Below are 60,948 nucleotides of genomic sequence, written 5' to 3'. Positions count from 1 at the left end.
AGGACCTATTATAACCCGGATCCCTACGGGATATCTACTGGATAAAATATATTTTAAAAAGAAATACAAAGTGTACTGGAGGTGAAATATATCCTCGGTCTGGAGAGATGGTGAGAAAAATAAAACCAAGCTGGAGGAGAGGATTTTATTTTTCTCTGGTACCTCTGGAGACTGAGGGAATCTCCCTTCAAGCATGGGATCATTAGCTCATGGTTTTCTTCTTTAAAATACCGTGGTATGGTATTTCTCCTGACCTCAGATGAGCAAGGTAGTCGAATCTTAATGAGATGAATGAATTACACAAGTTAGAGCTACTATCGTCACAATCAAAGTCATGTAATGGATGAGAGAATGTAATTTGTTTCCGTGCTTTCTGGATTAAAGTATGCCGTTGAAGGGATATTTGCTATTTTCCGCAGATAAACAATTAAATTGTTTATCTGTTGAAAATATCAAATACGGCTTCGCCTGCACATATTTGATAAAATCTGAACAAAACAATTTAATTAACAAGCAGTATTAGTTATAAAAGGTATCTCCCATCAAATGTATAAAGAAAATGTATGGTGGCCTCTGCTTTTTAGTATTAAAGATATGTTTGTGGATCCCCAAAATCCCATTTCCTTTATCTTTTAATCCATGAAAAAATATCTTTTCCCATAGGCTTCAATGTTGAATCCATACTTTTCCATTTTGAGATTTTTTAAAAAAAATGTCTCTTGCTTAATCCCCACTCTTCAGTATCCTCTACAGAAAATTACAAATATTGCTTAAGTTTATTCTTTGTTAGGAAAAATATTTTTGGGGCTGATTAGGGGTAGAAATCCTCAAGTCTAAAACTGTGAGGAAACTTTGTATAGAGGTAATATATTTCAACTTTTGAACATTATAGAATATTTACCAATCCCTTATTTTTAAAGGAATTTTATATTTGTATTTATTACATCCAAACTAACCCGAGAAATATACGTGCATATCATTCCATGCATCCATGTTTTTGTTCGAACCAAGTGTCCTGTCCGAGCTGAGTTCAATTACATCATTACGCAGAGAGTGTGTCATGATTCTAAGTATGGATTATTGCTCCAGGGTCGTATGTACATTCAAGGTCACAGTGAGAATTTTGAAAAAGTGAAGATAACAAACGGTGAGTGACAATTTCATAAATCCTATGAAAATACAAAACCAAGAGTGGGGTAAACACGAACCTCCTGAAAATACCAGAGGTGGGATCAAGTACCTAGGAGGAGTACGCATCCCCTGTTGACCGATCACACCTGCTGTATCTTGATGAAGTAAACGGGATAATCTGTAGTCATAATCAGTATGTATAGAACGACCTAACATTCGACTTAAATAGAGAGACCCCTGTAACATCAAATTATTTGTCGGTAGCCTGCTGAGATTTAAAATTGATCATACGCAAAACATGCTCTTTAATATTGAATCCGTTGAGAGACGTAAATCTGATCTAGTTAATAATGGAATATTGCTATATAAGTATGGGAAGTTGAGAATGGAGAAATGAAGTCATCCCGTTTGTCATAAGTTGAGTTGTTAGGTTGTTAGTTTGCCTTAACGGCTATGTTCAATGAAATAGCCAGGTATGAAGCAGCTATAAAAAACACTGTGGTTTCTTTTATTTACAGATCACAGGAGTATATCGAATCTCGACATATTGATGAAAGTGAGTATTGTTGATAATGTATAACGTTGTCAACGGCCACCACGTTTCATTCCAATTTTCACCTTGCCTTTAGCGGCCATTTTGACATGTTACATAACTCACATCCGGGGTCCTTTTTTCAGCATGTAAAATTAGATGATTTCCGAATGCGTTGTTTCTAACGTAAACAATAATGGTGAAGCTTAAATACATATAATGTGAACGGTTGGATACACAAATAAAGTATTGAAGTATTGAATTAAATGTAATATGAGATTTAAAAAAAAATAATTAAATATGGTTTTCCTTAAATGGCCCTTAAATTTTTTAAGGGCCATGTCGTGTAGAGTTAGTTTTGTGACTGTTTACAGGAAGGGGAAAAAAGCAGGCCTTGATCTATGGCCAGGGGAAGATTTTTGCAAATCTATTGAACAATGAAGAAATGACTACTTGTAAGCTACAGCTTTTAAAAAATTACAGCAGCGAATCAATTATCTATGTGAATTTGTCTTCCTTTGAATAAATGAAAATCCTCAAAATTTCTACACATGTACATGTATTATTCTACGATGATGCATTTACATATAGTTTTTGCATTTGATTATCTTTACGAATTGTAATGATAGCCGATTCCTTATGTGTGCGTTGAAGATATAACAATAATGCACGTATGAATCTGGATATATATACCGGTAGTGCGTCTCTATGGCAAGCCCTTTTACTATTTATTCGTAAAATAAGATATCTTTTTAAATAAGAGAGATATATTTATTGGTTAAATAGATATCTCTGTAAGTTAGAGAGATATCTTTTTTACGCTAGGGAGATATCTCTTTACGTTAGAGAGATTTCTTTTTGAGAGATATCTCTCAAAGCTAGAGAGATATCTCTCAGAGAGAAAGAGATATTCTCAGAGAGAAAGAGATATCTCTCAGAGAGAAAGAGATATATCTCTAGCGTAAAGAGATATCTCTCTATCGATGTAAAAAGAGATATCTATTTAAGTTAGAGAGATATCTCTTTAAATTTTCAAAAAGAGATATCTCTTTAATCTAAAGAGATATCTCTTTAGATCCCCCCCCCCCGATGATCATAATGACTTCTCTCTGTTACATTGTCATTGAAATGATGTAACCCTATTTTTTAAACAAGCAAAATACTTCTAGTGTGTAATGGCGGGAAAGGTTGAAGAGGTAGTTGGGGTAATATTGTCAAGTTGCCAAAAGGCAAAATCTAGTCTAGCTCGCATATTTCATCAATTTATTGTCTTTATTTTTTGTTACCTGTACATGTATACATTTCACATGCGGTAAAAGCAAAATCTTCCCATGGGATTGCAGCCATCAGGGTGTTGCTAAAACGCGGAACGGAAAACGAAACGGAACGGAATTTAAGAATTAGAATGATTAATGTAGACAAGATAACGGTAAAAATCGGTTGGGGGGGGGGGGGTTGATTCATTTTGATTAAAATCAACAATTTGGGAATTGTTTACAAGCGATAAAACAACTTTATCTTAAAATTTTGCATCATAAATTAATTAAGCGAATTTAGTTAAACGTTAGTATAGGAATTTACAAGGCATTTTACAAGAATTTTGAAATTTCGGCATTGACAGAGGTGTTAGCGAGCAGTGACACGTATGGGTAGAGAATGAAAAGAACACACGTGGTTTATAATCCCCCCCTCCCCGTGGCAAAACGTCATTAACGCACATGTACACGTATTTACACATAATACCGTGCATGTGTGTACTTACAACAAGGAGTGTGATATTTATAAAACAATAATAATTCATGATCTTATTTAGTCAACAAGTTAAACATCTTTTGTTTGATTTATCATTTTTTAACTAACAGGAGACTTAGTAACCGCAGCACTCCAACCCTAAATAGGGAGGACTTCTGGCAGTTAATTTTTAAACTAAATACTTGTATACTTAACATTTGGATTAATAATGAGATGACTTTTAATCCCATTCAAGCATAAATTCTGTGTTAGCTTTTTAACTATTTCATATATTATGAAATAAATCTGTTAATTCCTCTTACTATTGGTCGTAAACTTCACCCTAGTTAACATTGGTTTTGTTTCAATCTTTCTTTCCTGCTGTATCTCTTCAGTTTCAACACTAATCCGCAGGATATCGGTAAATGTACGAACTTTCATAGATTCATCCCAAATGAGGCAGAACTTTTTTCTTCACCGGACTCGTTCGCTTTAAAATTTGATGTGATACATAAATGTATATTGTACCAGGTGTAGAACTAAATTCAAATTCAGTTATCTTAAACATATGTAGTTCGATTAAAAGCACGTTCGATTTAAAAAGGGTATGTTTGGGGAAAATTTTTCAAAAAATTATTTTATCTTTTACAATGTCGTTTTCGGGGGGAGGGGTGTACTTTTTATTCATTGGATGGGCTCATAAAATATTTTCTTACGATAACAGCCAGAATAAAGTAAAAGAATTTGAAAGGGGTCTTTTTCACTATGTTACCTTATTTAATTTTTCTTCGTTTGTGAAATAACATACATGTACTAGCTGTCAAAATCTGGGGGGAGGGATGACAAAGCCGGGAAAAAAGATGGTGCCAACAAGCGCTTGCTTGATATTTTTATTAAGACTTACTATATGCAAATTATTAAACAAGTGCCTGTTGGTACATTCATCCACAAAATATACCGTGTATAAATACATAGTAGTGCATTAGTATGAGGTATCAATATGAAATGGTGGATTCTGAGGATGACTTCCTGTTTCTCTGTAATTTCTGCATTCCTTGTTCATAATAAGTCTTTTGATTTTGCAAAATGTTGACCTTCTCATAACATTATTACATAATATATTTTCCGTTCCGTTCCGATCCCGTGGGGATCCGGGTTAGAATAGGTCATCAGTACCCCTTGCTTGTCGTTGAAGGCGACTAAATGGGGCGGTCATTCGGATGAGACCGCAAAAACCTAGGTCCCGTGTCACAGCAGGAGTGGCACGATAAAGATCCCTCCCTGCTCAAAGGCCATAAGCGCCGAGCATAGGCCTAAATTTTGCAGCCCTTCACCGGCAGTGGTGACGTCTCCATATGAGTGAAATATTCTCGAGAGGGACGTTAAACAATATTTAATCCGTTCCGTTCCATTTTTCGTTCCCCGTTTTAGCAACACCTCAGCCATCATGGTAAGATTTGCTTTAGCGGGCTTCCGTTTTAGGGAGAATTACTTTTAAGTATTCAAACTAATAAAAATATTGGAAAGAGATATCTCTTTCTCTTTGAGAGAACACATTCTGGAACATTGCAAAATGTGACAATTTCTAAGCAGCAAGATAATCTGTACATTATTAAAATGATTAACTTATTAAATTATTGCAAAACAGTTTTGAAAAACTCTTTATAGTAGATATTAACAACTGAAAGTTTTGTAACTTGTCCAACTGAAACGTATTCAAAATCTTGGCTTCGAAAACATGTTTTTCAGGCTACTGAGGACTGGAAATAAGAGGCTTTTTCATTGGTTGAATATCGCAATAAGGAATGGTAAAGCGACCGATCGCATATAGAAACGGAGATACTGGCCTTGTGTCCCACGGTCGGTAAACGTAGAGCGACCGACCGTGGGTTTCCGACGATGAATACCAACAGGCTTTTAGACCTGATCAGCAAAGACTACGTAAATATTGCCAATGATGAACTCCAGCATATTTTTTTAAAATATCAACTTCAGAGCACTTGTGCATAGAATCAGAGAGGTGTTTAGTAAAGTGATTTTTTGGATGACTGCTCACCATCCTTCGTTCCTCATGCTATTCCCGCTTATGGCTGAATATTCAGCCACAAGCATAAATACTATAGGGAATCAAGTTCTATTTTTAGGCCACCTGAATAACTCAGGGGGACCTATTGTAATTTGGCGTCCGTCCGTCTTCGTCCGTCGCGCATCGTCTGTTAACAATTGAACATTTTTAAATTTTTGATAACTACCATTCCAATTCTTTTCAAGTTTGGTTATGAAACATGTTTGAGACAAGGGAGACATGAATTGTAAATTTCAGGACTCCTGCACCCCCGGGGTCTTAAGGACAGGGCAAAATATGCTAATAATAGACAAATTTTCAAAAACTCTTCTCTACAACGGCACACCTGTAAGAACAACTAAATGCATAGTCAATAGAGCAGGAAGTATTCTACCAAAATTTTAAAATTCCCGGGGTAGAGGTTCTGATTCCTGGGCGGTGCCACACTTGGTACAGCATATAGTGTTTATGTGTAAAACATTTGAATAACATCTTTAATGCTATTGATGCTAAATTGAAATTAAATGACTATTTAGAAGGAGCAGGTAACTCAATACCAATATTGCAAATTTCATGATCCCAAGGGTAGGTATTTTATCAGGGTGGGGGCAAAATGGTCATAGTGATTAAATGTGTGTGTTACCAATTGAACATTTTTAACGTCTTCTTGATAACTACCTTTACAACTCTTTTCAAATTTGGTATGAAGCAGTTTTTTGGACAAGGGGAACATAAATTGCAAATTTCAGACTATTACACCCCGGGCATTAGGGGCGAGGCAAAAATTGCAAAAAATGACGATTTTAAAAACATTGTCTTCTCTACCACTGTAAATCGGTAATAGAAATTAGATACATAGTCATGTAGAGCAGGAAAGATTCTACCAAAATTGTAAATTTCATGATCCCCGGGGTAGAAGTTCTGACTCCAGGGCAGAACTAAACTTGGTATACGAGTCATTATCAAAATCGGCAGACATTTAACCTTCTGAAAAATGACAATTTTTAAGTTTCTGAAATCTTATTTTTTAAGTTTGATGAAATAAAACACATAATAATGAACCTAAGAATTTACAACTCCGATCAAGAAACAGCATAATTTTGGAAAATGATGATATATAAAAGACACCACTCATCATAATATGTCCTTCCTGTTACAAATTTTAAAATGCCAATAAAAAATCAAAATCATTATGGAAACTTTGCAAATTGCATTGACATGATGGTGGAAAGGTCTTCCATAAAATTAAATTAAAAAACACTTCTCACAACAACCAATGACAACAATTTATACCTATGAACATTGCAAAATGTGACAATTTCTAAGCAGCAAGATAATCTGTACATTATTAAAATGATTAACTTATTAAATTATTGCAAAACAGTTTTGAAAAACTCTTTATAGTAGATATTAACAACTTGGAAATATTTCAAGACTTTGGTGCACAAAATGATATTAAATGAAAGAAATTTTAGTGATTATGTTACCTGTAACAGGAGAGACCTGCTTATAACAGGAAAGACAGTCATTATAACAGGACAGACAAATCAGTGACTTTTCATAAATCTATAATCTATCAATAAATTTTCTTGTCTATATCTATTACAGATGTATCATGGAAAAAATGAATAATTAAATACAGAAATGTTTGAATTAAAATTATGAGACAGAAGCTCAACTTTTTTCTATAATAAAGAAATATAACAGATGGGAAGAAAATTGTAACAGTAGAGACATTTTTGGTACTAAGAAAGGAACATTCACACTTGTTAGAATTATTTTTATTTAAACATAAGAATCCACACTTTTCAAAATAGTTTTGTTGATAATTCTGCACCATTTGTATTTTCAAATTACAAAGAAATTTGAAGAAATCGAAGATTTTCTTTTTTGTTACAGGATGGACAGCTTGACTGAATGAACTTTTGTGCATTAAAGTCACATTTTTAAGATATGTCAGAATAACGAACATATGGAAATTGACTCACCTTAAGGCTTTGAAATGTTTCTTAGCAAAATACAATACACATATTAAAAAAAAAAACACCCATCAAACCATCATTTGATCTACTTAAATGAATGTTACAGGAGATACATAATCAGTTAGCACTAAAAGATGACAATGGGATAAACAAGATTCAGTAAATTATGACCATTTCACAACAACAGGGATAATTCTCTTGTCCATACATGTATATTAAAACATGACAAATATGATGTCACTTTCAGTTGTTCAAATTTAATATATTTACATTGTATACTGTAACATTTAATTTCAATCTAATGAGATTAGGAATGTTGATTGGTGTTTTAGCAAAACTGAAGAGAGAAAAGCAATACAAAGTAATCAAGTATTCTCTAGGTCCTTCCTATGTTGATGACGGATAAACTATGGTTATAAACTTTTATTTCTTCAATACCACTCCAAGTCTCATTGTTTATTATAAGGTACGTAAGAATGTCTTTTTTTTAACTGATCAAACTCCGTAATTATAGCTATAACATGTCACTTTCTGTAGTAATTAAGTTTCTTGTCAAAATAAAGTGATGCATATCATCTGATCTCACATTAGGATTGCAAAATTTGGATAATTTTAAAATAGTGGAATTAAGAATGACTGTGTATCAACTTAGTGATGCAAGAACTTTTGTTCCATGATTGTCTTAATTCTCTCTTTTGCAACAAACTGCAAATTAATGTTTAGATACATATGTTCTGTGACAACTGTCCTGTTCATGCTGCCACATTTTGGTATTGCATGTTAGCGTGTTGCCAAATATTCAAGAGGTTTAATATCATACTAGATTCATTTTGAAGGAAAACCAGAAATTAATCATTTCATTCTATTCAAATAATGAATACTGTGAGTGTTAAAGTTTTATGTTCTCTGTCCCTGTTACACAACCCTGTCCATCCATTACAAATTTAACCAATAATTATATTTTCTATGGAAAAAAAATCAGGATTGTATGTTTTTTGTTACTTAACGAGTAAATATCAAATGAGCATACATTTCATTAGTTCAAATAGGATTTTGTCCTTAAACTAAAATACAAAGTATGTCTGTCCTGTTGCCGGAATCTGTCTTTCCTATTTTTAAATTTTTAAATGATGTTCTGACCAATTCTTTTTTTTTAAACTCTAAATCATACATGTCTTTTAGTGAGGATTTGAATAGGCATGCATTTAATCATTCAAACCAATATTTACTTTAAGATGCAGAAACAATTTTAATGTGCATCCCTCCTGTTACAAACTCCCGTCCTTCCTGTTACATATTCAGCAATGCTTTATTCTCGAATGATTTTTAAGTCAGAAAATGGTAAAAGTTCCAAATCACAATTGTCTTTTGATGGAGATTCTAATAAGTCTGCATTCAATAATTGAAAATAATATTTACTCCTTTCAGATAGAAGAAAATTTAATGTTATCCTTCCTGTTACAAAATCTTGTCCCTCCAATTACAAAAGGTGATGTAACAGGAGAGAAAGTAACAGGAGAGACAATTCTCATGTGAAACCAATTCATTTTCCCTAATTAAATCTCTATACTAAATTATAATTCTGAAATTTTGAAATAAACTTAACAAGCTACTTTTCAGTGCAAATTAAATGTTTTTTGTGGACATATTTTGCATTATTTGCAATGTAACAGGAAATACTCGTACATTTTCTACTCCTACAATGTACTCTCTACTTGGGACTTTTTCTCCTTTATTTACATTCAGAACCACATTTTATATGTAGCATGATACAGTGAAAACACCACTTAGGGCAGGGAAAGTTTTGAAATACCATTTGGACCATGTATCATATTTCTATTCCTTGCATTTCTGTTTCTGTAACAGGAAAGACACAAAACTTTACAGATAATTTCAGAACAACACGTGTCAAATTATTAACACTCACATGATTTTAGGAATTCACACATACATATAATAAATGATGATATATAAAAAACAAATTGAAATCTGCAGCATAAAATACACTATAACACTCCAATTTGTCCGTTTCATGGCTTGGAACATCAAAATATCAATGTATTTGCAAGTTCTAAGGGTAGTTGTCAGCCTAAGTAATTGGCTGCAACATATTTTTTTTACTTGCAGACTTAAAACTCATAATACATTACTAATTTCATATGAAAGTTTAGGAAATTTCACTTTTCAAAATTGATTTTTGTGCTTGGGACACAAATTTTGGCGGATTTTGATAATGACTCATACAGTGTTTATGTGTAAAACATTTAAATCTTCTTTAATGCTAATGATGCTAAACTGAAATTAAATTTATCCCAGCGGTAGGAGTTTTAGTACCAGGGTGGGGCCAAAATAGTCATAGTAATTACATGTTTGTGTTAACACTTAAACATTTTAACTTCTCCTTAATTACTTCCCTTCATCTGAAGTTTCTGCTATTTAATATTAATATTTTAGTGATGAGTAAGGTTTGTGTGAAGTTTTAGAATCCACTATAGATACGGTACTTCGCATTCACTCATCCCATTGACTGCTATACTAAATGTGTTTAAAACTCAAACTTGTTTTAAAAACAAGACTTTCGTCATTTGAAAGGGATTATCAAATGTGGAATTAAACCAAATTCGTTTGTTTTAGAGTTAGCGTATTTTGATAGTTCCTGGTTGTTGTAAACATGTAAAATAAGCTCTTGTGTATTACAGTAAGTTGTACTGTAGCAAAGTAGGAGAAACAATTGTTGGAAGAAATGGGTATCGATCCCGGAATCCTTGATAGTTAGATGGTCTAACCACTGATCTACCAAGGTTGACATACGAAGTACTAAACCAATGAAAACCATACAAGAACTCTTGATATCAAGGAGATGAAAAAATAATTTTTGAGAAAATGTCAGAAACGTCTCGTATATCCTTACCTTTTCATATTTAGCTCATAATCTATTCATAACAGAGATGATGCTTTTCCACCAATTAAAAGATCGGAGCACTCTGAATTTCGGAACTTTTGAAATAAGAGACTTTAAGTAAAGTGCCACAACATCTTGACCTATGCACGACGATCAGTAACTCTTTCAAAAAAGTCTTATGATATATAATTTTGGTAATAGAAAACGTATTACTTTCTTCCTTTTTACAAAGAATCTTACGTAAATATCAGGAATTGTAACTTAACGACAGCCTGTACCCAGGGGCGGATCCAGGAATTGCGGTTACGGGGGGGGGGGGGCGCCGCTTTATGAGGCAGGGGGTCTGGGGGCTGCCTTGAGGCCCCCGGAAGCTCCTGGATTTTACAGATTTAGAGGGCTTGAAATATGTCTCCTATTTAGTCATTTGTGCTATTTTCTATAAGTTCTCCCAATAAAGTACTTCAAGAAATCAAAAGATTTTGTCATTTGTTTCTCCGGGAGTGGAAGAAATCATTGGTTCTGTTATCGTTTAATACATTTTTTCTAAACAAGATACCACGATTTACCTTAAATTTGAAAATTTTAGGGGGGCGCCGGCTACGCCCCCTTAAATCCGCCACTGGTACCCTCTCTTAAGTGGGGAATTTCTCTCGAAAGTGTAAAAGTTTTGTCGTAAGATAGAAACAATTAAACGAATATGATTGCGTGTTGTTGTTTTTAATCATTTTCCGAAATTAAATAGCTTTGCGTCGAGAAAGGGATTTGGGGACCGAATTCTCCCGATAGATAGATTTGTTGATGCAGATTTTATTACAAATTGTTTTCGTCTTATCGATTTTGTGCATACAATATTGACAAAAGACTGGATTTTTATGAAACATTCAAGTATACTCTGCATACCAAAGTTCTTTGTCACTGCTTTGCTTTGAATATATCTGGAGGACATTCCACATATTTTGTATCTCTCACAGCTGCCTTCAGTGCGAGTGAAACAGAACTTGCATTATCCTCTATCACGTAAACCCTGAATGGATCAAATGCTACATTGCTTGCATTGTCCAAAATGTTGTCCATCTCTGCATTGAAACTTCTTACTGGTATCATTATATTGACGCTAATTCCAACATCGTGTAATTTGAGAATTTCTTGCTTAATTTCAGAAATCTCGGTCATTGGCCATTTTCCGTTTGAAAATAGATAAACTATTTTTCTAGAAGCAAATCTGCTTCCTGTATAGACTTCAAAAAATAGTTTCTCTTGTGCACTTGATAAAGCAAAGGAAGTATTTCCTTTTTCATCTTCAATAGACACTTTGTATATTTTAGCCTTGATATCATGGATTGATTGTTGATGAAAGTCGAATTTTATCTGGGATCCATTTCCATACGTCATCATAGCTGTTCTTATATCTGTGTTTGTTACATTTAAAGAGTCAATGAGTTTTTCGACAACTTTAAGAGAATGGAGTGAATTTCCAGTCAACGGACTTGTGGCTTTGGAGGTGTCAAAGAGGATCACTACATCAGTCACAGACGAACTGTTGCAATCTGAAGAAAAGATATATATATATATTCGATGATATGAAATGAAAATTCGACGAAGAAATGACGAAACGATGACATTAAAGTAAATGCTTGATACTTCGATTCAGCATTACTATTGGTAATGCAACGCTAAAAACCCTTAAATAGAGTTTGCAAATTACAATGTGTGTAACATGTAACTGAATTAATATTAGATTACGTGGTTATATATGCTCAGAGGGACAAAATGCTTAAGACCTTCAATTTCAGCTGTTGACAGCCACCAATCCAGGGGACCATTGCCCGCAACCAATGCAGACAATCGGCAAAACAATATTTGTTCTTCTTCTAGATGTTTATGTAACTTTGATAGGCAAGAACATTGCGACCAGTTCTTGACTGTTGATCTTAGAAAGATATAATGCTAAGAGAAATGTCAATGTTGCAGTCTGAATTGTACAAATCTATACCATTATAACTGTAGGCATCTATATTGTTAGAATTGTACACATTGGTACAGTTAAAACTGCGCATATGTGTACAGTTAAGATTATACGTGTACAATTAAAACTGTACTTACTTGTACAGTTAAAATTGAACATACTTGTACATACTTGTACAGCAAAAAATGTACATACTTATACAGTTGAAATTGTACATACTTGTATAGTTAAAATTCTACGTACTTGTACAGTTAAAATTGTACATACTTGTTCAGTTAAAATTGCACGTACTTGTACAGTTAAAATTGTACAAGCTTGTTCAGTTAAAATTGTACATGCTTGTATAGTTGAAATTATACATACTTGTACAGTTTTAATTTTTTTACATACTTGTACAGTTAAAATTGTACATACTTGTATAGTTAAAACTGTACATATCTGTACAGTTAAAATTGTACATACTAGTATAGTTAATATTGTACATATTTGTACAGTTAAAATTGTACCTACTTGTATAGTTAAAATTGTACATATTTGTACAGTTAAATTTGTACATACTTGTATAGCTAAATTGTACATACTTGTACAGTTAAAATTGCGTACCTGTTCAGTTAAAATTGCACATACTTGTTCAGTTAAAATTACACATACTTGTACAGTTAAAATTGTACAAGCTTGTTCAGTTAAAATTGTACATGCTTGTATAGTTGAAATTATACATACTTGTACAGTTTTAAATTTTTTACATACTTGTACAGTTAAAATTGTACATACTTGTATAGTTAAAACTGTACATATCTGTACAGTTAAAATTGTACATACTAGTATAGTTAATATTGTACATATTTGTACAGTTAAAATTGTACCTACTTGTATAGTTAAAATTGTACATACTTGTACAGTTAAATTTGTACATACTTGTTCAGTTAAAATTGCACATACTTGTACAGTTAAAATTGTACATACTTGTACAGTTAAAATTGTACATACTTGTATAGTTAAAATTGCTTATATTTGTACAGTTAAAATTGTACATACTTGTTCAGTTAAAATTGTACATAATTCTATAGTTAAAATTGTACTTACTTGTACAGTTAAAATTGTACATTCTTGTACAGTTAAAATTGCACAAGTGTACACAACTTTTAAGCAAATGGTACAGACATGTTCGTTTAAGATACATGTAGTTCACACCTGTGCAACCGTAATCCACAGCGTCCTTCAACATCGCCATGAGAAGATCGTCGTTGTCAGGGGCAAACGTGTAGGAAGGGTCTGTAGGGAGTTGTATCAGCTCCTCATGCCCAATGCTGTCACCCACACCCACAGCAAATATCTTGAATCTGGAATCTGTGGCTTTCAGGAAATGGGCTGTTTGAAGTGCTTCACTCCGATCTGTTGACAATCCGTTTGTTACAATCACAGCATAATGGCTGATGTTGGGAAGCAATCGAGCACCATTTTCTGGCTTTAATATTTCCTATTAACATTATTAGAAGATAAATAGGAGTCTGTAATAGTGACATTCAAACGGTGAAAGAACTATTCACGCATTTCTTGCTGTTATAAATCATTATACACGATATATTGTTAATAAAATAAGATTTAAACAAGTATTATGCAATTGCAGAAATAGAGCATAGTTACCTGTGCAACAAAGGTGAGTGCGTCTGATGTTGTAGTTGGGCCCCTTTCACTTTTTATCAAAGACAATGCGTCAAGGACACTTGTATTACTTTGATGAGCAGTGAAATTAAAGACCAATTCAGGTTTAAAAGCATATGACACAAGAGCCACCTGAAAGTCGTTTGGTCCAATCGGAATCTGTTTTACAAATCTAGTCATATACTCTATGGACCGATTCATGACCTCTAATTGACTTAGTGACGTATCTAGTAAGAACATTATATCAGCTGGCCCTGGTCTGCAATCTGTAATTGATTTTGAAAAGAAACGATAATTTGTACAACTGAAGAGGTAGAGTTGCTAGACATTTTTGATAAAACATATAGATCATAGATATTAGAAACATCGCAATTGTCATTTAATGTATCGTTATATCTGTTATTTGGGATACAACCTTTTAAAACTTGCCTCGTTCACAGTGAACTCCCTCGTATCTCTCACTGCAAACACACACATAACTGTTGATTCTATCCTCAATGCAATCGTTTCCATGCATACAGGGAGAGCTGGCACATTCATCAATATCTGGATAATTGATTAATTAATTAATTAGCACATCAAAGAGACTGGCGGGGCTATACGTCTGGTCTGTTTGTCGGACAGTCCGTCAGTCCGACTGTTACCTTCAAGATGACCGATATAATTTAGACATATCTCTAACGCTTAAAGATAGGATTCATTTGACAAAAGCTACTGCGCTTGAAATGCTTCATGACGTGTGTATTTGAAATCTACCTGTAATCCATTAGAAACACTGTAAATCAAGTATTATTTCGGTAGACTTTATTTCCTCGGTGACGTACATGTATTACAGGATTTAAGCCAAAATTGATTTGCGTAATATGAATAGGATGTGTTCAAAATTTCATTCCAGAACCTCGTATTTGAGAGACGCTCACCAATCGTTAAAAAACAGAGAACATTTTCTCATTATTGGTTTATGTCGGTTTATGTTTTATATTAAGCGTTAAATCTTGCAGCTAACTTGATTAGCTTTTCATTCTAAGATAAACATTCTCTGTTGACCGGTCACATCTGCCATGAGCCGGATATTTTGATCACGTAAACGGAGTAATCCAAAGCCAAAGTTAGAATGTAAAGAACGGCCTAACCATTGGTATGAAACACGTGAACAGCATTCTACCCAATGATATGTTATATTAGTAAATTATGTCGTTATAACGAATTCGTAATAAGCTGACTTTAAATAAACGAGATCGTTGAAACCCCTGTTCCATCAATTTAATCATCACAAGCCTGCCTCGAAATAAAAATTGATGATTATCAAATCAGTTGAGAGACAGAAACAATATATGCTGGTGATAATTGAATATTGCTCGATAATCATGGGAAGTTGACGATAGACAAACTGAAGTATTCCAATAATGCAAGGTGAAGATAACGAACAGTGATCAATCTCATAACTCCTATAAGCAATACAAATAGATGGTTGGGCAAACACGGACCCTTGGACACACAAGAGGTGGGATCAGGTGTCTAGGAGGAGTAAGCATCCCCTGTAGACCGGTCACACCCGCCGTGAGCCCTATATCCTGATCAGGTAAACGGAGTTATCGGAAGTCAAAATCAGTGTGCCAAGAACGGCTTAACAATCGGTATGAGACACGTCAGACAGCATTTGACCCAATGATAGGTTGTATTGACGAAATAGATCGTTATAACAACCATAGAATTTGCGAAATGCGGACCTCAATCGAGACTGTTGAAACCCCTGTACCATCAACTTGTTTGTCAGTAGCTTACCTCGATTTAAAAACTGACTATACACAGAACAAGCTCTTGCGTATCGAATCAGTTGAGAGATATAAACACCATATGCAGGTGATAATGGAATATTGCTACATAAATATGGGAAGTTGATGATGGAGAAGCTGAAATCATCCCGTTTGTCATACAGTTGAGTTGTCAGTTTGCCGTTAATGTCTACTTTCAATAAAATATCGAAGTATGAAGCAGAAGTGGACAACTCTGTGGTGTCCTTTATTTCGAGCTCACGGGGATATATCGAATCGACATATGAATGAAAGTTATTATTGTTAATAGATAATACGTCATCGATATATCGAAATGTCGAATTGAAGGCCACAGCGAGAGATTTGTTCTTCTCATGTAGAAGTTTTTGAATAAATTCTGCTTCATATGAATATAGAAACAGGTCAGCTAACAAATGAGCAATAATGTCTCTTCAGTGATGCTCAACCGAAATGTTTGAAATCCGAAATGACAATAAACTTGTAAGAGATATTGTAGGGAAAAACAGAGTGCCAAAAAGTGGAGTCAAATTCGTCTAAGGATAAGAGCTATGCATGAGGGAGATTATGTGAGGATTTAAGATAATTTTGACGCTATTTGATATTATCTAACTTGGTGCAGTTTACGCTTTATGAATGAGCAAGCTCACATACCCCGCGCACCAACATTGCTTGACAATGCCTCACATAATGAATGGTAATGCTATGCATTAGGACAGACGGGCTCGAAATTCAAAAGGGGCATAACTCCCGGAAAAATTATTGAAACAGAATTTTCTGGGATTAATGTGTCCTTATCAACTACAAAGTTTCACGAAATTCTGTTGAGCGGTCTCAGAGGAGATGCGCTGACAAAATATGGACTGACGGACTGACAGACAGACAGACTGACGGACGGGTCAAAAACATTATACCCCCGCAACTTCGTTGCGTGGGTCATAATAAGAAGCATAAACTGCACCAAGTTTGATTATATCATATCGTATAACATAGGTTAAAATTAGCTTCATTCCTTGTAATTTAATGCAAAAAGACAAAACCACACTGTACAAGTCTTAGTATATAAAACACTAAACAGAAAATGAAGTCACTCCAACAGGAAGTACCAGAAAGTTTAAATCTGACATCACACAAAACATTTCATATAGGCCCATCAGAAACTGCAATTATATGAAAAGATGAAGATAAGGAACAGTGATCAATCTCATAACTCCTATAAGGAAAACAAAATAAAGGGTTTGGCAAACATGGACCCAGAATATACCAGAGGTGGGATCAGGTGTCTAGGAATATCGAATACACTCTGTTGAAAGTACATGACCTTGATTTCAGGCGTCTTAGCGGACAATGCATCCAAACCACATGAACCAGAGCGAGCAAATCTAGGTAAGGTCATTGAGTTGAAACGGGTTTCCATAATTGAGAGGCTCTAGGAAAATGTTTGGCTACTTCTTGTTTTTAGAATATCGTGAATACTAGTATGTAGTACATTTACTTTCATGCGAAATTAAAAGGTTTTACTATCGCCCCTCTGTAAAAGTATGGGCGGGGTCAAATGCCTATGGGAAATGCACCTAATGAGGAAATCCTAGGTTTACACTCCGAGTTATATACCGTTTGTGGCGAATTTAAGCGCCGTGTAACATTTAAAATCTTATATAAAGGGACTGGTTCACGTTTTTCGAAAGCAATATTTTTCACATTTGATGTTAAAAATTAAAAATCTAACTCATTTAATGTTGACAACCAAAGTTGGACCGTCTGAATGCAAGGATAAGAGCAATATTTTTAGCTTTGATTCTGTGTTATGTAAACAAAGATTCGAGTCTCTTATGTAAACAAACAAACCAGTGAAACGTTAATTTTATAATTTAAAGCATCTTCATTTTGAATAATCATAAATTCTAACTTATAAATGACACATTTAACCTAAAGTATACTTGACATGTGATATATACATGTATATACAGACTGTAGATCAATATCCATTTATTTTGAAAACTTCGTAAACAATAACACACCTGTCTTTGTTTTCAAACCAAATAATAAACTCTCTAGAATGAGCTTCTGTCATGATGAATAACCTTATTTTTTTTGAAACCTTCTAAACATATTAGACTGTAGATTTTGACCATTTAAAGTGAAAAACAAAATTTGGGGGAAAATCGTCAATCAGTCCCTTTAAAAGTACAAATCATAACGATTTGAATCATGTAAAATTTAACATGTAACAGGAAAATTAATTTTTATACATGTATGGGTGGAGGCGTGAGCATATTGTTACACGTATTTCACTTCATCCTTAAGGATCTACTCTACATCGTCATAATGGCTGACTTCCTATTAAAACATGGAGGAAAATATAGATATCAGCAATATTATTCATTTCAAAAAATCAACGTCTAACTGAGTAGCTAAGTAAGTTAGCAGCTGGGCTGCTGAACTGTAGATCGCGGGTTCGTGTCCAGCAGGGGTTTTAATTCTTTCAGATAGCTTTCTACTAAAACTGCATTTTTTGACTAAATGAAGTAAATCTGAAATTTTTTAATTTCATATCTTCAATTTACATCTCTTCCACTTTTCATCCATATGAAATTTCTCTGGTGTAGCATACCTCCTTAACTAAAAGTTCCTTTTTAGAATCCACATTTAATTTTCACCATTAATTAGCATTCTTAATAGATAAAACGTCATCGATAAATCTAAGTGTCGAGTTGAAGGCCATAAAAAAAATTCTGTCTCATAAAATAGATCACCTAATAAAGGAACACAATGAGTGCAAATGAGAACTCTAACAGACTGTTGGAAAACGAAATCGCATCGGACTATATAAACATTTCAACAACCAAAAACACACTATAATTTGAAGAATATAAATATTTCCGGTAAAATCGCTACCTTCTATTCACTAGTTCTTTGTTATCTTTGGTGATGTGTGTTTACTATTATTCAGTATACCTCTCACCTATTTCACAATCATGTCCCGTCCATCCAGGTAAACACGTGCATGTATACAGGTTGTTTCCGTTGTGACATGTTCCGCCATTTTGGCACGGGCTACTCGCACATTCGTCAATGTCTGAAATCATTAACATACTCATGGAAATAGAGAAAATGACTAAAACATTATTTCGCAGTAATAATCATTCCATGGCCTTACCAACGCAAGCATATGTAAAATGACCTGGACAGGGAGTAGTCAACAGGCAGTGCTGGCCAGGAACACAAGGTGCTGATGTTGCACACATTTGTTCTCTTGTATGTTCATGTTGTCCCTAAAGATAAATGACTTGTGAGAATTTAGATGTAATACCAAAGTTACCGCTTGAAAATGAACAGGACTCTGCTATAAAGCAGACCACAGATACTGTATACTGCCTAGCTTTTTTCTGAGTTCTGGAAATTCTTGAAATAGTACAAGTTACAAAAAACAATCAATTTACCTGACAGTATGGTATGTTTGATTCACACCAACTCTCGTATGTTATTTCCGTGCAGTATCTGGGGTTTGGGGTAGCTTGTCTTTTGTGTAGAAAGGATTTGGCCTTGTGCTCAGATACCTCCGGGAGATAGAAATGGTGATGATGTTCGTGACCAAACACTGTAAATGGAAAATGGTACACACAGCTGTATATTAACCTTAATTTACATTATTTACAAAGGTCAAAAGTTATGTAAATAAACACGGTACAGAAAACTTGCCTGAGAAAAAACATCCAGAAATGATCAGCATTAGCATATTGAGCATTATATCCAGTTTTACTGTAATGGTCTATCATTTACTGCACTAAAACCCATAATAGGAAGCATTGTATAGGAAAATAATATAAGTAAACACGAACCGATCGTTTTCAATAGCCTATTGATACGGTATTTAATCCATATAGAATACTGCTTTGATCCATGTCACTCGGGGTAAGTACAATGGAATGAGTAAACGTTAGATTAAATAATCACCAAACCATGCAAAAACCTGTGTACAGCCTTTGAAAGAACTAGATGAAATTCTATTTGGGGCTGATCAATTATACTGGATTAATTAGCAGGTGCCTGTTTATCTAGATGACGTTTCCCCTCTGTCATTTGTGAACATTATCTTCAGTAAAATTGGCACGGTGAACGATGAGAGAAATTTTCATGTTTAAATATTCTAATTGTACCCACATTTTCTTTTTTGTCACCCTGGTCTGTACGTCCGTCTGTCACACTTTCTTCTTCCTTAAACTCCTCTTTTATTTCAAGCAGTAAACAATTGAAAGTTTGTTAAATAAGGTGATGTCCTGTAGATATGTAATAAGATTTCGAAACTTTTTTACCCTGGGGGCCAAATGGGGGTGAAATAAACGACTTTTTTCTACAAAGATCTGGTTCCCGGAACTCTTACATTTTACCAAGTAGCCAAATCATCCTTTGGAAAATGATTGATGTGCAATAGTCCTGTAGATGTGCAATACGATTTTAGAATATTCATTTTCACCCTAAGGAGCCAAATGGGGGTAGAGAAATCACGTTTATCTCCTGCTCTTACTCCTCCTATAGATCTGTAATAAAGTTTCAGAATTTTCATTTTATCCTAGAGCCGAAAGGGGAGTCGAAAACAACGTTTATATATATATATATATATATATATATATATAATAACATGGTTCTCAGAACTCCTCTTACATTATGCATTAGGCATATCATCTTTAGGTAGAGGACTGGTGGTGTGCTTTAGATGTGCAAGAAGATTTCAGAATGTTCATTTTCACCTATGTTCCCTAATGGGGGTAGAAAAATAATGCTTTTCTTTTTAAAAACCCTGGTTCCCTGAACACCTATTACAATATATGCAGGAGTCAAATAATCTTTTGGAAGGTGATTGTCTGTAGATGCGAAATAAGTTTTTCAAATGTTTATTTTCATCCTGGGGGCCAAATGTGTTAAAATACCGATCTTTTTTCGACAGATCATTTTAGGCAGCAGCTAAATCGTCTTTTGGAAGATAATTGGTGGTGTCCTATAGATGTGCAATAATGTTTAAGAATTTTCATTTTCACTCTGGGGACAATTGGGGTTGAAAAACGTTTTCTATAAAATAAAACTAGAACTCCTTTTACATGTAGTAGCCAACGTACCTTTAGGAAGATGATTGGTGGTGAACTTTAGATGTGCAAGAAGTTTTCGCAATTTTGTTTTTCACTCTGATGGATAAATGGGGTTGAAAAACAACGAACAAAAACCTGGTGCTCGGCGCTTTGTGTCATGTGCAGCAAGAATATATTTGCTTTAAGGATTGGAATCTCAATCATAAAAAAAATATGGGAATTGGGTTGACCCAGGGCATTTGCCCATCCGAATACTCATTGCGTCTTGATATGTGCAGCAGGAATATACAATATGGTTTAAGTGACATCGCCTCATTGTTTTAATTGGTTCAACACTTATAAGATAGGGTTTGGGATGACCCCAGATTTGCCCAACAATCCTGCGGTGATCCAGGTTAGAATAGGTCATCGGTACCCCTTGCTTGTCGTAAGAGGCGACTAAATTGAGCGTTTCCTCGGATGAAACCGTAAAAACCAAGTCCCTGTGCCACAGCAGATGTAACACGATAAAGATCCCGCCTGGCCGTAAGCGCCGAACATAGGCCTAAATTTTGCAGCCCTTCACCGACAATGGTGACGTCTCAATCTGAGTGAAAAATTCTCGAGAGGGACGTCAAACAGTATGCAACCAACCAATCATTTGCCCAACAGAATACTCAATGCATCTTGACTTTCGCTGCAAAAATATACATGGTATAAAGTATATCAAAGGCAAACACTTGTATGTGGTATTACTGTCTTATGATAGCATTTAGTTCATTTTGGTGTACAATTTTTGTATCTTTACAGCCATGCAATAAATTAGACCAGATGTAAAACATTTCTTGATGTCAGGCTGACGCTGTAGAATAGCTGGTGTTCCGCGGATTATTCTTCGAGATATCAAGGACTAGTCTGTACAGTAATCAAATTACCAGTCTTGGTACCAAAAAAAAATGAAACACCATATTCTCAAATTACGATTACTATGTTTCATTAATCAAGATACAATTTTAATGATCTTTTTCCCCCAAACAAAATGTTCCCCATTTCTCCGGTCAAAATCTGTATAACCTGTTATGTATTGATCACTAGGAATTCACTCATTACTAATCTCACTGAACAAAGTTTCTATCCCAAAACGTGGAAATATTTAAACTGTAATTTTTCTAACGTTTATGATTGATATATATCGGGATCTAAGGATAGATTTCAAATTCAAAATGGAGATAATGGAGGTAATCAATATCTCAATATCTCTACAAACATTTCAATTCCCCGGATCATTCCACCTTGTCCATGGGCGTCAGAATTCTATAAAATCTTCTACTAACATGCCAACTTGAAGTAGCTCTTAGTCATTGTCTTCATCATTGGACACAACATTGGAAGTGATTTTCTCAGAAAGTATGTGATCTGGTACCAGCTAAAATCATTGCCTAACAACAAGGAAACGCCTTGAACGGGAAGAGGAGGTGGACCATCTACAATGACTGGTCCAGTAATTAAATGAAAGGTGAAGATAACGAACAGTGATCAATCTCATGAAAGGTGAAAATAACGAACAGTAACTCCTATAAGCAACACCAGATACCTCTGGATACACCAGAGGTGAGATCTGATTTCAGATAAATTCTATGAGAGAACATCGATGACGCCTACCAGCAGAGGTCTGCTCAGACGAGGGCAACATCATTCTCTAACAACAGTCTTGGCAGCATCACTGTCTCAGAAAATATTATCAGATTTGACTTCACTAGAGACATTGAGTGAAAGAAATCCCGGAGACAAAAAAGGGCTTATAATCCTCCATAGAATTAACAAAACCATAAACATCGGAAGTGTCAGAACAAAACGAAAGAAAGGATTTCTTATCATTTCTAAATGATGTACAAGCATGTGGTTTGTCAAGGTCATTTTATTCTCTTAAGATTAAAACAATCACTTATCAGATGATCTTTTTTCTCACAATACGTACAAGCTGGAAGCGATCCTACACCATAACGATCGTACACCACAGGCACCTTCAGAACGTCTTGACCTTGGACCGGACGTAGAACCACTGTGAGATGGAGACTGGGTATCTGATGAAAGGGAAGACTGAAACTCTGAAGCAGTCTTTTTATCAGAGTCTGAGGTTTTCGATAAAGTGCTAATTTGATATTTTGTCAAAAGTTCTTATGAGAGAGAGTGTAAGTGTCTGAAATAGCTGTGGCTTTCTCAAGAGTTCTCAAATTCTTATCTTATTAATGCATTCTCAGATCTTAATGAACAAAACTTTTCTACTAGGATGAGGTCACAAAAGGTTTCAACCATTGATCAAATAAATCTTTTTCTCTTGCAAATTCAACACATGTTTGTCAATTTTTTGTATTTTCTGAACTCTTGTATGTATGCTTCGGGCAATAAATGATAAGCTTTTGAGATCGCGGTCTTGACCTTGTCATGATCTGAATCCTCAGCTATGACCAGCGCTCAATATATATCAACTGCCTGTCAATTAATACACTTTGTAACAAAGTTGACCAAATATGTCAAATTTTCTACGACTTTCTCAAATTGAGGAAAATATTTATCTACTGATTTGTCTTCATTGATTGATTGGTTGTATCTTTAACGTCGCTCACGAGAATTTTTCACTCATATGGAGACGTCACTAAGACCGGTGAAGGGCTTCAAATTTAGACCTTTACTCGGCGCTTACAGACATTGAACAGTGGGGTTCTTTAGCGTGCCACACCTACTGTGACAATGGACATCCGTTTTTAATGTCATATCCGAGGACCCGTAACAGTCACACCTGATGCCAAGCGTTTGGCGATGGGACTGTCACTACCTGTTTTAACGACTTCGGTCTGTCGCGGCCAGGATTCGAACCCCCGTCTTCCGCATGCGGGGCGAACGCTCTAACCTCTAGGCCACCACGGTGGTGATTTTTCTTGAAAGTTTGGAACTAATCTGATATTTTGAGCAGCATCAAATTCAGTCCTGACGGGTTAAGTTTCAGACCTGTGCTGCAATTTCAATTTCTTTAATTGTCTTTTTTTTCTCTCTTTGTCTTTCCACTCTTTCATCTTTTTTTTTTCTCTTCGTTATTTCATTTTCTTTCCCTCCTCTTTCATTTTCTAATTTCATTTTTTCTCTTGCTTCAAAACTTTCTTCCTGTGAAAGTTTTTTCCAAAATTTTGATTCTAATCTCTTGATTTTCCATAGAAGATTTAATCTCTAACCAGAAGTTTACAGATAATTTAATCAATTCATCTTTTTTCAACGCATTACAAACCTGAACGATCGGCGAGATAAGAAAATTTTGTGATCGAAAAGGTGTTGATTTATGCTGGCTATGGAATTCAATAAATAGAATAAACCAGATACAAGTCTTGGAAAATGCGATAATTCCTTATTCTGGACGAGTCCACAATTCTATTATAGATCAGAATTCAACCTTTAAAAGCAGCAGAAATCAATCACAAAACATACCAAGATTTAATAATTCGTTTACAATTATTTAAAGAAAACTGAAAGGTGAAGACAACGAACAGCGATCAATCTCATAGCTCCTACAAGCAATACAAAATAGAAAGTTGGGCAAACACGCACCCCTGGATATACCAGATGCCGGATCAGGTGCCCAGGAGGAGTAAGCATCTCCCGTCTACCGGCCACACCCGCCGTGAGGCCTATATCTTGATCAGGTAAACGGAGTAATCCGTAGTCAAAATCAATGTACCGAGAAAGGCCTAACAATCAATATGAAACACGTCAGGCAGCATTTGACCCAATGATAGATTGTATTGGAAATATAAATCGTTATAACGACCATAGAATTTGCGAAATGCTGACTTTAAACGAGACTGTTGGAACCCCTGCACCATCAACTTCTTTTTCAGTAGCTTGCCTCGATTTAAAAACTTACCATAAGCAGAACAAGCTCTTGCGTATCGAATCAGTTGAGAGATATAAACACCATATGCAGGTGATAATGGAATATTGCTACATAAATATGGTAAGTTCACGATGGAGAAGCTGAAACCATCCCGTTTATCATAACGTTGAGTTGTTAGTTGGTCGTTAATATCTACTTTGAATAAAATATGGAAGTATGAAGCAGAAGTGGACGATTCTGTGGTGTCTTTTACTTCGAATTCACTGAGATATATCGAATCGACATATGAATGAAAGTTATCATTGTTAATAGATAATACGTCGTCGATATATCTAAATGTCGAATTGAAGGCCACAGCCAGAGATATATCAAAGTATATCGATGAAAAATTACCAACCTAAAGTTCACAAAAAGTGTCGATGCTAAATTGCACGCGAAAATAGAGAGAACCAAGATACAATGTTCCTGGGAAGAGACCACCGACCTTCCGAAAGTAAACAGAGAAAGTTTCCCAGTTTACTTTCGGAAGGTCGGTGGTCTTTTCCCAGGTACATTGTATCTTGATTCTCTCTTCCACCAATAAAAACAGGGCGCCACCAGATAACAAAACATTGTTGAGTGTAGCGGAAAACATCAATCAATTAATCACACGAAAATATACACTGTGACAAATCGAATGTAAAATCCAATCATTCCCCTGACAAAATGCAATTCCGTATATGTGTGAAGTGTTTATAGAATGATTGATGAGTGCTTAATACCACAAACGTTACAGTATATCTGCACTAAAATGAAAATTCCAAATCTTCCTTTCTAGAACATAGTGTCATGGCAAAACAAGTGTTACGTCATCTTTCTATCAACTCTGACAAACACCGTAACTCTGACAAACACCGTTCTAAATACAATGTATTACACAACAGTGTTCTGACGCAGATTTCATTCTACATTGTTTTCGTCTTACCGACCGTGAAAACGATTTTAACAAAAGACTGGGGTTTTATGAAACTTTGAAGTATACTCTGCATACCAAAGTTCTTTGTCACTGCTTTGCTTTGAATATATCTGGAGGACATTCCACATATTTTGTATCTCTCACAGCTGCCTTCAATGCGAATGAAACAGAACTTGCATTATCCTCTATCAAGTAAACCCTGAATGGATCAAATGCTATATTGCTTGCATTGGCCAAAATGTTATCCATCTCTGCATTGAGACTTCTTACTGGTATCATTATATTGACGCTAATTCCAGCATCATGTAATTTGAGAATTTCTTGCCTAATTTCGGAAATCTCGGTCATTGACCATTTTCCGTTTGAAAATAGATAAACTATTTTTCTCGCAGCAAATCTGCTTCCTGTAGAGACTCCAAAGAATAATTTGTCTTGTACACTAGATAATGCAAGGGAAGTATTTCCTTTTTCATCTTCGATAGATGCTGTATATATTTTAGCCTTGGTATCATGGATTGATCGTTGATGAAAGTCGAATTTTATCTGGGATCCATTTCCGTACGTCATCATAGCTGCTCTGATATCTGTGTTTGTTACATCAAAAGAGTCCAAGAGTTTGTCAACAGCTTTAAGAGAATGGATTGAATTTCCAGTCAACGGACTTGTGGTTTTGGAGGTGTCAAAGAGGATCACTACATCAGTCACAGAGGAACTGTTGCAATCTGAAGAAAACATATATACATTCGATGCTACTAAACGAAAGATTCAACAAAGAAATGATTAAACGATGTCACGGGGGCCATGGCTTTTTCAAAATTGAATCTGGACTATGTCAGGAAGCTTTCTGGCCTAGTGATTTTTCAGAAGAAGATTTTAAATGATTTTCCCTATATATCTGTATGTAAAACTTTGATCCCCTATTACATTAACGTAAATGCTTGATACTTCGATTCAGCAATACTATTGGTAATGCACCGCTACAAACCCTTAAATTGAGTTTGTTTGCAAATCACAATGTGTATGTAACGTGTAATATTGAGAAAATAATTCAATTAAGTTTGGTACCGCGTGGTTATATATGCCCAGCAGGACAAAATGCTTATAAAATTCGATCTCAGTTGTTAACATCCAATCTGAGGAACTATTGCCCACAATCAATGCAGACAATCCACCAAGCAATATTCCTTCTTCTCTTTTATGGAAGAACACCATAATCAGTTATTGAATTCTCGTCTCAGAAACATGTGATGCAAGGGTAAATTTCAATGAGATAAAGTCTTAATGGTACGGTACACATCTATACCGTTAGAATTGTACACATCTATACCGTTAGAATTGTACACATCTATACTGTTAGAATTGTACACATCTATACCGTCAGAATTGTACACATCAATACCGTTAGAATTGTACATATCTATACCGTTAGAATTGTACACATCTATACTGTTAGAATTGTACATATATATACCGCTAGAATTGTACACACCTATACTGTTAGAATTGTACACATCTATACTGTTAGAATTGTACACATCTATACCGTTAGAATTGTACACATCAATACCGTTAGAATTGTACACATCTATACTGTTAGAATTGTACACATCTATACTGTTAGAATTGTAAACATCTATACCGTTAGAATTGTACACATTGCTATAGCAAAAAGTGTACCTACTTGTACAATTAAAATTGTACAAACCTGTACAGTTGAAAATGAACAAACCTCTCAAATTAAAATTGTAAGTGTAGTTAGAATTCTACAAACCTGTAGGGTTAAAAGTTTACAAACCTGTAGAGTTAAAAGTCTACAAACCTGTACAGTTAAAATTGTGCATACTTGTACAGTAATGTACAATTAAAATTGCACAAGTGTAAACACCTTTACAGCAAACGGTACAGAAATGTTATGTTAAAATTGTTCACACCTGTGCATCCGTAATCCGCGGCATCCTTCAACATCGCCATGAGAAGATCGTCGTTGTCAGGGGCAAAAGTGTAGAAAGGGTATGTAGGGAGTTGTATCAGCTCCTCGTGGCCGATGTCGTCACCCACACCCACAGCAAGTATTTTGAATCTGGAATCTGTGGCTTTCAGGAACTGGGCTGTTTGAATTGCCTGATTCCTATCAGTTGACAATCCGTTTGTTACAATCACAGCATAATGGCTGATGTTGGGTAGCAGACGAGCTCCATTTTCTGGCTTTAATATTTCCTATTAACATTATTAGAAGATGATTAAGGGCTGAAATAGTGACATTCAAACGGTGGAAGAATGATCCACGCATTTTTTGCTGTTATAAATCATTATATACGACATTGTTAATAAAATAAGATTTAAACAAGTATTATGCAATTGCAGAAGTAGAGCATAGTTACCTGTGCAACAAATGAGAGTGCGTCTGATGTTGTAGTTGGGCCCCTTTCACTTTTTATCAAAGACAATGCGTCAAGGACACTTGTATTACTTTGATGAGCAGTGAAATTAAAGACCAATTCAGGTTTAAAAGCATAAGACACAAGAGCCACTTGAAAGTCATTTGGTCCAATGGGAATCTGTTTTACAAATCTAGTCATATACTCTATGGACCGATTCATGACCTCGTTTTGACTTAATGACGTATCTAGTAAGAACATTATATCAGCTGGCCCTGGTCTGCAATCTATAATTGATTTTGAAAGGAAACGGAAAATGACGGTAATATGTGCAACTGAAGAGGTAGAGTAGCTAGACATTTTGATAAAACATATAGATCATAGATATTAGAAACATCGCAATAGTCATTGAATATATCGTTATATCTGTTATTTGGTATACAACTTTTGAAAACTTGCCTCGTTCACAGTGAACTCCCTCGTATCTCTCACTGCAAACACACACATAGCTGTTGATTCTATCCTCAATGCAGTCGTTTCCATACATACAGGGAGAGCTGGCACATTCATCAATATCTGGATAATTTATTAATTAATTAATTAATCAGCACATCAAAGAGACTGGTGGGGTTATACGTCTGGTCTGTTTGTCGGACAGTCCGTCAGTCCGACTGTTACCTTCAAGGTGACCGATATAATCTAGACATACATATGTATCTATAACGCTTAAAAATATGATTAATTTGACAAAAGCTACTGTGCTTGAAATGTTTAACATCGGTGTTCACCATGACGTGTGTATTTGAAATCTACCTGTAATCCATTAGAAACACTGTAAATCACGTGTTGGTTCGGTAGAATTTATTTTCCCAATAAAGTGCATGTATTACAGGACTTAACCTCTAAAATTGATTTACGTACTATAGATAAGCTGTATTGAAAACTTCACTCCAGAACCTCCTATTTGCAAACTAGTTCTTTCGCAAACTCATGCAGAAAATAAGGCAGTCGAAATACATGTTTATAATATGTTAAATTAAGTAAACACGGTTGAAGTTGAAAGAATCGGAAAAACAGAGACATTTATCAATTTCTCAACAGCAGCGACAAATTTCGCCAGTTGGTGTTGAATTCATGAAAAGACTTTAATGCTATACAGTTATATCTTAGCATGAAAAGTCAATCAGGTTATATGTAAATATAGGATTCATAGCTTGCATATCTGACAATGAAAACGTAAGCTCTCATCATTATGAAAGGTGAAGATAACGAAGAGTTATCAATCTCATAAATCCCATAAGCAATACAAAATAGATAGTTGGGCAAACACGGACCCCTGGACCCACCAGAGTCTTGGAGAAGAAAGCATCCCCTGTCGACTGGTCACACCCGCCGTGAGCCACAAATTTTAATCAGGTAAACGGAGTTATTCGTAGTCAAAATCCGTGTGCCAAAAACGGTCTAACAATCGGTATGAAAACCGCCAGACAACATTTGACCCAATGATAGGTAGTATTGGCAAACTATATCGTTATAACGATGACAGAATTTGCGAAATGTTGACTAAACGAGACTGTTGAAACCCCTGTACCATCAACTTGTTTGTCAGTAGCTTACCTGGATTTAAAAACTGACTATAAGCAGAACAAGCTTTTGCGTATCGAATCAGTTGAACAATATAAACACCATATGCAGGTGATAATGGGATATTGCTACATAAATGTGGAAGTTGACGATGGAGAAGCAGAAATCATCCCGTTTGTCATAAATTGAGTTGTTAGTTTGCCGTTAATATCTACTTTTAATATAATATCTAAGTTTGATATAGAAGTGGACGACTCTGTGGTGTCTTTTATTTCGAGCTCGCAGGGATATATCGAATCAACATATGAATGAAAGTTATTATTGTTACTAGATAAAACGTCGTCGATATATTTAAATTTCGAATTGAAGGCCACAGCAAGATATTTTTTCTTCTCACATTATCTGAAGAATGGTAGAATAGGTCCTCAGTACCCCCTTGCTTGTCGTAAGAGACGACTAAATGGGGCGGTCCTTCGGATGAGACCTCAAAAACCGAGGCCACATGTCACAGCAGGTGTGGCACGATAAAGATCCCTCCCTGCTCAATGGTCATAGGTGCCGAGCATAGGCCTAAATTTTGCAGCCCTTCACCGGCAGTGGTGACGTCTCCATATGAGTGAAATATTCTCGAGAGGGACATTAAACAATATTCAATCAATCAATCTACCTTCTATACACTAGTTCTTTGTTATCTTTGGTGATGTGTGTTTACTATTATTCAGTATACCTCTCACCTATTTCACAATCATGTCCCGTCCATCCAGGTAAACACGTGCATGTATACAGGTTGTTTCCGTTGTGACATGTTCCTCCATTTTGGCACGGGTTGCTCGCACATTCGTCAATGTCTGAAATCATAAACAGACTCATGGAAATAGAGAAATATGACTAAAACATTATTTCACAGTAATAATCATTCCATTGCCTTACCAACACACGCAAGGCTAAAACGATCTGGACAGGGATTAGCCAAGTGGCAGTGCTGGCCAGGAGCACAAGGTGCTAATGTTGCACATTTTTGTTCTCTTGTATGTTCAAGTTGTCCCTATAGATAAATTACTTTGAAAGAGTCTAAATACATGTATAATACCAAAGTTACTTCAATATTTGAAAATGAACAAAGCTCTTCGGTAAAGGAGATCATAGATATACAGATACAGTACACATCCTGACTTCTTTCTGGTCACTTTTGGAAATTCTCGAAATAGTTCAAGGTACGAAAAATCAATTTACCTGACAGTATAGTATGTGTGATTTACACCAATTTTCGTAACGCTCATAGATGCAGTATGCAGGGTTTGGGGAAGCGTTAATGTTCACGTGTCTTTTGTGTAGAAAGGATTTGGCCTGGTGCTCAGGCACCTCCGGGGGGTAGAAATAATGGTTTTCGTGACCAAACACTGTAAATGGAATTCGGTACATAAGATAGCCCCTGTTAACAAATTCTTTAAAAATCAATATTATTTAATTACAAACAGTAAAGATAATCTACCTGAGAAAAACCATCCAGAAATGATCAACGCCAGCATTTTGAGCACTGTATCCATTTCTACCGCAATGGTATATTATCTACTGCATTAAACTCAAACCGGGAAGGATCGTCTAAGTAAATGAGAGGTCAAAGAAAACGAACCAATCGTTCTCCCTAGCTTATTGATAAGAGTGTATAATCAATACGATATATCCAAGATATTGGGTTGACCCAAATAGGTAGAACTTGGAGTACGTACAAATTAAAAATAAAGACAACCACATAAGCATGTAAAGACCTGCGTACTGTCTTTGGGAGAACCAACCGAAATCCTATTGGGGTTGATCAATTATGCTAGATTAAATGATCTTTGTCTAACAGACGTTTTCCCTCGACTTTTTGTATAAGTATGATCATTTGGCACGGTGGGTAGTTAGATTTTGGAACGCAGTTTGCAGCTCACTATTCCCAATTTAATAGTGAACTGCATTTAGCAATTCTAACATTAGACAGCACTGCAAACATCAAAGACTCCTAGCTACCTCGGATATTGGAGAGTGCGGTTCTAGTGGTCATCTACTGCCATTGTGAAAAAATGGTAATGGTACCATCTCGATCTTGTTTTTGGAGATTCGTCCCTGCAAATTTTTATTCATAATGTATTGCACTTGCAATGAATAAACATCGGATTTAAAAACATCGGAGAAGATGATTTCCTTTAAAACGCGTGGTATCTGAATATTGTTTGTATTTTGAAATACCAATTCACTCCTTCTCATATGTATAGCCCTGAATTAATCACATATCTAATACAAACACGCAAGTACTTAAGGTTTTCCGGACAAAGTTCAGGGTACTTTAATTCCAAAGGTATCAGTAGCTTACTTCCGTAAACGTGATATCTGAAGATTGATAGCATATTGAGCATTGATAACATATTGAGATGTCAAAATCACCTTTCATCATGACTCAGTATTTTCTCTTCAATGCAAACATTCAGCTGATTAATATTTTCAAAGTAAATTTGGGCTTTTTCATCAAAATTTATATATAGCTGAAGTCACTCAACATACATATTTCATAGACGCCTGTGTCAAGGGCATTGCACTATAGACTATATGGAATAAGAGTACCAAACCCCCGCACGCGTAACCCGGATGCAGTTTACCCCAAGATTGAGCGGAGGTATAAATGTCTAGTTGTTGCGTGCTTGGCTAATATCAAGAGTGAAATTATTTGGAATTGAAAGAAATATTATAGAGGTTCAAATTAATTGTTAGGATGAAAAATTATCGCACAAATCGAGAAATGACTGAGGAAATTACCATGGTAGGGGTGTGCTTAAATTGAAGGGTGTAATTTACTGCAGATTGCTTTGTGTTGTAAAAAAAAAAAAAAAAAAAAAAAAAAAAAGTACAAATATGGCCTATAAAAGGCACGGGACCCTATATAATTTTTGTCGTTTTTTTTTATCAACACTTGGAATGAACTTTGAAATGTTTGCGGTCATTTGTTTAAAACTAATATAGTTAATTAGTGAGAGGGCCAAAGGTTAGCATTGAGGTCTATAGGAAATGAAATGGTACCCTTTTCCCTATATGTAAACAATGGAGGAAATTCGAACCAGGAATAAATATTTCTCTCCGATCTATGGTGTCTCTTTCCAGTAAGTGAGAAAGTTTCCCAGTTTACTTTCGGAGGGTCGGTGGTCTCTTCCCAGGTACATTGTATCTGGGTTTTCTCTTCCACCAATAAAAAACTGGAGCCACCATATAACTGAAAAAATTGTTGAGTGTGGCGGAAAACAGCAAAACAATCAATCCCTTTTTACATTTTTTCATGTTTCAAGAAGCTTAACGAGAAACATTTAGCAAAACAACAGCAAAACAATCAATCAATCAATCTCTTTTTACATTTTTTCATGTTTCAGGAAGCTTAACGAGACTGTTGAAACTTTTGTAACAACAACTTATAGTAGCCTGCCTCTATCTAAAAACTAATTATACACAGAACAAGCTCTTGCTTGAGATATAAACACGATATGCAGGTGATAGTGGAATATTGCTTCATATCTATGGGAATTTGACGATGGATAAGCTGATATCATTCCTTTAGTACGAAGTTGAGGTGCTAGTTTGCCGTCAATACCTATTTTCTATCAAATATCTAAGTACGAAGCATATGTGGAAGACCCTGTGGTGTCTTTTACTTCGAGTTCACAGGGATATAACGAATCGACATATGAATAAAAATGATTATTGTTAACAGATAAAACGTCGGTATATCTGAATGTCGAGCTGAAGGTTATATCAAGAATTTTTTCTTATCATGTAGAAGTTTTTGAATAAATTCTGCCTCATAAGGATATAGAAATCGGTTAGCTAACAAAGAAGGACAGTTCGTGCACATGGGGATTCCAACAAACTGTTTCAAACTCTACATCAAGCAGTTTTCGTCATGGGACTCCTTCATGAATAATGATAAACAAAGTGGGCGGGTCTTAACACAAAGGACAACGTTCAAGTTAGGAATATGCATAGACCTCATACTTTTCTGTTTATAAATTACGTAAAATCATTTATTCGATCATTTTGAATTGTGTTAGAATCGTGATTTTTTTTTAAAATAGAAGCTATGCACGGTTTTCACTGAATACATATTTGTATATGTGATTGATATTTTTTGAAATACATGTTATTTATTCGTCGTAATATTGCTAATATACTTTAAAATGTTTAAAACTTTAAATAATCAAAACGACATTCGGTCATTGATACCGCTGCTGAAAAAAAATGAAAATCAGAAATCAGTAAAAATCTTATTGTCATTCAAATGGTAATTTTCAACTAAATACGAAAGTCGACATACGTTTCGTTCAAACTCTAGACTAATTGTATTATGATACACTAATTATATGTCAGAAGTGCTCCCCAAAAATGAAGACCCTCTTCAAAGTTTCTTGGACTTGGGAAAGACACTTCGGGAATACTTAGATTCTTTATTTCTTCATTGGATTTGCCTTGAAGTAAAATATCATAAATATCTGGGCTCGTATAAGTATTTATGAAAAGACATTATTTATCTATATAAAGCACATGTGATGCTGTTAAAATACATGTACAGTATACACGTATCTTTCTTTTAGATTAATTATATTACAGGTGCTTTCTATTACTAATGCATTCCGCTTTGCATATCACGTAAAACAACGGAAATATTTTATATGTTTAGAAAATAAGGTTGAAAAACGGCAACTTATTTCTGATAATGAGAACTACGCGTGTATATAATCAAATACAATTCATCAGAGTCAATTTAGTGCTTTGGTAGAGAAATCTCTCTCTCTCACATGTATATATATGCCATACCTATCGTGCTTCTCTAGATTGAAGTGAACCAAGTACATGCATTAACTGCACACTTATTACATGTAATACTCAATGTTATGGTAGGTAGCAGGGCAAAAAACAGAGATAAGTCTACCAAACAAAACAAACAAACAAACAAACAAACAAAACGCTAGTCAGTCATACGCATGAACAAGTTAAATATTATTTCAGTGAACTGCAGGGGTTTAAATACTGCAGAAAAACGTATAAAATTTTATACCTGGATTAATGATAGCTGTTTTGATGTAATATTTATGCAAGAAACCCACTATATTGAAAAAAATGTACTAAATTATGATGCAAGGTGGAAAGGTATATCAATACATTGCTTTTCCGATTCAATTTTCAGTAGAGGAGTTTCAATATTATTTAATAAAGATTTGAATTTCAAAATACTAAACATACATAAATCTTAATGAAGGCAGGAAACTCATGGTTAACATAGCATATGATGAAAAAATTATTGCATTAGTTAATTTATATGCTCCAAACGATATCAATTATAGATGTGATTTTTTTAAACGAGCTAAAGAATGGATTAGTAAATATACAGCAAATTTTGATAATCTATTGATATGTGGTGACCTTAATTGCTCAACAGAAAATGAATCAGATAAAAGTGTTATAATTTTAAAACAATTATTGAACAAGCTCGATTTACACGACATGTGGAAAACTATGAAAAGCGAAAAAAAAAAGGATAGACATGGTGTAACGGAGTAAATATCCCAACAAGTAGAATAGATTATATTTTACTATCCGATACCTTTTGTTTTCAATGTGAAAATATAAGGCTTCAAAACATTCCTGGTTCACACTCAAACGGTACTAGGATGTCTGATCATAAGTGTTTAATTTTTTCTTTGATTGTAAAGGAAAACCTTAGAGGTCCAGGATACTGGAAATTTAACACATCTTTAATTGAAAATGAAACCTTCATGAACGAAATGAATACATTCCTGAAAAACTATAATTTTGATAAAGAAAATGCACTAGATTCATGGGAAAATTTGAAAAGGAATATAAAAACAAAATGTATAAATTTATCGAAAAATATATCTAAATCTTACAAAAACAAAATAAATTCTATTCAAGGAGAAATAAGTAAGATAGAAGACTTGCCATATGAAAAAAATAGATATGAATAGAAAAAGAAAATTAGAAAATGAATTGACAGAATTGATAAACAAAAAGGCAAAAGGTGCACAGGTAAGATCAAGGGCAAAATGGATTGAAGAGGGAGAAAGAAATACCTCTTATTTTTTAAATTTAGAAAACAGACGACAAATATCAAATGTGATAAAATCATTAAAAAATGAAAAAAGTACAGTTTTTGATGAAGATGAAATATTAGATTCTACATGTAATTTTTATGAAAATTTGTATACATCAAATAATGAAAATGATAATAAAGTGAATGAATATTTAAGTAATATACAATTAGAATATAGTCTAAATGATGAAGAAAAAAATGAATTAAACACCCTTCCCTCACTATCAGAATGTACGGAAACAGTATTCATTATGAAAAAAAAAATAAATCACCCGGATCAGATGGATTACCGTGTGAATTATATCAAACTTTCTGGGAAAACATAAAACAACATTATTATTGCACTCTTCAAGAGATCTTCCAAAAGAATACAATGACATATTCACAAAGACTATCTTTAATTACTCTCTTATTTAAAAAGGAGACCCTCAGAGTCTTAACAATTATAGGCCTATTAGTCTTACAAATACTGATTATAAAATAATAGCTTTCCTTTTAGCTAATAGACTACAAAAAGTGTTGGATAAAGCAATACATGTTAATCAATCAGTTTATATAAAAGGGAGAAATATAGCTCTGAATGCAAGGTTAATTATTGATGTTTTTAATATTGTGAAGAAAATGATATAGAATCAATAATGTTATTTCTTGATTTCCAAAAAGCGTTCGACTCTGTTGAATGGAACTTTATGACGAAAGTTCTTTAAAAATATAACTTTGGCGAAAACTTTCTCAAATGGGTCAACATACTATACAATAAACCTATATTTAAAATAAAAAATAATGGATGGATGTCCAAAACATGCAATATGCAGAGAGGTATAAGACAAGGATGTCCCATCTCTGCAATATTATTTCTTTTTGTTATAGAAATATTAGCGGTAAATATTAGATCGAATTCAAATATTAATGGATTTCAAAAACTAGGAATGACTAAAAATATTAAGATTATACAACATGCAGATGATTGTACTCTTCCTCTTAAAGATGAAACCTCTCTAGAACATTCTTTAAAAGTTATAGCAAAATTCAGCAATGTTTCGGGTATGTATTTAAGTATGTCAAAAACAGAATGTATATTAACGGGTCCTCACAAATATCATTATAAACAAATTAGAAATGTTAACGTAAACAATGATAACATAAAAACTCTTGGAATTTATATAGGACACAACAAAGAAATATGTTATAAAAACAATTGGACAAAAATTGTAGATGACTTAGAAAAACTGTTTGAATCATGGAAAAAAAGAAAACTAACCATTTTTGGTAAAGTTTGTGTCATCTATAGCCTAACAGTATCAAAGATTATATATGTTGGATCAGTTCTGAGCTTTCCAAATGAAGAAGTAATTAAGAAATTTCGAAGTCTGTTATATAACTATATATGGAACAAAAGAGATAGAATTAAAAGAAATACACAGATTGGAAGTGTCCTAAAGGGAGGCATTGGAATTGTCGATGTATCTTTGAAATTAAAATCCATAAAAGTATCTTGGATAAACAGGATTTCAAGCGAGAGAAACTCTCTATTCTTTTTTGTAGATAGTTTGTTCAAAGAAAGAGACTGTGATTTTGAATATCTATGTAAAACAAATATTACGAAATCAAATGATTATCAAATAATGGAACATTTTCCTCTATTCTACAAGGAAATGCTTGTATTTTCCAACGAATGTAACAAAAATTTAAATTTTTTTTTTTATCTGAATGCATTAATTGAACAGTCGATATGCCCACCTAGGGACATCTAAACTCTAGGCTGAAGTGGCTTAGCCACTTGATAGCAAAAACAATGGGGAATATATACAAACTTCCCTCCACTATATTGGGTTCAAACCATTACCGTGGAAACAAAACACATAACACCAACTTGATTTACCCATTTATTGATATCATAACCAGCTGAACACAAGCTGTGCACACAACAGGAAAGTGGAGATAAATGGCCGCATTGCTTACTAAAACCCAGGTCTGGGGGGAACAACCGAGATACCAACACACAAGGTGCATAACGGGCAAAACGGGGGCCTTGTGTTGGGCACAAGTGCCAATGGAGTCCCATGTATAGAAAACAACATGTGGACAGGGGTTGCATTGGTTGACATATCTGTTTACCCTGTTTCCCAAAGAATAGCTTCCTGGTTGATAGTACTGCTGACACTGAGTACTCCAAGGAAAGCCTCCCTCCTGTTAAAAGAGGTGGAGGGGGCCCCGGTCTGGCAGACACACGTGGACCCCAATTTACAGAGGGGTATTCTTTCCCCAGTAAACATATTAACACCTGAGGGTTTATTCTTTCCCCAATAAACATTAACACCTGAGGGTTTATTATTCACCCAATAAACCACACATGCCCTCCGTCTTGATTGACAGATGGGGGGAAACACAGGCCAGAAATTCCCAAAATGCTCCCCAGACCCGCCACAAACATTGATATAATGTTCGGCCATTTCCCTAGACCCAAAAAACACTTTATAGATGTAGGCCATCTCCTGTAGGTAATTAGGCAGAAATTTTTGGCAAGAACTATTTGCATCAATTTCCCCAAGGGAAATTTAAGAGCCACAGGTTCGCACTGAGCACCACAGGCGTCAAGGAGTTTGTGAATGGTGTAATATGCTATCTGAGACTACCCAAGACTGATTTACAAAGATAAATGCATGTGATTACAGCTTGCAATGACAAATTGAACAAAGTCCAAATTTATTGGACATGGCAGGATGAATATGTGGATTATGACTTGATTATGGGATGTATTTAGAACTAATCTCAAACACACAAGGAAAATCTCCCATACGAGTCTGAAAGACCTGCACTTAAACAGGTGTAAATACAGAGCCGACCCAGACATGCGACATGTACCAATTTTTGTCGGCACCAATGAAAGATTGCTTTCAAAAAGGAGAAATCTAGTCTCCCAAATGGGGAAGAAACTGACCAACTCTGGACCGGGAATGTTAATTTCCAATATCACTACCTGAACAAGGTAAATCTCCGACACGAGTCTGAAACACCTGCACTTAAACAGGGGTAAATTCTGAGCCGACCCAGACATGCCATGTGTACCAATTTTTGTCGGTCCCAATGAAAGATTGCTTTCAAAAAGAAGGAATCTAGTCTCCCAAATGGTGAAAAAACTGACCAACTCTGGACAGGGAATGTTAATTTCCAATATCAATACATGAACCAGGAAAATCTCCGACACGATCGAGTCTGAATCTGAAAAACCTGCACTTCAACAGTTGTGAATTCTGAACCGACCCAGACATGCCACGTGTACCAAATTTTTTGGCACTAATGAGAAAACTAGTCTTCCAAATGGTGAAAAACTGACCAATTCTGGACAGGGAATGTTAATTTCCGATACAACTACATGAACAAGGAAAATCTGACACGAGTCTGAATGACCTGCCCTTATACAGGTGTAAATTCCGAGCCGACCCAGTGGACAAATTTTGTCGGCACCAATGAGAGATTGCTTTCATAAAGGAGAAATCTAGTCTTCCAAATGGGTGGAAAAACTGACCAACTCTGGACAGGGAACGCTTAATTTACCATGTTTTTGGCAATTTGTCCAAAAGTCGACCCACTAAGTGATAACTTGAAAACTGAATACTATTCAACCTTTTCATCATAAATTGCATTTGCTAAGGACGTAGGAATTTTCATTGGGCATGGCACAGAAAGAGTGCTGGATTACACCTTGGTTATATGATGTCCTACGTGGATGTGAACAAGAAAAACTATGACAAAATGGAATGACAGAAACATACGTGTGTGTGTGTAAATTCGGTTCAACCCAGACATGCTACATGTACAAATTACTGCAAACCAATGAAATACTCGGCTTTCAAAACGGGGAAAAACACGTTGACCAACTCTGGACGGGGGACTCTGCTTAAGCGAAAGCAAATTGACCCCCCTAAATGTAATAGTTTACATGAAAACAATCTGGAAGTCTAAGTGTAGATTGCTTGGAGTGCGAGATGGACTAGAACATTAGGGGCTGTAGTGTCTATGGAATTGACTGCTGGGTAGGCCCCACTGCAACATATGAATGCAATTACCAAGGGGGTGACTGAATTGCTCTGAAGTATGTCTTGCGGTGTGATGTACCATAGCCAAAGCTATGGATTGATAGGACCTGAACCAGAAGTTGGCAGGTCTGTATGTGATACCCGACACCCCCGATGTGGTGAGACAAGTGTCTCGGATGTACTGGTTTTAAACATTATCTGCAAAAGACTAACGTAGCTGTGCCCTGTAATGCTCAGGATGTGCTGGATTTTGGCTTAAACCGGGCATGGTTTCCCCAACTCCTAGTATCACCCCCCGGTGAATCCATGGGGTTTGGATGGCCAAGTGAAACCATACACTCCAGTATGCTTAAAGGTGAAAAGGAACCTAACCAGAGATAGGAATTGCCGATACAGATGACCTTTTGGCCTTATTGTACATTGTATGATTATATAACAAATGTGTTCGAGTACCTGTGACGACCAGACCAACATGGCCACATGACCGATAAATTGGAAGAAAAGAATTGGTTGTGGTAGAGTACTCGTTACAACCGGAAGGAGGGGCCCCATCCCCACCAACCTGGGGGTGTAAAAACTTGACGAAAGTTTGACGTTGAGCAACGAGTATAGGGTTCTTTGGACATGACTATTGATATTGCAGCATGGTGAGCACATTAAAGAGCCCACTCTGCTACCACCCTGGTTTTGGGAACAAGTCAATCTGTGGTACCTGACCCACAGTGAGCGACCCCTAGCACGGGGGTGTGGAAGACGTAAAAAAAAAATTGGGAGGCTTCCATGGTGTTGCTGTGCTCAAACATGGTTGAAAAACTGACAGAGTTTTGACTAGACCTGAAGGGAGATGAACTGGGTTAAAATAAACGAAATACGGTGCAGATGCAAGTAGCTGCATGTATCTGGTATGACAAAACCGATTCTACTGGCAGGATCTTAAGACTGTCAGATGGTGGATATGACAGTGAGTAGAATGACAACGAAACTGCTTGCGTGGTGAAAATTTGCTGTGTTTGGGGTGCTCTGCACCCTATGACTAAAAGAGGGTAATTGAGGTTAAAGCTTGATGAGCTGCACAACCTGAACTATTGGGTATGTGTAATAAAAGTTCTTTGGTCTAGCCGAAAAGTATAGATAAAAAGCTGGTCTACAAGACTAATGTAATAGTTCTGTACACCCGTGCAAACCGTCGCTACTATTGCCAAGCAGAGCAACTGCCTTAGACCTGGTAATAATAGGACCTACAAGTGTAGTATGGGTAACCGGAATTTAAGTCAATCTTCCTCCACTACCAACTGGGTATATTACTTAAACTTATGTGTTGTGATAGGATATGAACCAACCACAGAACTAGAAAGTGGTTTGTGATAAACATGTTGCCTAATATAGACTTTACCAAATGGCAGAATTGGGTAGTGGATTTCCTCAATGTAGAGGTTACGTAGTAATGGAATAACAATTGGCTGATAACAACAAATGAGCCAATACGCATGCTGCTGTATACAGAGTTACTACAAAGTGATGGGAAAGTAAAGGGTATATATCTGCAATTGGGAGTGAAACGGTGGTAACTTATTACATTACCAGTGCTTGTGTTACAATAGACAAAAGAAGAAGGGGGAATTAAACATATAAATTATATGAAATGGAATTTAAACAGACGTGACTATAATATTTAGGCCCTATGCCATATGAATTACTAACAGCCATTTGTAGAACAGTTGATTTGCAGATATAAATTATATTTGGTTTGCAAGAAGTATCTGCATAGTAATACTTGCCTAACTTTGCTGCGAGGTAAGCAGGTGAAAACTGTTGCACCCAGGTTCCTATGGGAATATTTGCTTGCCTTGGCTGCTAGGTAACCGTAAGCTGGATGCCCATATTCCAGTACCTGAATTCGGCTCTCATCAGTTTCATCTCCGGGAAACTTGTCTATGCTGATGCATTATCAGACGACAGCAAGCATGGCTGTTAACTTCGTGATGTCCAGGTGCCTATGCTTGATTTTGGCTCTCAATAGGTTTCATCTCCGGGGAAATCGTCGGTGCTGCTGCAAAAATTCATAGCAGACATAGGTGCTTGGGTGGAATTCCCAGCCTGGCTTATTCAGTCTTTCTTTGCACCTAGGTAGAGATATTCGTTGTCTGGCGAGCTGGCCCTGGGTTTAGCGCTTTCTAGTAGCTGTTGTAGGGTGTGTGATGAAGGATGATAGCGGATTTCTGTCAATTTTCAACAATTGATGGCTGGTGACACATTTGACAGTGGCGGGTAAATGTTACAGGAAGTAGTAATGGGTTATTAACTTGTACGGTAGAGACTTCCGGTTAAGAGATTAGACAAGTTGTACCACAAATGTTTCTCAAACTTGGATACAAAACTGATATACAAATATCTAGTCAATTAACTGCGATTATTTGTATATAGCATCAAATAATCTATATTATTGAAAGAAACGTTGTGGTGTAATAAAAATTTTATGTACAAAAACAAGCCAATATTTTTTCATAATTGGCTGAGGAGCGGTTTTAAATATTTGAATGATATTGTAAATGAAAATGGCATAAAACCTTTGGAATGGTTTGATGACAAACTTATATGTAAAAAAAACAAACAAAAAACTGGATGTGTGAATATATGATTATAAAAACAGTCATAACAAAAACATTCAAAAGTTATGAATTTTCAAATATACGATACGAAAACATTTTTCATGGGAATACATCATACCATTTATTATGTAAAGGACATGTTAAAGTGTGTGATATCAATTCAAAGTTGATTTACGAATTTTTTTGCCATGAAAAATTTATACCTCCATTACACCAAGCATATTACGGAAAGGTTTTTGAAATACCAAAAACGGCTTGGAAATCTATTTATGAACAAAAAATCTTATCCATAAGAGACAGAAGTATATCAGAATTTAATTATAAATTGTTAAATAACCTATTGTGTAACGGAGAATTGCTGAAGAAATGGAATATAGTAGAAAATGATTTTTGTGTCTTTTGCAGAGATGTTAAAGGGACTGGTTCACGATTTTTGATAAAACTATATTTAATTTTTGATGGTAAACATTAAAAATATAACTCATTTAATATTGACAGCCAAAATTTTGACCTTCTGAATGCAAGAAATAAAGCAATATTTTAGCCTTGAATCTGTGTTATGTAAACAAAGACTCGAGTCTTTTTATGTATACAAACAAACAAGTGAAATATTGATTTTGTAATATAAAGCATCTTTATTTTGCATAGTCACAAATTTTAACTTTTAGATGACACATTTACCCCAAAACTGCTACGAAATGTGAAAGATATAATAAACTTAGATCGATATCCATATATTTTGACAATTTCATAAACAATAACATACCGCAATCTTTGTTTACAAAACAAATAATAAACTCTCTAAAATGAGCTTCTGTGATAATGTATAACCTTAATTTTTATGTGAACTCTTTTAAATACATTAGACAGTAGATTTTTATCATTAAAAGTGAAAAAGAAAATTTTGGGGGAAATCGTGAATCAGTCCCTTTAAAGAAAACAATGAACATCTTATCTTAAAATGTAAAAATTGTTTCTCATATATGGGACATTGTTAAACAAATTTTGAAATTTTATATATCGTGGAAAACAATTGTGATAGGATTTTACTATGAAAACAATGAAAAGACACTCTTTTTGAATAGCATAATATCTCTTATTGCCTGTAAAATATACAAGTATAAAATGTACTGTAGATTAGATAACAAAGACGAAAAACCTCAAGAAATATGTAATCACATAAAAAGTAAATTGAATTTTTATACAGAAATGTACACAAAAATTCAGGATAAAAAATATGCTAAAGTTATGAAAGCAATTAAAGACAAATTGTAATTTATACATACATATATACAGGTATGACTTTTTCTAATATGAAACCTCTGACAAATATCTGTATATGCACATTTTTAACTATGCTTCAATGTGAGTTTATTTTGAACAATTTGAATTGATTACAAACAACTATATTTCTATATCAAATAAAATTTTGTAATAAACATTTTATATACTGGTATTTTGCAAGAAGTTCCCACTATGAGGAGGGGTCCTGTCCTCCTATAGTGCTGCCATGGGGGTTGTGATATGAACTTTTGAATTGTTAACCCCGCATATGGCAGTTTCAGGTTCTTTATGTACATTATTATATTTTTGTGTTGTTTTTCCGTAAAAATAACAACCTTTTTTGCCATAACATGTTAATAAATTTTGTTATATAACAGTATATTATATGTGTGTGTGTGTGTGTTGTATGTATGCATATATGTTTGTGTTTTCTATATGTAGATATTTATATGTATAAATTTATATATATGTATGCCTATGCCTATATACATCTAATCCAGGGTGCCAGGGGGCCCCTGGCACCCTAGGTAAAGATTATAAGGGGGTCTCTGCGGAGACTTTACCCCGAAATAGTAATGTATTTTGGAATTAAAGACTGATATGAAGAAGAAAAATGTGACCTGATTTAAAGCTGGTGCATGTATTAGTCAATCAACGTTAACCAGAATAGCTAATTAACATTAAAAAAAACTGGTTTATGTAATATGTAGAAATGCATTTGAGTCATTATCAAAATCTGTCATGATTCATGTTCCTAGCACTTGAAAAAAACCTAAAACAGCAAAATTTTCTAAACTTTCACATGAAATTAATATTTGTACCATGAGTTTTAAATCTGTAAGTAACAAAAGCTCTCAGCCAATAACATTATAGACTGACAACCACCCTTACAACTTGCCAATACGCGTAAAGTACGTATAGAATGTTTCACGAGTGCTTAATACCACAGAATGTACAGTCTATCTATACTAAAATGAAAATTCGAAACCTTCGTTTCTAGGAAATTTTGTTATGTTATGACAAAACAAGTGTTATGTCATCTTTCTATCAACTCTGACAAACACCGTTCTAAAAATAGCTTGTTTAGAACCCTGTCTATGTCACAGGTGTCAAACAAGTGCAATGTATTTCTCAACAGTGTTCTGACGCAGATTGCATTCCACATTATTTTCGTCTTACCGACCGTGAAAACGATTTTGACAAAAGACCGGATTTTTATGAAACATTCAAGTATACTCTGCATACCAGAGTTCTTTGTCACTGCTTTGCTTTGAATATATCAGGAGGACATTCCACATATTTTGTATCTCTCACAGCTGCGTTCAGTGCGAATGAAACAGAACTTGCATTATCCTCTATCAAGTAAACCCTGAATGGATCAAATGCTACATTGCTTGCATTGGTCAAAATGTTGTCCATCTCTGCATTGAGACTTCTTATTGGTATCATTATATTGACGCTAATTCCAGCATCATGTAATTTGAGAATTTCTTGCTTAATTTCAGAAATCTCGTTCATTGTCCATTTTCCGTTTGAAAATAGATAAACTATTTTTCTAGCAGCAAATCTGCTTCCTGTAGAGACTCCAAAGAATAACTTGTCTTGTACACTAGATAATGCAAGGGAAGTATTTCCTTTTTCATCTTCGATAGATGCTGTATATATTTTAGCCTTGGTATCATGGATTGATCGTTGATGAAAGTTGAATTTTATCTGGGATCCATTTCCGTATGTCATCATAGCTGCTCTGATATCTGTGTTTGTTACATCAAAAGAGTCAAAGAGTTTGTCAACAACTTTAAGAGAATGGATTGAATTTCCAGTCAACGGACTTGTGGTTTTGGAGGTGTCAAAGAGGATCACTACATCAGTCACAGACGAACTGTTGCAATCTGAAGAAAAGATATATATATATATATATATATATATATATATATATATATATATATATAATGATACTAAACGAAGGATTCAACAAAGAAATGATTAAACGATGAGACATTAAAGTAAATGCTTGATACTTCGATTCAGCAGTGCTATTGGTAATGCACCGCTAGAAACCCTTAAATAGAGTTTGTTTGCAAATCACAATGTGTATGTAACGTGTAATTTTGAGAAAATAATTCAATTAATTTTGGACCGCGTGGTTATATTTGTCCAGAAGGACAAAATGCTGATGAAATTCGATTTCAACTGTTAACATCCAATCTGAGGAACTATTGACTGCAATCAATGCAGACAATCCACCAAGCAATAGTCCTTCTTCTCGTTTATGGAAGAACACCACAATCAGTTATTGAATGCTCGTCTCAGAAAGATGTAATGCAAGGGTAAATTTCAATGATAAAGTCTGAATGGTACGATCCACATCTATACCGTTAGATTTGTACACATCTATACCGTTAGAATTGTACACATCTATACTGTTAGAATTGTACACATCTATACTGTTAGAATTGTACACATATATACTGTTAGAATTGTATACATATGTACTGTTGGAATTGTACACATTGCTATAGTAAAAATTCTACCTACTTGTACAATTAAAATTGTACAAACCTGTATAGTTGAAAATGAACAAACCTCTCAAATTTAAATTGTACATGTAGTTAAACCTGTACAGTAATGTACAACTAAAATTGCACAAGTGTACACACCTTTATAGCAAATGGTACAGACATGTTTGGTTAAAATTGTTCACACCTGTGCATCCGTAATCCGCGGCATCCTTCAACATCGCCATGAGAAGATCGTCGTTGTCAGGGGCAAACGTGTAGGAAGGGTCTGTAGGGAGTTGTATCAGCTCTTCATGGCCGATGTCGTCACCCACACCTACAGCAAGTATTTTGAATCTGGAATCTGTGGCTTTCAGGAACTGGGCTGTTTGAATTGCTTGATTCCGATCTGTTGACAATCCGTTTGTTACAATCACGGCATAATGGCTAATGTTGGGTAGCAGACGAGCACCATTTTCTGGCTTTAATATTTCCTATTAACATTATTCGAAGAAAATTAGGGGGCTATAATAGTGACATTCAAACGGTGAAAGAATGATCCACACATTTCTTGCTGTTATAAATCATTATATACGACATTGTTAATAAAATAAGATTTAAACAAATATTATGCAATTGCAGAAATAGAGCATAGTTACCTGTGCAACAAATGTGAGTGCGTCTGATGTTGTAGTCGGACCACTTTCACTTTTTATCAAAGACAATGCGTCAAGGACACTTGTATTACTTTGATGAGCAGTGAAATTAAAGACCAATTCAGGTTTAAAAGCATAAGACACAAGAGCCACCTGAAAGTCGTTTGGTCCAATCGGAATCTGTTTTACAAATCTAGTCATATACTCTATGGACCGATTCATGACCTCTAATTGACTTAGTGACGTATCTAGTAAGAACATTATATCAGCTGGCCCTGGTCTGCAATCTATAATTGATTTTGAAAAGAAATGGTAATATGTACATGTACAACTGAAGAGGTAGAGTTGCTAGACATTTTTGATAAAACATATAGATCATAGATATTAGAAACATCGCAATAGTCATTGAAGATATCGTTATATCTGTTATTTGGGATACAACCTTTTAAAACTTGCCTCGTTCACAGTGAACTCCCTCGTATCTCTCACTGCAAACACACACAAAGCTGTTGATTCTATCCTCAATGCAATCATTTCCATACATACAGGGAGAGCTGGCACATTCATCAATATCTGGATAATTAATTAATTAATTAGCACATCAAAGACACTGGCGGGGTATACGTCTTGTCTCTTTGAGGCAAGACGGTAAGTCCAACTGTTACTTTCAAGATGACCTATATAATTTAGAAATATCTATAGCGCTTAAAGATATGATTTCATTTGATGAAAGCTACTGAAATGTCTTTTTATCGATATTCGTAATGACATGCGTATTTCCACCACACCAGTTCCTGTAATCCGCCAGATACACTCAGTCTGTATATCGATATTCGTAATGACATGCGTATTTCCACCTCACCAATTCCTGTAATCCGCCAGATACAGTACGTGCATCACGTATTATTTCGGTAGACTTTATTTTTCCAATAAAGTACATGTATTACAGGATTTAACTGTGAAAATTGATTTGCGTACTATAAATAAGCTAAATTCAAAATATTATCCGAGAACCTCATATTTCCAATCTAGTACTCTCGCAAACTCATGCAGAATATAAAGTAGTCGAAATAAGGCTAAATTAACTAAACACAGTTCTAGTTGAAAGAGAGGGAAAATAAGAGACACTCGTCAATTTTTCAACAGCAGGAACAAATTTCTCCATTGCTGTTGATTTCATGAAGAGACTTTAGTGTTCTAAAGATCTACTTCACCTTAGAATGAAAAGTCAAGCAGATAGGATTTATAGCTTGCATATCTGACAATGAAAACGTAAGCTCTCATCATTATCTGAAAAATATAAATATTTCCGGTAAAATGGCTACCTTCTATACACTAGTTCTTTGTTATCTTTGGTGATGTGTGTTTACTATTATTCAGTATACCTCTCACCTATTTCACAATCATGTCCCGTCCATCCAGGTAAACACGTGCATGTATACAGGTTGTTTCCGTTGTGGCATGTTCCGCCATTTTGGCACGGGTTGCTCGCACATTCGTTAATGTCTGAAATCATAAACAGACTCATGGAAATAGAGAACTAGTATTAAAACATTATTTCGCAGTAATAACTATTCCATGGCCTTACCAACGCAAGCATATGTAAAATGAGCTGGACAGGGAGTTGTCAACAGACAGTGCTGGCCAGGAACACAAGGTGCTGATGTTGCACACATTTGTTCTCTTGTATATTCATGTTGTCCCTGAAGATAAATGACTTGTGAGAATTTAGATATAATACCAAAGTTACTGCTTGAAAATGAACAGGACTCTGCTATAAAGCAGACCACAGATACTGTATACTGCCTAGCTTTTTTCTGAGTTCTGGAAATTCTTGAAATAGTACAAGTTACAAAAAACAATCAATTTACCTGACAGTATCGTATGTTTGATTCACACCAACTCTCGTATCTTATTTCCGTGCAGTATCTGGGGTTTGGGGTAGCTTGTCTTTTGTGTAGAAAGGATTTGGCCTTGTGCTCAGATACCTCCGGGAGATAGAAATGGTGATGATGTTCGTGACCAAACACTGTAAATGGAAAATGGAATATATGATATAACCCGTATTTAAATTATTTTCAAAAAATTAAATTCATGTTCTTAAACATGGTAACGAAAACTTACCTGAGAAAAAACATCCAGAAATGATCAACACCAGCATTTTGAGCATTGTGTCCAGTTTTTTATTTACTGCACTAAAATCTAAACCGGGAAGAGTTATCTAGGTAAGTGATAGGTTAAAAACGAACCAATCGTTCTCTATAGCTTAATGATAAGGGTGTATAATCGATATGATATATTGCGTAGATCCAAGTATTTAGAACTCGGAGTAAGTACACCTTTGTATATCAATGCTGACATACATTTGATATTTGGGGTAAAGTCTCCGTAGAGACCCCAGAATAATCCTCACCTGGGGTGCCATGGCCCCCTTGAACTGGAGAAATAATAAGTTTGTGTGTGTGTGTGTGATACGTTTTGATGCTGTTGATTTGAGAAAAGTTTTGCTATTCAAAGTTTATTAAAAGTTCTGTAGATTTTTAAGAATCCACATTTGATTTACACCAATTCTGGCATATATAGTCGCACAGTACGTTTGAAGCTTCTCCTTCACAGCTCTTAATATTTTCTTGAAGAGCAAAGAGATAGGCTTGGTAGAACATTTACTGGATCCAGCAATGTATCTTTGTTTGTAAGGGTTTTTATGAAGTTTAGGAATCCATTATAGGTACGGTAACTCGTATTCATCCGACCCATTGACTGGGATATTAAATGTGTCTAAAACTAAAGCATGGTTTTGAAGAATTTCTTCTTTTGAAAGGGCAGTTGGAGTATAAGTTAGTACGATTACCAAAAGTGGAATTAATGCCAAGTTCGTTACAAATACAGTTGTAATAATGAGCCTTACAAAAAAGACAAGGTTGTTGGTTGTTACAAGCTTTGTCAGCCGGAACCAAAACATATTCCTCATGTAACCTATCTAATTACTCTATAAGATATATACAATAGAGAGTTGGGCAAACACGGACCCCTGGATACACCAGAGGGCATGGGATCAGGTGCCTAGGAGGAGTAAGCATCCCCTGTCGACCGGTCACACCCACCATGAGGCCTATATCTTGATCAGGTATACGGAGTTATCTGTAGTCAAAATCAGTGTGCCAAGAACGGCCTAACAATCAGTATGAAACACGTCAGACAGCATTTGACCCGATGATAGGTTGTGTTGGCAAACTAGATCGTTATAACGACCATAGAATTTGCGAAATGCGACTTTAAAAACGAAACTGTTGGAACCCCTGCACCATCAACTTCTTTGTCAGTAGCCTGCTTCGATTTAAAAACTGACCATAAGCAGACCAAACTCTTCCTTATCGAATCAGTTGAGAGATATAAACACAATATGATGGAATATCGCTATATCAATATGAGAAGTTGACGATGGAGAAGCTGAAATCATCCCGTTTGTCATACACTTGAGTTGTCAGTTTGCCGTTAATGTCTACTTTCAATAAAATATCTGGTATGAAGCAGAAGTGGAAGACTTTGTGGTATTTTTATTTCAAGTTCAGTGGAATATATCGAATCGACATATGAATGAAAATTATTGTTAATAGATAATACGTCGTCGATGTATCTAAATGTCGAATTGAAGGCCACAGCAAGATTTTTTTCTTCTCACGTTCAGGTTTTTTAAAAATGAATTCTGCTTCATAGGAATATAAAAACAGGTCAACAAAGGAACACAATTCGTGCCCCCAGGGAATTCCAACAGACCTGATCACCAAAGACCACGAAGATATTGTCAACGAGGAACTCCAGCATATTTTTTATTTCAACTTCTTCTAAAAATGTTAATAAGAAATATTAAAGCCAGAAAATGGTGCTCGTCTGCTTTCCAACATCATGTTATGTGACTGTAACAAACGGATTGTCAACAGATCGGAATCAAGCAATTCAAACAGCCCAGTTTTGAATAAACCAAGATTGAGTTCATGACCAACATACTAGATACCAAAGCATCCCAAATTCAGAATTTCAACGAAACTCTTAAAAACGCTCGTTCCAACTCCATTTTCGTTGAGTCTACATATGACAAGTTTTGAGGATCTAAGCTTAGTAATGCGGGAACGATCAACACCGTCATCAATGTGTGGCCCGGCCAAAACCAACTGGGGAAAATGATGGCCAAGTTAGCAAAAAAGCTGAAAAAGTCAAAACACGCCTGTGTTTCAGCAGATACTACCCACAAATCTAAGCAACGTGCTATGAATCCATCACAAACACAAACAGCTGAAAAGCATTGCGATACAAATTAAACATTAAAATGAATGAACAATGTATTTTATCCCTCAATGTTAGAGAGTTGAACAGAGTGAACCCATGTTTCGTCACCCGTAACAATGTTTGCAAATTGTCTTTGATTGAATTTGGGAAACATTTTGAGCAATTGCTTAGCGGTTTGTACTTGTACCCGTTTTTGGTCATCTGTCAATATATCTGGTATCCATCTGGCAGAAATCTTTCGTATTTTCAAAATACGCTTCAACATGAAATGCACCCGCGATAGCGATATGCCAACAACTTTGGTAATATCACGAATCGTATATCTGCCATCACTTTCCAGTGGCGGATTTAAGGGGGGCGCAGCCGGCGCCCCCTCCCCCCTAAAATTTTCAAATTTAAGGCAAATCGTGGTATCTTGTTTAGAAAAATGTACTAAACGATAAAAGAAGCAATAATTTCTTCCACTCCCGGAGAAATAAATGACAAAATCTTTTGATTTCTTGAATTACTTTATTGGGAGAACTTTTTTTTTCTTCGAAAAACCCTTAAAATTTGCTTCATTTTATTAATTTCACCTTATAACAAATGATAGAAAATAGTACAAATGACTAAATAGGAGACATATTTCAAGCCCTATAAAATCTGTAAAATCCAGGAGCTTCCGGGGGCTTCGCCCCTGTGGCCCCACCAGGGCTTCGCCTCAAGGCGGCTGACAGCCCCCCTGCCTCATAAAGTGGCGCCCCCGTAACTGCAATTCCTGGATTCGCCCCTGCTTTCAATTATTTCCCTGACTTTTGAGACATTCGCCTTGCCTGTTACAGTCACAGGTCGGCCAGATTTTGCTGCATCTTTGACGGACTCTGTCAGTCAGAAATTTCTTTCTCCACCTACGAACTATCTCATAAGATACCTTATCAGACCCATAAAATTCCTCCAATGCAGTAAAAATCTGCATTACCGAATGACCGAGTTTTGTGCGAACTTTTATATAAGCTCTAATTTACCTCAGTATTCTCAACCCGTTTCCCAACCATTTTTACAACAGTGGTCAATGACTGGCTCTATTGAAATGACTACAAGTTTAAAACTATATGGAGCTGAAGGCTCGTGTTTATACTGTTGGAAAGGTATTGAATAGAGCTATTCAAGTTTTGTGCGAACTTTTATATAAGCTCTAGTTTCTTCAATATTCTCAACCCGTTTCCCGACCATTTTTACAACAGTGATCAACGACTGGCTCTATTGAAATGACTAAAAGTTTAAAACTATGTGGAGCTGAAGGCTCGTGTTGATACCGTTGGATTGATTGATGTTTTCCGCCACACTCAACAATTTTTCAGTTATCTGGTGTCGCCCAGTTTTTATTGATGGAAGAGAGAACCCAGATACAATGTACCTGGGAAGAGACCACCGACCTTCCAAAATTAAACGGGGAAACTTTCTCACCAGCGCGAGCGGGATTCGAACCCGCGCCGACAGAGGTGATTTTGAGCGATGCTCTAACCACTCGGCCACGGAGGCCCCCTATACCGTTGGAAAGGTATTGAATAGAGCTATTCAAGAGTATCATCATCCATGAAATCGTGCAAAGCGCTATCGCGCTGTGTACAATACACATTACATACCGGTATTGAACAGCCCTCGTATATATTACATGTAATTTAAGTCATAATTTATTAACTACACCAATATGAAATATAAGTATTGACATAAAAAGGAAATATGATTTTTCATTAGTCTGTCATAATTTGACTTCAAAGATGTATATATCCCTTACCCGCCTGTTTCACAACCAAAAAAAAAAAAATAATAATAAAATCCTCCCCTATCACCATACACAAAAGGTAACACAATTTTAATTTCTTAATGAAATAAATCGTTCCAGTACATATTCGTTTGAAAATCTTTCAATATAATTCATTTCGTTATAATTTTGTGATTTGGTTCCGACCTCATTCCTCAGTAAGTGCACAAATGTAATTCCTCATAGCTCACCTGAGCTTTCCTGATCATAACTTTACGTCGAAGATCATGGGGGGGGGGGGGGGGGGGGGGGGGGGGGGGGGGGGGGGGGGGGGGGTCTGTAATTGTCTGAAACTTTAACCTTGCTAACATTTGAACAGCAAGTGCTAGAGCTTTGATATTTCACATAAGTATTCCTTGTGACAAGACCTTTCCGTGGGTACCAACATTTTTTACCCTGTGATCTTGTAGTTTGTCCTACATTTTAAAGACTTTAACCTTGCTAATAACTTTTCAACAGCAAGTTCTAGAGCTTTGATATTTCACACGAGTATTTCTTCTGACAAGACCTTTTGGTGGGTACTAAAATTGTTGAACCTGTGGCCTTGACCTTGACATACTTTCTAAAAACTATAATCTTGCTAATAATTTAACAGCGAGTGCTAGAGTTTTGATATTTCACACGAGTGTTCCTTGTGATAAGACCTTTCCGTGGGTACTAAACCTTTTGACCTTGGCATCTGACCTACTTTTAAAAAAATTGACATCAGTCATAACTTCCAAATGGTAAATATCAGAGCTTTCATATTGCGTATGAACATTTTTTGTGACAACATCTTTCTACTGATACCAAGATATCTGTCCTTGTGACCTTGGCCATTATCGGGAGCATTTGTGTTTCACAAACACATCTCGGTTCTTTTGTTTGTTTGTTTTTTTACGATACACACATGCATCTTTAATGTCCAAGTTTCCTTTATTCCACTTATGACCAAGATTGAACATGTTTGTTAAACACAAATACCTCGATCGTGACCAAATTCTAAGGTGAACATTTTTAATATCAATTTTCAGAAAGAAGTCATACCATTTTATCCAGTACTCATGAGACAATGTTATACAATTCTTTAGTAGCTGTCTCAAGCCATTGCCGAGAAAACAAAAACAGTATGTATTTTCTATAAGAAGCCACACCGTTTGTCTTAGAGACCAAGCTTTTTAAAAATTACATCTACCCCGTGGTGCAGATGCAAAGCTTTTATCTTCTACTGTTCAAAAGTTATTATATATGGTCATAGTAGCTGCAAAGCAGACCAAAAACCACTATGCTCCTGATCTTTGATCTCAGAAAAAAAGGGAGTGGGGTTGGTTTCGCCAAAAAATGAAAGAAATTGCGACATATCCACAACATGATCAATGTCCGATCAGGATGGCTTCTTCAAACGGCGAGACCCTACAGGATCCCTCGACTCCTCAACCCGCACGTGATAAAACGCCCTTCTCATGCGTTTCAAATGCATTTGCATTCACAGACCTTAAAATGCAACTGTTCAAGCCAAGTTCTTTCAGAGATATTTATTGGATAACTTATATGAACCAAACATTTCTAGATACAATTTAGAGATCATCATAACTCAGTCTTTCCAATGCTACTGCACTGATGAAATAAATGTTTCTGCATTTTGAAATTATTTTGTACACTACAATTCAAAGACAGTTTAGTTTACACACATTATTACACAATACAATCTGAAACATTTTCTTTTCTTTTCTGTAATCTGAAAATGCATGTGAAACAACCCAATGTATTCCATAGATTACAAACACAATTTTAAAAAATTACTGTGTTATGCATGCAAAGTGACGCCAGAGCATGCAGACTTTACAGGTAACGACGTAAAGGACTATAACTACTTTCAAGGGTGTAAGCCATCCAACACGTGAAATACAACAATCATTGCACCATATGTTCACCAAATTTAATTAATATGGCTATGCCCATTTTGTTGTAAAAATCACTAAACACGCCCTACAACAGATATAGGTCATCTATTTCATATAAAGCCATCACACAAACTGACATTGAATGTCAATCATAAAGCATGGAAAATAGACCAGACCTAATGAAATATGACATTGGCAAAGCTACACATAGGACCAAAAAAAATCATGATCTTTAACCTTTTGATATAGCACTATCATTTACATGGGACACTACAGTGCAGCTGCTTCGGAAAGCAGAACACAAATAACTGTCTCTTCATGCAAGATCCTTGTTCTTATACACTTTGAAATTTGCAAATTTTGATCAGCTGTAATCAAATAAGCTTAACTGTCTCACTTTCAATCATCATCTGAGAGAGTTTCATACTGTGATGATAGAAGGAGAGCTGGTTCGTGGTTCCTTTGTTGAAATCCATGCTCGCCATCACCACTGGACCCCACCTGCTGCCCGCCTGCCGAGTAAGGAGAAGGCATTGAAGCTGAAGAGGTGCTGGTAGGGATGTTAGCAGCAGAAGGTGGCATGTCTGAACTAGAGTGAGGGTGAGTGGTGGTATCCAGGACTGGGAAATGAGATTCTCCTCCCCTCGGCGACCTTGATCGATGTGTGAACGATCCTACAGCACTGTCCGGGGTACGACTTTGTGACATGCGGTCTCCTCCGTCCTGGATGTCAGTACTGCTGCGAGGACTATTCTCATTATCTTTGGATGACCTGGAGGACTTTGACATGTCTCGTTGAGGTGATGCAGAAGTCACATCAGGAGCAGATGAACTGTCAATGGCACTTCCAGATTCATCAATAATCATCCTATCTGAGTGAGTGCTGTCTATACTTGGGTGGGACACGTTAGAACTTTCATCCACCTCTGAAGTATCATGTTTTGATGACCTTCTAACGAAGCGGCTTTCAATGTTCTGTTCAGGTCTCATATATGACTGAGCTTCTGAGCTCTGGGCCTCTCCGTGGTCCATTCCAAATCGTGAATCGGAACTCTGGACTTGTGAATCACTGCCTCTGTCTGAGGTACGGTTATCCGAGCTGTCCACTATTCCTCTGCGAGGACTTCTGGTTGTGCTTGACAGAGCCATGTAGCTTCCCTTTACTACTGGATCATCATCTGGGCTATCAGGAAAGTCATACTCTGATCTGGGACCCTTCTTGTCTGTTGTCGTTGATGCTCTCTGAACCTCAGACATTGATGTCGGCATTGACTTCTGTTGGCCATACTTGTTCTGTGCATCCTCTGGTCCGTATTTGACTCTACCACGGGCAAACATGCGTTTCTTAGCATGTGCAGCTGACATCTGGGAGACAGATTGGGAAGATGTACTGGAGCTATCACTAACTTCATCACTGGAACTAAGGTGCTTGCTGCTTGATTCTTGATACTGGTGCTGTTCACTCGAGGAAGATGTGCTTGATGGGAAAATCTCATGCTGGTGATGTTGCTGTGGTGTTGCCTGGTTGTCTCCATGTTGCTGAGAATGCATCTCCCTCTGCTGACTTTCCCATCCTCTTTGCTGGGTAGATTCAGGTTCAGGTTGATGGTGAATGCCAGCCATTGGAGAGATGGAACGATTCATCCCCATACTGGGGCTGTGTAGGTGTGATTGGGACATCTTCTGCTGGAGGCCTCTCTGATGCATGACAGATGCACCACCTGGGGGGGCTTTGGTATCATATTCATCACGAAGGACCTCTGCAATCTTATTTTTGACGTAGTCCAGGGGCGATAAGTTTCCTACTTGATTACTATTGTCAGGCTTGGAGCTCGAGGCGACCTCCGATACTTGCTGAGAGGACACAGAACACTCAGCTTGATGGCCACCTGTAAAACATGAAATGATGCATACCATGAATTTCTTAACTAATTCTTATATAGCAGGCAAAAGGTAGACACACCATGCAGACTAAACAGTTAACAAAATCATACATAGATGTTTACCATTGGATATCACCTAATATCAGAAGTCTGTAACACTTAATTTGTAGTTACATGTATAATCATCTCACTGAGTAAACACATAAAAGTCACTGACAAGACACATAAAAAATATATGAGCACTTCGTCTTTAGTCCTAATAATTCTCTGAAGAGTCAATTTAACTATTTATCAAAAACAAGGCCCATGGGCCTTGGCGGTCAAAGATAGACAGAAAGATTTATTTGGAGATATCAAAATAATGTATTTACAGTGCATGAGCTACATAGCTCCACTACTGTTGCCTGAACTACTGACACAGGGTTAATGGAATTGTTCAAATTTCAATTGTTGGTAAAGGGCATTATACAGCCAGTTGTAGATTTTTTTTAAAAATTTCATTTTCATTTTCAGGATATAATTCATATAGTTCGACCTGGAGCCTAGCTGAAACCTAAACATTTTGATAGAAGGTTTTGCTTCCAAAATGGACTCAAGTTTGTTTGTTAAAAGTTCTAGAGTTGAGAGGATGATTTTTAAAGACTTTACTATTATACTTTAGGCAGAGACCATGAAAATTTCAATTCTTGTTGACATACAAAATTTGTTGAAAACTGACCCTATAGTTTTTGAGATGGAGACAAAATTTTAGTTTTCCTTTTTTTCCAGTTGATACATGAAGGAGGATTTAACAAGCACAGACCCCAGTCTTAATAAGAATGAGAACCTCTCAAATTGATTTATCCAATATCTTATGTAGCTGACCTATGCAAAGTATCAATGAGTGATTCACTATGACAGGTCTGACTTATTTTCCATGATTAAAACAATAATTATTTCATTTGAAATCAAATATACAGCATTTTCCCCTCAATCAAAATACAAATCCCATAGAATCATATTACTAGGTACCACAAAACCTACTTCTTTCCTTTGGAAAATCTGTAATACTCAAACAAATGATAACGATACATGTATTGTCAGATTGCTTCTGGGAAGGTCACAATTTTAATCAAATTTTAGGCAAAAGTATCTTTTTCCCAGCACATTCAATAAATTGATACCAAACAGGTCTTAATATTCTGACAGTAACATCATCAAATGCTATTTATTTTTTATTTCATCTTTGTTCACTGAATGCTGCTAGTAACAAACCAAATTTGTCTACAGTTTTTGCACATTTATTCAAATGAAATGGACGATCCAATTCCTTCGCTTTTCCTGTATTTTTGAAACATTTTTTACGATGTTACAAAAGATATGCCTTCAAGAAAGCTTTTTAAAATTCATTTTAAGCTTACATTTTGCAAAACAGGAAATATTATTTTACTTATAAAATGAAACATACTAAAATGCTTGTCAAAATTCAAAATTATCTACCTGCTAAGTGCACAAACTGATTATACATGTATGCATCTTCTTATTTTCTTCTTTTTTGAAATAAAATAGGCCGTATGGTACCTTGTTTTAGAAATTCTTAACGACATACCAGCCGTGTTTGGTCTAGACAATAGACTGGAAATATGCTGGTGATTGGCAGCTACACTTGAAGAAATGTTCAGTGAACCAGATCGAGAGCGAGGTGAGGGAGGGGGAGAAGTCTTGGCAGGCAGTGCCTCGCTACTCTCTGGAGCTCCTAGGGGAGCAAAACGACACAAATACAATAACAAGCATGCAATACATTCAACAGTTTACAAAGTTTGGGCAGAACTATTCCACATGCTTTGAATTCTTTTTTCTTTCCCTTTAACAATCAACAACAAAAAACAAAATTTAACAGTTTGATTTTTTCATTAAAATATAAAATTTAGATTTCTTTTCAAAAGCAGTTTCAATAACACACAATACTCTCTACCAATAAAACACCTAAAACAACAAACAGATAATTAACAATAGTCTGAGGACTTAAAATAAAAAACATTTATAGAATTTGAGTTTAATTCCTTTTTAGTAAAAATCTTTGAGACAGGGCATTTATAAAAACAACATGTACATGCAAAACCAATTTCTATATAATAATTCTCTTTCTACATAACCTCACGGACCCATACAGCTACATTCTTGAATAAAGCGAACACCCACCAGGTGGGGAGACGGGATCAGTGCCGCTGGTGATGTGAGGGGAACGTGACTGGTCAGGCTGGTGGCCTCGGTCCCCTTCACCAGGGTGGGAGGTCAGGCTGTCCGGATACATCTCTCCTGAACCAGATGATGAACTTCTAGATACAATATTTCCAGCATCCTGTTGTGAATGAAATTTTGAATTGATGAACATTCACAAATATGTAACCTTACAGATATATGCAAACTCTTCAGTACTCAAATTATATAAATGTATATCAATTAAATGGAATTCCTCGAAGTTAGTTATGCTGAATAATTTCTACATAGATCTGAATTAAGATAAAGCCCTCTTGGCAGTAAATGACCTTAAATTCTAACACTGCAAGTGCATGTACTTACATGCATGTGGGTTTTCTTCCATTTGTGACCATGAACTGATGGCACAAACCCAGAGTGAGTGGAAGCCCCAGTAGAAAAGCTTCGTGGCCGAGAGTCAGTCGACTGAGACACCCCATCTGATTGAGCTTGGGATGAAAGAGATTTTCCTGGGGAGGACTGATCGGGAATTGCACTTACAGGGGTGGAAGATTTACTCACTGGTGCTAAAAAATCAGAGGAAATCTGCATGTTTGAGTGGTGAAAAAGATTACACACATCATTCATGTACATCTGTCATAACATATATGAGAAAATAGATAAATGCAAATACAATTTAAAATCAAATACTTCTTTTAATATATTTTAAATGTACTTATGACATACTCAAAAACTTCAAACAAATATTTCTTGCATACTGAAGAATTAATACTAGTGAATACTTACATGACTCCTCAGGGTTTCCATTGATCTGACTGAGGACATTGTTTTTAAGATGTTGCTTGCTGTTGCCATAGTCCATCATGATAATAGAGGTGATATGCTCCCCTAGAGTCATGCTATTTTTTTGTTCCCCACCAGAACCTTCAGGTTTGGGTGTCCGGGCCTCTACACTTGAAGTGGTTGGACTGTTGTCATTGTCAGACACATGCCCTGAACCACCCTGTGATTAACAATAGGTATTTTAAAAAAAGTCAATTCTACTTTTCTTTGCAATGCAAACTCTCTCTCTCTCTCTCTCTCTCTCTATATATATATATATATATATGTAAATTCATCTGTTACTCCATTTTCCTAAATTCTGCATAAAACTTTGCAGGCCTGTTAGTGGCTTTAAATGATTTACAAAATATAAATCTTCTAGGTCCTTCGTCGGAGACCGCAAAAACAAAGGTCCCATGTCACAACAGGTGTGGCACGATAAAGATCCCTCCCTGATCAAAGGCCGTAAGCATCAAGAATAGGCCTAAATTTTACAGCCCTTTACCGGTAATCGTGACATCTCCATATGAGTGACATATTCTCGAGAGGTACATGTACGTTAAACAATATACAATCAATCAATGACCCCATCTTATGAATATTTCACCTACATTGTGGCAATACTGACTGCACTTATAAATTTTGGCCAGAGTAGTTTTTCACATGCCATGTTTATCACTATGTAAAATCTTTAGTTAATATCTTCCACAGTCCGGCAGTGAAATCTGCATGCCACAACTCAAGGGTAAAGTCCTTTATTACCACTGTGAAACAAGGGCATCTCTATTGCTCATATAAAACAAGGTGAGAAAAGAAAAGGCATGCTTGTCAAACACCATGTTGCTAACTGTGTCACAGCTGTTATGGAAAAATTTACCTTGACATACATTGTATCAGCATGACCTTCAAAAATATTTGACCTTGAACTATCCGTTAACCATGTATGAAGTCTCTGTTTTGTATAACCTAGCTTAGTGTTGTTCACTTGAAAAATTTGTCCATAATCATTGATAATAAATACCAATTACATTATATAACTGCATACTAATTAACAATATGTAAAGTTTACCTGAGGGGTGCTTGGCATTGGAGAGGACTGTGCAGGCCTCTGTTGAGATTCATGGACCCATCTCTTCTTGCCATGCATGGCTGGTGGAGACTTCTGGTCTGGTAACATGGATTGTGGCACTGGATGCTGGGCTGAATCTGGTGGC

At 35.7% G+C, this 60,948-nt stretch overlaps 4 protein-coding genes across 18 annotated transcripts in view; all 4 read right to left on the bottom strand.

Annotated features, from left to right (window-relative positions):
* Positions 1 to 11,135: 11,135 nt before the first annotated feature.
* On the bottom strand, positions 11,136 to 19,506 carry LOC125671904 (von Willebrand factor A domain-containing protein 2-like). Its single transcript, XM_048907923.2, has 8 exons — positions 19,470 to 19,506; positions 19,211 to 19,368; positions 18,928 to 19,042; positions 18,733 to 18,846; positions 14,404 to 14,520; positions 13,957 to 14,240; positions 13,504 to 13,789; positions 11,136 to 11,890 (listed from the first exon to the last, which is right to left on the bottom strand). The coding sequence occupies exons 1-8, from the start codon at positions 19,504 to 19,506 to the stop codon at positions 11,256 to 11,258; spliced, it is 1,746 nt and encodes a 581-aa protein (XP_048763880.2). The 3' UTR covers positions 11,136 to 11,255.
* A 5,928-nt stretch (positions 19,507 to 25,434) lies between these two features.
* Positions 25,435 to 31,297, bottom strand: LOC125679699 (cartilage matrix protein-like). The gene is made up of 8 exons (XM_048919136.2): positions 31,129 to 31,297; positions 30,870 to 31,036; positions 30,567 to 30,681; positions 30,371 to 30,484; positions 28,512 to 28,628; positions 28,056 to 28,339; positions 27,606 to 27,891; positions 25,435 to 26,396 (listed from the first exon to the last, which is right to left on the bottom strand). The coding sequence occupies exons 1-8, from the start codon at positions 31,181 to 31,183 to the stop codon at positions 25,762 to 25,764; spliced, it is 1,773 nt and encodes a 590-aa protein (XP_048775093.2). The 5' UTR covers positions 31,184 to 31,297; the 3' UTR covers positions 25,435 to 25,761.
* A 10,739-nt stretch (positions 31,298 to 42,036) lies between these two features.
* Positions 42,037 to 49,065, bottom strand: LOC125679716 (von Willebrand factor A domain-containing protein 2-like). Its single transcript, XM_048919161.2, has 8 exons — positions 48,981 to 49,065; positions 48,728 to 48,885; positions 48,445 to 48,559; positions 48,249 to 48,362; positions 47,313 to 47,429; positions 46,860 to 47,143; positions 46,409 to 46,694; positions 42,037 to 45,594 (listed from the first exon to the last, which is right to left on the bottom strand). The coding sequence occupies exons 1-8, from the start codon at positions 49,024 to 49,026 to the stop codon at positions 44,960 to 44,962; spliced, it is 1,755 nt and encodes a 584-aa protein (XP_048775118.1). The 5' UTR covers positions 49,027 to 49,065; the 3' UTR covers positions 42,037 to 44,959.
* Positions 49,066 to 54,448: 5,383 nt separating this feature from the next.
* LOC125679637 (serine/arginine repetitive matrix protein 2-like) overlaps positions 54,449 to 60,948 on the bottom strand; it is a 55,475-nt gene continuing 48,975 nt past the window's right edge. For 14 of the 15 annotated variants that reach the window (XM_056161991.1, XM_056161993.1, XM_048919073.2 and 11 more), the window contains 6 exons: positions 60,804 to 60,948; positions 59,699 to 59,915; positions 59,276 to 59,478; positions 58,895 to 59,054; positions 58,302 to 58,448; positions 54,449 to 56,719 (listed from right to left, as the gene is read on the bottom strand). The exon at positions 60,804 to 60,948 is cut by the window's right edge and continues 1,861 nt beyond it. In XM_056161991.1, coding sequence (XP_056017966.1) covers positions 55,230 to 56,719; positions 58,302 to 58,448; positions 58,895 to 59,054; positions 59,276 to 59,478; positions 59,699 to 59,915; positions 60,804 to 60,948 — 2,362 coding nt within the window. In that variant the 3' untranslated portion in view covers positions 54,449 to 55,229. The remainder of the gene's footprint in view (positions 56,720 to 58,301; positions 58,449 to 58,894; positions 59,055 to 59,275; positions 59,479 to 59,698; positions 59,916 to 60,803) is intronic. The other variant, XM_048919069.2, reaches the window with a different exon arrangement.

Source organism: Ostrea edulis, chromosome 1 (genome assembly GCF_947568905.1).
Source record: "Ostrea edulis chromosome 1, xbOstEdul1.1, whole genome shotgun sequence".
Taxonomy (NCBI): domain Eukaryota; kingdom Metazoa; phylum Mollusca; class Bivalvia; order Ostreida; family Ostreidae; genus Ostrea; species Ostrea edulis.
This window is presented reverse-complemented; position numbering and strand designations above follow the sequence as displayed.

Excerpts from the sequence above, each read along its gene's own strand:
- LOC125671904 (XM_048907923.2), bottom strand. The coding sequence starts at position 19,506 with ATGCTAATGCTGATCATTTCTGGATGTTTTTTCTCAG. Across the intron at positions 19,043-19,210 it reads CAAACATACCATACTGTCAG|GGACAACATGAACATACAAG; the intron begins GTAAATTGATTG and ends ATTTATCTTTAG. Across the intron at positions 13,790-13,956 it reads CACTCACCTTTGTTGCACAG|GAAATATTAAAGCCAGAAAA; the intron begins GTAACTATGCTC and ends TAATGTTAATAG.
- LOC125679716 (XM_048919161.2), bottom strand. The coding sequence starts at position 49,026 with ATGCTCAAAATGCTGGTGTTGATCATTTCTGGATGTTTTTTCTCAG. Across the intron at positions 48,560-48,727 it reads CAAACATACGATACTGTCAG|GGACAACATGAATATACAAG; the intron begins GTAAATTGATTG and ends ATTTATCTTCAG. Across the intron at positions 47,430-48,248 it reads GGGACATGATTGTGAAATAG|ATATTGATGAATGTGCCAGC; the intron begins GTGAGAGGTATA and ends TTAATTATCCAG.
- LOC125679699 (XM_048919136.2), bottom strand. The coding sequence starts at position 31,183 with ATGGATACAGTGCTCAAAATGCTGGCGTTGATCATTTCTGGATGGTTT. Across the intron at positions 31,037-31,128 it reads TTCTGGATGGTTTTTCTCAG|TGTTTGGTCACGAAAACCAT; the intron begins GTAGATTATCTT and ends TTCCATTTACAG. Across the intron at positions 30,682-30,869 it reads CACACATACTATACTGTCAG|GGACAACTTGAACATACAAG; the intron begins GTAAATTGATTT and ends ATTTATCTATAG.